The following is a 62,348-nucleotide window of genomic DNA, read 5'->3' as shown; positions in this document are numbered from 1 at the left end:
TATGTACTGGGAACAGCTTTGGGATATCATAATATACAATACTTCTGGCCAAAACAGTTGTTTCTTACCATAGGAGGCCTGTAAAAGACTTTAAGTAGACTTCATTGTGGGGCACCCCCAAAAAAATCCTGTTACATCAGGCTCCAGTAGTGCCTCATGCTACTCCAACATCTTTTACTGACAACAGCTGCCTCCATCAGAAAGAAAAGCATAAGCGAAGGTAACATTTTAAAGATGGAAAAAATGACATATGGTCTGGAAAGTAACTTGCACGGTTCAGGCAACCATGCAAAGAAATTAAAGACCTCCTCCCAAGACACTCCAAAAAATAAGCCCCCTTAGAAGGCCACTCTGCCCAGGGACAGAAATAGAACCAATTCTTCACCTGGTCTCGCAGCCATTAGAGCAACAGTGGTCTAACCAGCTGTGAAAGCCACTTTGCAGACCAAGATCATTCCCTGCATCACACAGATGTGCCCTCTCCTCTTCTCCAGCAGGAACAGCTGAAGCAAGGGAACGACAACTCTGCTCCTGTGGCCACTTACAGCTGTGTTACCCCAAGCCTGGCACACCACCACACCGCACCAGACCTTCACCTCCACAGCTGCAGGGTCTCCATGAGTAACTGAGGATGCGGACAGCGAGACGCAAGGGCACTGTGGCTGCTACACTCCCAGCCTGATCCCACAGCCACCCCAGGCGGTGGGATGTGCACAGACACCAGGGGCCAACAAAGCCAAAAAATTAAAGCCTGCCTGGGAAGTGGGTGAAGTTTAAAGCCATTAGGCTGTATCTTAAAAACACGCTAATGAAACCTCACATCACTTCTTTCCTAGCTTTTTTTTTTTTTTTTTCCACAGTTGGTAAAGGTGTGCACTAGATCCCCACAAAATAAAACAGATATAGACTGGGCCCATTTTCCCAATTTCCCACAACCCTCTTCACAGTGCAGACACAGGCTGGGTGGCACTGTGCCATGCAGGTGGGGGTCTCAGAGGCTCACCTCACAGAGAGTCACACGGTGACTGGCACCTTTTCTGCACCTGGACCAGCCATTTACATGTATTTGTCTAGTCCTCCCTATTCTCATAGCATGTTCCTCCTTATGTTGACACAGGGTATTTTACTGGAATAGAATAGTCTGGTGAAGCAAGCCATGCACCCAGCTCTAAAAAAGAAGAGATTCAGTCAATCTACCTACGAATGCCTGGATAAAAAGCAAGCAACAGTTCCAAGACGAGACACCAAGTCACTCAGTGCTGCCAGCTGACTCTTAGAAATACATATTGTGCAGATAAGCACCCTCAGGCAGAGAACATCTGTTCTACCTATGCCTTGTAATGCACAGTCACAACAAAGACACCATGCAGTGTTATCCCTTAGTACATGGGAAGTCACTTCATGCAGCAGTTCACAGATCAAACAACTTCAAGATTCCAGCCTTGAGGACTTGGGGAAGTGGCATTCTTCAACATCCACTGAGAGAACTGTTGCAATGGTAACTGACAGTATCAAAAATATAACATCAAGCCTCTTGCTCCCCCAAATCAACCTAATGTGAAATATGAAAAATGCTGCTTTTAAAGTATGACCATATGCAGCTTTAGCTGAAGTGATTTACAGCTTCACTGGTAACAATACGAAAGGAAGAAAACCCAAGTCTGATAAAAGAAAGAATATACCACTGAGGATTACCTATATGTTCTGATATTTGTCAAACATCAATAATCTGAGTGATACTATTAAAATATTAGCTATCACAGCAAAAAAGGGTTATCACCAGGCTGATGAGCAACATCACAACTACTGTAAGAAAGATTCCAGACTTAAGATGTGGGATTTTGAATACCCACTTCATACCTTTTATTGAAATTGCTGAATACTTTATATTACACTATTTTGATTCAAAATGGAGTTTTTATAAAAAGAAACCATTGTTGAAACTGAGTAAGCCAGCCAAAAGGAACAATGAAAAGTTTCAAAAAATTCTGCCCAATGCATGTACTTGTACAATGCTTTGAAACCCTGTCATTGCCCATAACTTAATTTAGGAAACACCTGGAGAAAAGCGAGGCTGCTAGAGGAAATTTGCCTTGCATTCATTGCCAGCAACATTTCAAATCAATTACCATGGCCAGGACCATAGCATAAGAGCTATAACTTAGGCTATCAAAAACCATTGGCCCAATTTTTTTTTTAATTAGTACAAGAGAGGCATTGTGCCAACTAGGGCTCCTCTAGTTTCTGGGCTTTTCTTGGTGATTACAAACTGGGCAGTCAGATTGTATTATAGGAATTCTGCCTCTACATCCTTGGAAACTCTGGTTGTCAATGCAGCTGGCCTAGTCCAGCCATAATCTAGGGGAAAAAAAAAAAATCTTTGGGTGCTTGTCAGCTGCTTAGGCAAATACTGATGAAGTCAGTCATATGACTAGTACCAAAAAATGTCATGCAAAGAACAGCAATCATTTCAGGCTAAAGCTATACAGAGTTGTACCTTTCAGTCAATACCTTTGAACCAATGATCTGTTTAAATTAGAAAGGATATTCAAATTTACAGGATAAATTAGACCAGTTCCAAAATTTACATCAAATCATCCCAACACACAAAAATTATATTTTTCCTTGTCTTACGATGGGTGAACCCATGGAATAATACCCTGCCGGCAGGAAGAACATGTTGCTATTAAGCAAACCTGAGTAGTGAGGATCAATAAATACAAGGAGTTAAAATGCTAGTAGTCAGATAACTTGAGTCTCTGGAGCCAGGGGGTTCATTAAATCTTAATCCTTTCCTTTCAAAGTTCTCTCTTTTTTAAGCAAGCACTTAACACCTATGCTGAGGCTTAAAAGAAAAAGTGTCCTGGCTAGAGAGAGTCAACCTAACTCAGCCAACTGGATCTTAGAAATCCAGTCATTACTGAACAGATCATTGTAAACAACCAACAAATCTCTCTCTTCTTCCCTTTTCAATGGTTTCTTGTTAAAGGCAAAATTCAGAAAAATCTTTCAGGCTGAAGTCCTCATATTTGGTTGGAAATGTTGTCCTGTTATTTATATTCTCTCTATATATACTTGATTAGGCACAAGAGGGGTTATTAAATATTCAACAAGTCCTCATCACTATCATCATGAAACGATACTGTATTTGTAGAGTTCTGTGCCTGCTGCTGGCCTGGCTTGGCTTTTGCTTTCCTTTCCTTTCCCCCATTCAGCAAATAAGCTTTATCATCACTCCCAAGATTGGGTGGCTTCTTTTGTGGGTGCTTGCTCTTGTTGAGTCCTCTTCCTGTCTGAATCTTTACATCTGGAATGGTTAACACTTCATCCTCACTGTCCAGGTCATCCACATGGAGAGAGGTAAAGGCTTCAGATGTAACAGACTTGGTAGTAATGTGACCATTCTCCTGCACTCCTTTTGCTGTTCTTTGATTTGGTGCTGTGACTTCCTCCATAAGCCACTCTGTTTCATTCTCATTAGCTTCTTCTTCACTGCTTATCTGCAAAAAAAAAAACACAACACACCACAAGAAAAGAAATGCAAGACGAAACTTTGTATGCCACTCTAGGCTCTGCCACATGCCAATCTCCACAACTGTCAGACCTCACACCACACATGGCCTTGGGATTAACTTAGTCATAAGGCTATTATACTGCAATAGCATGCTGCTTTATCGCTTTTTCACTTTATCTTCCTGCAGATTTGTGTTATTTGGCTATTTACGGACTGCTCTTCATTCATCCACTCTAACCCCCTTACCCATTTCACAATATGAATGTAGATATCTCAGCTATGCGGCTTTCCTGGAGCCACACAGTATGGTTTGCATGCACTGAAACCACCAGGAATTAATGGGGTTTATTTACTAATAAAAGCTTCATATTAGGAAAACTTGACAGGAAACAAAACCTTCAATTTTGCCACTGTATTATTACCTTTGTGTATTTGTAGGAAACCCCAGATGTTCTTCTGCAGCAGTTCGTTATCTTGTTTATTACAATTTCCCTAAAGAAGAGGAAGAATACTGCATTAGGGAGACCATATTCCCCTGTTAGCCCTCACTTTTCTTCACTGGATTTTTACATAAAGTACTTCACCAAGCAAGCTGCAATCTATCACATTGTGACACTTGATCCTGAACCACTGTAATTAACAAAATTCAGTCCATGACAATGCACATCTTCCCCCTCACCACAGCTTCAAGGTGACTGTTCTGAAACACCTCTGGCCTTTATGTCTAAGGCAAAACCAAAAAAAAACCCAAAAACTTGTCTGGAAAGCAGAGAATCAGCAGGACTTGCACTTTGTTCCTTGCTGCTGTTTTATGGTTCCAGCTTGACATCATAAAAAGAAACAGATATCAAACACTAACAATATTGTCACATTGTTTTATCCTCCTTACTTAGCAGTTGTCCACAATAGAGACAGCCCAATTCAATTGTGTACTCCAGCTCCTTTTACATGGACCTTCAGGCAGCAATGGGGAATTTGAAAAAACACAGTGGTTTGACAGTTGATGCTGCCAACTGAAAAACAGAACTTAAATCTCTGAAGTTCACTACTTCCCTTTCACTGAAGGAAGTCCTACGAAATAAACTTCTAAAGCCTATGAATCATTTCTTACCTCCTCTCTTTTTTGTAGAACAGCAAGATTATTAGGCATGCAGTGAGAACCACCAGGAGGACGCTCAGCACAGCACCAACAGCCTGACTTCTCCTTGAAAGGCCTTTATGTACTTGGGCCTCCTGATCAGTCTGGCGCTCATTGCTTCCTGGATCACTGGTTGATCTAATAACGTAAATTGGGAATAAAAGGATGAGTAAGATCTATTGACCACTTTCATCAAACTGGATTAGAAACAGCAGATTCAAAGAAAATAAATGCACCACACCATTCTATCAGTCCTACCTAACAGCTATAAAGAACTGAATTCAGGGCATTTCGTTTTAAGAAAAAAAAAATCACTGAAAAAAAGAAAAATGTATGTACTGTGCCTACATCCTGGTATGCTTTCCAACAGAACATAAAACTGATTATGGTCAAGATTGAAGTGCATGATTAGGCACCCTAGAGCCTACACAGCAGCAGCTGTCCACACAGAGGTGCTATTTTAGAAACAAACTTGCACCTGAGCAAGCTGCAAGAGTTACAGCAAGTATTTACCTTCCAGTTGACTATGGCACTACATAGACCTCAATAGTTAAATGTCTGTTTAAACCAGAATAAACAGTTTCCCTGTGTCTTGAGGCTAGCAGCCAGAAAGTGAACAGTCCTAGAAGGAGCCACTCCATTCTTCACAGTGAGGCTGCCTACATGTCAGGAATGCCGGTAAGCACCTAGATACAGTCACTGTGCTTTTAACACTGTCACCTCATTACTCCTTTTTGGATCTGTACACAAGATGATCATAATTATTTGCAGAAATACCTCATTATTCCTCTAAGATCTGTAATGATTTTCACTCCAGCCTAAAGAAGTAGGTAGACAAAGGCCAGTCTTTGTCATGACTTTAAAGTCTTCCAGAAAGTAAGGCAAAGAGGGAAAAAGCCTTACCCAAATACTGGTTACTTCTCTTCATAGCATGAAACAGCATGTTCTGCTAGCTACAGTATGTTTTACTTAGAACAACAATATTAAATTCTACCCTGCCTCTCCATTTCCCATGCAAACAAGCAGCTTTATGTCCAGATCAACTTGGCAAGCTTTTATTTAGCTGTCAGGTGTCAAAAATTACATACATGAACACCAATTCCACCCACTCATGAGTCTACTGCTTTTTTAGCTGTTCATTTTTTCACAATCACTGTGATAAACAAATACAAAAAAGCCTTTAGCTGAAAAGTGCTGACAGGAGCTTCTTTCAGAAAATGGTTAACTACTCACATTAATGGACACACAGCAGCTGTGTACCAGGTAAATAAGTACTGGCAATCTGCTGTCTCATGAAGGAACTCGGGGATGCCTTCCTTTACTTGTGGACTGCAGTGGAAGAAAATGGTTGAAGACACAAACTTTGATTTATCTTTACCGCATCTGGAGTCTGATGAAAATATGACATCCAAGTCATCATCTACAAAGAGAAGAAAACCTTGTAGTTTGACTACTTCCTTGAGAACATTATTAACACTACACTCTGGAAAGTTATGCATTTGTTCTGCAGTAACAGCTTACACTCTGCAGTATCTGCAGGTGAGCTTATACTTTCACATAGCTGATCCCATCAGTTGCTACGGAACAGTGGGCTACTTCACAAGAAGCAGCAGCCAGGTAAGGGAGATCACTGCTTATGCAGCACAAGCACAGAGGAAATCAGGGGACCAAGCCTTCTATTACATATCACATTGTTTCTACCAAAGTCTTTAAACAAGTGTCAAGCCCAAAGCCCATTAAGGCCACATTTGCAACTGAGCTTACACAATAAGAAAAAAAAAAACAGCCTAAATTCTGCTAGACAGACTCTGCATACCTTTACAAAAATGGATTAGTACAGAGGTTGTGAAACAAGAACCATTTTCTGATGAAGCAATTCACACAGAGTATCAAGCAATGCTGGTTAGTAAGGCAAATACTTACCCTCAACATAATATCTAGCGTTTGTGGCAGAACCAATTCTCCGAAAGCGACGTTCATTAGTTTTAACCTGGCAGATGTTTGCTCCAGAGCATTCTGGGAAACTTGAGTTTCTGATACCAGAAAGTTGAATGTCATATACATATTTATCGCCATTTGTCCGTATGTCACCAGAAGCCGTATACAACCTGTGGAAACAGAGGGCCGGGCTATCCTTAAGTCTGAACTCTCAGATTTAGATTATTTCCAAGACATAAGACTGGCACCAGTGGCAGCTGCTACCACTATGGGATTCCAGAGCAAGTTGGAGTGACTGATCCAGCAACCAGAAAACATGCAGGACTGGGGCTTCCTCCCTAAACATAGCAAATGAGGATTATATTTAGCATAAATCTAATCTAAGAAAGCACAAAAGTAAACTTTTCTGGTTTTAATGCCCTCAATGGGTATGTGAACATGTAAATACCTCCAAAGGATTAAGATAAACTGGAGACAAAAGCATGATTCAGCAGCTCATACACAAGCTAGCCTACTGATCTTAAGAACCATATTGTGTGCTCTGTAGCTATGATATTAATAAATCGCATATCTTAGCTGTCCTCTCTAGAAGGGTAAGTAGTTCTACCATAAGTGTTACCTAAACACTATTTACAATTAGAATGGTCTGAGATTCTCAGCTATTTGTTCTTGCCGTCTGCTCAAAGGCTGACCTTGCTCAAATATGGTTTATGTCCTGCAAGCAGAAAGTTTATTCTTCTCATAGCACTGGAATAGGCAGATTTCCTACCATAACACTAGCATTGGCATTAAATATAGTAGTTTATAAGAGATTCTGGACCTGGTTACACACACTGTGTAGTCCAGTGTAACTGCTGGTCTTTCCCTCCCTCTCTTGAATTCAATCACACTTGACCATTCCTCCAAGAGCTGTCCTTCCTCACTTCTAAGGCTTCTGAAGCGTGGGTTCCTACTTCCATATGGATCTTCTGAGCAGAAAGGTGCTATTTAAAAAACCAAGGAGTAGTCTGGGTGAAAAACATCAAATTCTTGGGCACTGATGTCTACACCCTATGGAAGACAGCAATACCTCACAATAAAGAGATCTAACAGGAAGGTGAGTATGTGCAGTCTTTAGAATAGTCTTGAGTACACACAGGCTCAAAGCTATAAGCCCAGCTGTGAGCTACACTATTAAACAGTCCTTTAATTCGGTCATCAGCACACAGTGAATTCAGTGCTATTTCCACTTGACAACTAAGAATACTCACACCAAGCTCTCTCTTCTTGCAGTACAGTTCTACAGGACTAAGGTGTTGTGGTTTTCTTGTTTCAGGTTTTTGAGGGTTGTTTGTTTTGGTTTGGTTTGGTTTTTGGTTTGGTTTTTTTTTTTTTTTTTACTTACTTGTAATAAACATCCCCTAAAGAGAAGTTTTTGCCAGTTGCAGGATTAATAACTGTTCCATTCACCACCTCTACCTCCTGCTGCTTCACAGCACAAGCTGCACGTGTGTCCCAAGTGATGTAGTAAGCACAGTTTTCTTCATCAATCCTACCAAATAAAAGACACGTCATGATTCCAGGAAACAGTAACAAGTGCTTAGTATCTTGAGAAAGGGAAGACACACAGCTGCTAACCCATGCATGGGAATGTCCTGCCTAAGCATTGTGCCAAGAAGCAGCTAAAATAGTGAACTAGCACTCAAAAAACCCCACTTGAATAGTTGCACTGCACTTCTCTGCAGTTCCAAGATCTAAAAAGACCTGGCTGCACTTGAACTTCCTCCTTCAAAAGTTCCAGAAATCACACAGTGTATCAGAGGGTTTTATCAAAGTGTTTTAGCTAACAAATATGTCAGGCTTCTCTTGGTAGCTTTAATGTGCTGCACATTATTTAGGACAAGGAGTATAAGCTAGTCAGATTTTGCTGCCTATTTCTTTCACTCATACAAAGCATATTGCTGAGTTTCCCAATTCTACAAACAATATACAGTTAAGCAAAGCGCAACTAAGCAAAAAGCCGTCAAGCTTGCTTAGTATTTGTGATCATGCACATGTACCTCACTTTGGACAGTTTCTAGTTAAATAATCTGTATGAGGCAACAAGAAACCACGTTTTATTAGCTCAATCATATATACACAGTAAGTGTTCTCTACTAAACAGATTTTGAACAAAGTTAAGGGTGGTTGTACTACAACTGACATTGAAAACAAGAGCGTCCCAGCACTGTCTAATTCCGAAGTAAAACACTTAAGTTTTTGCCTGGAAATTTTAAAACAAATGCAGAATGCAAACATTTGTGGAAGTGAACAGGTGCAGAAACTCCAGAAGATCCACATCTTACAAGTACAGACCCAGGATTGTTTTAGGGACTATCCAACAGAACAGACAGTCACTGTCCCAAGACAGAGTTTACTAGAGAGGGACAAAGGAATAAATCATGAAGAAAAGTGGTATGTTAATTTGTTACTCACCTCTGCAGCATGGGCATGCCAACTGTTTTTGCACACTTCAGTTCTATAATTGTTGTTACTTTCTTGTTTTTCCTACATTCCTGCCCACTGGAATAACTAATATACACTGTATCACCTAGAAGAAAAAAAAATGGTGACACTCAAGGTTTTTGTAAACGGCTGTCAGAAATTCCCTTTGCTCATTTCTCCAGGCTTCATTACTTCAGATTAGCTTCTGGGATTTTTTTTTTCCCCTCTCAGCACAGACCATATATCAATTACAGCACTTCAGTAATTAGAGGCCTTCACACTTATGATCATTTAAAACACACTCCTCAAACACCTCTATTTACATCATACTGTGTGTTCAGGTCACCAGTATGGCCATAACAAATGTCTACATTTAATACATCATTTTTTAAACGTAAGAGTAAATGAAGATATCCATTTACAAATGAACTCGGGCAATAAACACATGCAATACATCCCATTGTTTTTGCAGCTGGATTGAAAATTTCCCTCAGCAGCAATTTTAAAAATATTCCTGAAACTGAAAGCTTGAGTAAGGTTGAGATTTTTTTTAATACTTTTTTTTAAAGAGTGAAGCCAATTAGTCATCTTTCACATCCTCCCTTAATGGAAAAAATAGTGGATATAGAACAAGTCTTTCAATACAGGATGAACAAAAATAATTCTTCCTCCTACAATTATAGAATCACAAAGTGGTTGAGGTTGGAAAGGACTGCTGGACACCATCTGGTCCAAAGCCCTTGCTCAAGAAAGGCCACCTTGAGCTGGGTGCCCAGGCCCATGTCTAGACAGCTTTTGAGGATCTCCAAGGTCAGAGACTCTACAACTTCTTCGGGCAGCCTGTGCCAGTACAGAGCCACCCTCACTGTAAAAAAGAGTTTCTTGATGGACAACTCGCTTTTTACAGTTTTAGTGACAAGATTGTTTATTTGCTTCAGTGTTTTCTCATGGCTTAAACACCACTTTTGAGTAGTAGCGTTTACTGCTTTCGTTTTTAAATAGAAGATTAATTGGTAAAGATATTTCAAAATAAAGGCTTCACCGTAATTTAAGAAACACTATAGCCATCTCTAGCTCTCTACAGGAACAAAAGTAATGCTACCTGTCACATTCAGCTTCTGTGTATGAACAAGTCCAAGAACTTGAACATCTCCGTTGTTGCTCTTCCTGCAAATACTGGCTCTTTCAGGGCAGCCTGTGGGTCCCTCATGTACCCTCTGACAGAGATTCACATAGTACCTAAAGAGAACAAGGTAGACAAAAGTTCTTTAACATTAATTTAGGTTAAACTGAAAAAGTGAGATATAAGCTTCAGAATCGTCATGGAAAGCTAGCTAGGTTGAAATAAACTAAACGCTTTAATTAGCTAACAGAATAAGGCACATACCAAGCTTTAGCAGACTAGTTCTAACTATCAAGTAAATGACTCTGTGCAAAACAAAATTGATCATATACCAGATCAGTTCACTAGTTAATTTTGATCTAGGTCAAAACTAAAAATTTGAACTGAGTCAAGAAACACCCAAAAGTTTTTTCAGCTATAAAGGTTAAAGTACTATCCCAAATTCAGCATCTCTTTAGAGCTATACCAGTTAAGTTCTATTAAAACAGAGGAGCTAGTATTGAGGCAGTGAATGAAACAGTTCTGTTACCCTACTGTTTATCATAAGTTTATAATTAGTTGCTCTCATCCTTGCCAGTTCATTTCTATTTGCTAACTGGAAGAAGAAGGTTGGAGAGGTTGATGACTTCCTGCCATTCATATTTTCCTTTAAGTTGATGCTTAGAGGAATGGAGGGAAAAAAAGACCTACTTAAAACTTTAGTCAAAAAGTTACACACTTGAGTCAAAAGACAGAAACTAAGTCATTAAGATATTTGTTCAACGTGACTAAGAATCTAAAAAATTGCATTTAAACTACAAATTATTATACTTTGTTAAGTTAGCAGTTTAAGAAAAAAAGCCTTTAAAAGGCTTTTAGTTTAGACTTACTTATCCTTTAAAAAGGGTTACCAATAGACAGAAGATGGTAACTATTCATCCTCCTTAGATAAGATGGTTCCTTTATGTTTTTTTGCCTATATGCAGTGTTAAGCATCAACAGTTTTAAGACACTGCCAGCAATTTAACCAGGCTCTGAACAGGGACAAAACAGAAGTACTATATCACATTACAACTTCAACTGCATTGATTAGCAAGCTGCTCCCTGAGAGTTGCTCATTACTCACGAGTTCCCATTGTGGAAGAAGATCCACGACCCCGTCAGGGAAGAGAGCATTCTCAAGTCATAAGTTCTGTGTTTTTGGACAAACTTGCAATCCATCTTCTTGGGAGGACAAACAGCCTGAGTCTTCCATTCAAATGTCACAGCACAGCCAAGTGTCTCACTCAGAAGGTAAGGTCTCCCAACACCAGCATTTTCATCGCACGTGAAGATAATGGTAGATTCCCTCCTTGCAGTTGCTGTAAGGGGGAAGGTTGGAATTAAAAAAAAAAAGAAATATACTTCATGAGAGGATTTCAGGCAGGTATGGATTTCAGTGTAGTAATTCTGTGGTATCAGCAAAAGTTTTGATCAGGTATTGTTTCAGAAAGCAAAGAGGCACAAATGCTTTACCTAGCATTTTTATTCCCTGGGTTACCTGTCATGCTTTTTGGAAAGTAGTGTTCCTTCCAAAACAAATGATCTCCACCAAAGCAGAGTGACCACTCATAACCCAAACACTCATGATCTAAAGACATGAGCTTTTTATTTCAAAAGTATTTTGGCTCATTCACTCAAGTAAGGTCAGATTTGTCCCATAGAGTCCTTGTCTTGCGCACTCCTACCCCTTTACTTCCACTGTATTGCACCAGAGGTCTTGTGCCCAGTCTGATAATGGCCAACTCCCTGCATTGGCTCAGACACTGCTCACAGAGTATAGGAAGTTCTTACCGTTACTACAAAATCCCCACTTTCCATCTCCCTGGTAGTTTTCAGTTGTAGCACACCACAGCCTGTTCTTTTCTTCTGTAATACATTCCTCATAGCTCTTCCCTTTGTACGTGAAGGGGAACACACAAAGCTCTCCTTTTTCAGTCACTGGGAAGGAAAGGTATATCCTCTTAACATGCAGTAGAATAGCAGGTATATCCATACGCAGGACTGTATTCAAAGCCTACACTTTAATACTAAAGAAGAGTCATAAGCAGAGGCAGACAACAGAAATACTGAAATATTGAGTCTAAACCCAATTACAAAACTAGAATGTAGTGTACAATCAGCTATGATCATCCCTACAGAAAAACTGCACTCTTTTCTAGAAGATACATGTTGATGTTGCACATTAATATGGTGCATGTGATTTAATGAAACCACATTTCTATTAATGTATTCAAAAGCCATGTTGCTTCCATGATACCACAACAAAACCTTGTATTTTAAAAGTTAGAAAAAAGCTGACAAGTTTTTGCATAAAGAATGGGTCTGCTTCAATCTCACCTGGAGGGCACCGATCACCTCCTGTATACTGCAAGATGACAGTTTCATCCTGGTGGCTATAGTCCATTTTCATTTCCTTTATGTTTCCAAAAGATGATGCACCACTTTCGGATGTCAGACATACTGCTCCATCTTTGCATTTTCCCTGGGGCAAGTCTGCTGCTTTACTGCACACGCCGACATGGTAACTGTTGGCTCCAGAAAATACCTGTGCGGACATAGAGAAGGATCACAAACAAGGTTGCCTCAAAGCCTACAGTCAATACTTACAAAGAACGACTGAGTGCCTTATAAAGCAAGTCTCATGCAGTACTTGCATAATGAAGAAAATACGATAATTTTGCAAATCTGGCCTTCCTTAATATGGCAAAACTGCACACAGAGTCCACCCGCAGGACCAAGGATATAGTCTGTTCACTAGGCCTGTTTTCATGTTCAGGATTCTGTCACAGGTGAAGACTTCTTCCTTTCCCCATCAGTATATCCATTAATTTCCCTCAAACATTAAAAACCTGATGTTATTCCCTCTAATATTCCCTTTGTCAGAGGCCAAACATCAACACTGACCACAGCTGCAGCACATGCTTCAGTTTCCACTCACACCCCAGGATGCTCAAAAGAAACCCCTGCTTCAGTTTTTAAATGTTCACTGTGTTAGGCAATTTAAATAAATTAATTAATAAAAATTAAAAAACCAAAACACAAACCACAACACACACACACAAAACAAACAAACAAAAACAAAAAACACACACACCACCAGAAGGCATTACCTCAAATGATCTTCCAGAAAGGCTGGTCAGGTTAAAAGTATAGTGTAGCTGTTCATCAGTCACAGAGCAGCCTGAAGTTTTCACTCTATCAGGACATACAACCGGAGTTTCCCACTCAAACACAAAACTGCAGTCAAGTTTCTGTATCATCTTTGGCTTGCCCTGTTACCAAAGAACACAGTAAGATGTATTAGGTTCAGTTGTTGGAAAGTTTGTTCTTCTTTCTGTATTTTCACCACCCCAACCCCCCCCACCACCTCCAACAGACAACCTCAGTTATTACTGAGGCCAGACTGACTGTAGGACAAACAGCACACCTTCATACTATAAGTAGTATCAAAAAAACAAAAGTGAAGGACATTCTACCCATCTCCAGAGAACAACCAAAGCAGTAATTGAAGTATGCAAGCTCTCTCATTAATTAGGGTCAAGATTTTGATGTTCGGCTTAATTGCAAGCAGGAAAAAAAGCGTGAGGGAACTGTGTTTCTCCATGGCAGACAACATTAAGAAAGTTCACAGAGCTAAGGTTTCGAAACAATGCTGTGTCTTTTGTTAAAATATTAAATAAAAATTTAAGTATGGCCTGTGTAATATTCAGAGCTGCCTAGGGTTTCAGCTCACACCCCATGTTGATGGAAAATGGTTTCACTGAGTATCTGCAACAACCTCTACTCGCAGTTGCCTTCAAAGGTCCCAATGTAATTTTACAACTGGATAAATGTAGGAGTAGTTATGTGAGGCTGATATGGCCCCCGGTGAAAATGAGTTTGATACCCCTGCTCTAGTTTGTCAAACATCATACCCAAGTGTTTCTCTACAGCTTGTTAAAGCATCCAAAAAACTCAAGTGTTAGATTCTCACCACCATGCAATCTCCATTTAGTGTTCAGGTGTCACCACAGAATAAACACATAAGTACCTAAATGCAAATTTTTAAAGCTGTGTAAGATTATGGAAAGAGTTACAACACAGCGGAAACATTTCACAGTAATGGGTTTACAGTTATACTGGTTCTTGTGCCAGTTTGTGGTACAAGTACAAGCTTTTGGACCTAGACAAGGTGCAATACAGCATTAAGTTTAACGCCAGCAATAAGTTATCGCTACACTACTTCAGTGGAATTTGATCCTTGAAACCATAAGAAGCTGCTACTCTCAAGCCTAAAGTTCATGCACTCTATGAAATTTTGACCAGTTAAGAATACAAATACTAAGTATTTAAGTAGTTTAGAATACAAATATTATGTATATTCCTTGTTGAAACATGTCCATCCTTACACGCTATAAACAATTCCTTGATTTAGTTTTAGAAAAGCTAACACTGGTTACTACCCACTTCCCATTGCACTCCAATATCAACACAAGTTTAATAGATGTCTTACCAGACTAGTTCCTTGGCTGCAGTGAAATATAATAAGAGAAGTATAGTTCAATTTGTTGTTTATCTGACAAGGAGTACTGCTGTTGTAAGTGATGTAAACTTCATTTACTGCCTCATTTAACTTGGGAGGTTCAGTAACACGACCAATATCCTACACAAGCAAAGACATGTATTAAGATACATATGGGACATACCTAGAGTTCAGATCAGCCCAGAGATTCAGATCAATTCAAATTAATGTGTTTGTTTTACACAGAAGCACAAGGATTGCACTTTTGAAAACTGCATTCTATACTCGAAGAACAGTTATTTTTCAGTCCTAACGAAACACAAATTGGGCAGCTCAAACAAAAAGCCAGGGAGGTTCTGATTCTTACAGGTAGATTCTTCTCTAAGTCATTGTGCCAAAGCAGGAGAATGAAGAACTGCTCACTACAGGAGAAGATCAGGTTTGAGACCATTTAAAGAACCTGAGGTGCACGAGCTCATGGGACCTGATGAGATGCACCTGCAGGTCCTGAGGGAACTGGCAGATGAAGTTGCTAAGCCACTATCCATCACATTTGAGAAGTTGTGGCATTCCAGTGAATTTCCCACTGACTGGAAAAATGGAAACATAACCCCCCATTTTTAAAAAGAAAAAAAGGAAGACCTGGAGAACTACAGAGTAGTCAGCTTCGCATCTGTGCCCACAAGATCATGGAGCAGATCCTCCTGGAAGCTGTGTTAAGTCACATGGAAAATAAGGAGGCAATTGGTGACAGCCAACATGGGTTCACTAAGAGCAAATTCTACCTGAAAAAATTTGTTGATCTTCTATAACACAGCTACAGTACGGGTGGATAAGGGAAGAGCAACTGACATCATCTACCTGGATTTGTGCGAAGCATTTGATATAGTCCCACACAACATCCTTATCTCTGAACTGGAGAGACACGGACTTGACGGATGGGCCACTTGGTGAATAAGGAATTGGCTGAATGGTTGCACTCAGAGTTGTGGTCAACAGTTCAATGTCCAAGTGGAGACCAGTGACAAATGGCACTCCTCTGGGTTGGTACTGGGACTGGCACTGTTTTATATCTTTGATGGAGACATGAACAGCGGGATTGAGTGCAGCCTCAGCAAGTTTGCTAACACCACCAAGCTGAGTGATGCGGTCATATATTGTTATATAAAGTTATATTGCAACAGGCTATCATGGGATCAAGCACACCATTTCTGTGCCACAGAATGGCAAATTAAGAGGCATTCTGCTTCCCAGGCTCCATAACTGGCACACAGCACCACACAAAAAAATTCTGTGGTAATTTTTCATATTTGTCATGGTATGGAATCTTCTGACACCCAAAAAATTCACTGGGATTCAGGATAGGAAAATACTTCTTCACAGGAAAAAGCAATGAAAGGGAACTTTGCAGGATAAATTTTATGTTCCATTTGTTTAACCCATTGTCAAGCCTCTGGTTCAAATCAGGTCTCTAGGCAGGGATACCGTTTTAAACTAGCAGAGAAATGAACATTTCAGTGATTCCAGGCACAGTACTTACTATTGGCGACTCATTAACAGGAACCATGCAAACAGCTGCTCCAGGTGGGCAATTGACACCTTTGATAGGATTGAGAGGCTCACAAATGTTGATGTAGAAGTCTGGAGAAACATCTGTGATATCTTCATCCACGAATGCCTCATAATACCCAGTGCGATGGATCAGAGGAGACAGGTCAATGAGGGAACTGCCATTCATTACTGAGCACTTCACCTACAAGAAAGTACTTTTTACTGCTCTTATTCTTTTATTACTTGCTCTAATTTATTGACAATCATCCTGTACATCATAGGGCCAAAAGTGGGGCTGCATTTAAAAGCGTGAAATTTAAGTAAAGCAAAATTTGTTACAATTTTCTGTTTGTCTATAGACACTAATCACCTACAAGCTGCATATGAAAAACCTCAATCATTTAAATGCTCTTATGGAATTGAGTCCATATCAGAAGAATACCAAAGCATAAAGCTCTGGTATGCAGACTCCAGTACACATAGTCACTGTCTTCATAAGATCAGTAGATCCTACAGTTTCTTCCTCTCCACATCTCCCCCACATCATTGGACTCCCTCTAGTAAACAAGCCTGGTTATAACAATGTAAAGTTATTGTATTGCAAATCGATGGCTTGAGCACTGCATTTCTTCAGAACCTATTTCACATGTTCTTAAAGGGCATAAGCTTATGGACAACCTACCTGGAATTTGGAAAGTCTTTTTTTTTTTAGATATTAGACAAGGCGCAACTAACAAATTACCATTTAATTTCAGGACAAATAATTACCAATGCTACCTACCTGTCACACTGAACTAGTTAGGCCAATTGTGGATACACTGCGTAAAGCTATCAAAAATGGACAAATGATGACTGAATAGAGTTAATAGGCTGTAAAACACAGTGGTTTTAGGCATTTTTGATTTGTATTGCAGCATGGTACACACTACTGAAGAGGAAACCAGAGCAACGTACAGCAGAACTCATACAAAAAGAAGGAGAGGACACATGACAGCTCCTGTCAGGGAAAACTGGGAAGTGTTTTTCCTAAATAGAAGCGAGAGCTACGGTAGTATTGAGACTGCAATGAGGAAGAAAAACAATTTGTCGCAGAGAATAATGGTCACACTAGAAGTAATCAAGGCAGCAAAGAGAACGATTAGGCAGATTCACAAAAGGTAACGTTCAGGTGTTAAGAAGAGATCTGAACTGACGCTATAGCTCATTTAGCCTTCCATTACTATTGCTGGCTTTTACTCTGTGGACCCACTGCTGGTAACAATTTAACTAGTTAAAATTAACTAAAGACAGACTAGCTCAAAGTATTGTCTGGAACACCAGTTCATTTAGAGTTAACCAAATTAAGTGATTACTGCATGTGTTGTACAGCAGAGGCAGATCCTAAATTCATGCTATCAAGGTTCATCAGTTTTTGCACTGAGCAAGCTGATGTATAACTTGCCTGGCTGCTACTCACTTGCTTATCAGCAAAGACTGTCCTCATGCACAGAGATGCTATACATGCCCAACTCAACCTAACCTCTGCTGGCCTGTTGCATTGGAGGATCTTAACTATCAATTCCCAAGAAGATGCCCTACAGCTTTCATTTGAGCTGTACACAAAAGCAGCTAAATAGGTTCACAGAGAGGTTCTTCTGAAGTGTTACAGGTTTTAACTTGGCTCACCATGCGGACCAGAAGTTTGTCAAGTTTCTTCATCCCTGCTGTGTCAGTAAAAAAGATCTGTATGTACTCGAGTTCTGTACTTTCCCTCAAAGAATTTAAAACATACGCTGCTATTACACCTAACTCCCCCAGAAATTTAGTCCCATAGGTGTTTTCCACAGAATTAATTCTTACCTCTTCCTCACAAGCCAAGGAAGTATGCCAAGAGAAGTAACTAGTGCACGTCTGCTCATCGAAAGACAGAAAAACAGGCCAGCTGTCATCTCCAACATCGGACTTGCATACAAAGCTAAAATGGCTTTTGTGCTTCAGTTCAGCGTCTGCAGGGCAAGGATCTCCATCTTCATAGACAAGCTTTAACACTTGATCTTCATAAGTTAAAGTTTTACTCAGTTTTCCAGCATTAATTGGTTTTGGGCCACCCATGATGCAGACAGCTGAAGCAAAAAAAATTAACAAAATAGATCAAGTCTGATGTAACTTGCCTCCAAAATTGCACCTTACAACGTAAACAGCAGAAACCTTAATATTTTAGTCTCACTTCAATTTTTCTACTTCTTACTTTTCACAATAGTCAATAGATACACTAGAAGCACTCCTCTCCCATGCTTGTGTTCAGAGGAATACCCACCCATTTAGACCTAAAAAGACTGTCCTGGAAGTGAGCCTATTTAAGATTAGGAATGGAGTTTTATAGGAATACATCACTTCATTTCCTAAAACAGTTTTAGAATATTTTCCTAGCCAATTCAGTCACACAGCTGTTCTCTTCACTGTTTCTACACTTGCAGTAAAACCTGCCCCTTGCATTTTATTGTAAACTTGAGCATAACTATTTCCTTTGGGTTCTTTATAGTCAGTCGTTACAGTACCAGAAGGGATGAGCTACTTACCAGCTCCATTAGCACATGAACTTTTAGCTTCAGCGCAAACGTTCAACTCAATTTTTCTGTTGTGTGAACCACTGATGGTATAACCAGACTCTCGCTTTAGTGATGTCAAATCAAAGAGGTGGCCTGTAGGCAGATGAAGGAATAATTTTTATATATATTTATTTTTTTTTAATTGAAAAGCAAGGCATTTTTTCCTATGAAAAGCTTTGGTAACTTAATTTAGTAGGAAGGTCAATCAGTTTCTACTTGAGTGCTAGCTTAGAAAGGCAAACAGTTACTATTTCATATTAATAATCAGAGGTAAAACTAGTTTCAGAACTATAGACTATGTTCCAAGGGAACATTTCTATCCACCAATAAGCTTATTGGCCACTATCCAGAGGATGCATCACACTGCCCTGTTCTAACGAAGTCCCTCAAGAACACAAACACAGTGACACTTCCAGCAGCCTCTTCCACATACAAAATCCTGAGGCCTCCTCCCTACCTGTTGCAGGATTGGTTACCCGGCAGTCATTTTGCACATTGCTTTTAAGAGGACACGCAGCTGCGGTGAACCATAAGAACGTATAGTCACAATCCTCAATGGCCGTTATAAGTTCCGGCTTCGATTCCTAAACATGAAACAGTGGTGAGAGTGACACCTCTACTGAGTGATACTGTAAGATTGCATGCCACAGGATTATCCCTGAGCCTCTGGCTGAGCTCAATGTGAATGCCAGTCCTAGGACCTAACAGCCCATCATGGTTCAGTGAATTAACCCAGAGTATTTAACTGTGGTTATTTCAAATATACAAGACAGTACAAAAATCACTATTAGGAACAACAAAACTGATGAGAAGAGAGCTAAAGGCAGTCTAGCTGGGCAACAGAAAATCCAACATGTGAGGGTAAGACATCTCAAAGAGAAGAGTACTTAATGGTAAGGCACACAGATGTGCAGGAGTTAAGAACTACACAGCCAGTAGCATTATTTACTACTTGAACACAAATGTGTTACAGGTTGGCAAGTGTTTCAAGACAGAGAGAGACAATTTGAAGCTATTACTGATGATAAAAATCTGTGCTAGCAAATCATACAAAACGATCTCTCAAACTGCTCTGCATCTAATGCTTACAAGACTGGCTCCCATCCAACTACAGACAATTAGGGAATGGATGAGAACTGTGTACCATTCTCCATACACATACAGTGATATGAATAACTCACAAAAATATTAAACTCCACCAGGAGAAGCCCACTTACAATCTTGCTTTCATCACACTTGAGGCGCAATATTGTTGTTTTCTTGCGAATTTTATCTGGACACTGCTCCCCATTAATATATTTCAGAGTAGAAATGCCGTTTTCCCACCGGGGACCATCAGCCACTTCCCCAAGACTTGTACACTTTGCACCCTCCATGAGGGAGGCAGCAGCATCAGCAGGACAGGAACCTATACAGATGAACAAAACCTGCATTATAACTCCCACTGTTATTAGGGCTTACTTGTCTGGAATAAAACTCCACTCCTCTGTTTTCAGGTATGTCACGGCTGATCTATCTCCAATCCACTGTCCAAACCATACTCACTGGGGGGGTGTTTTTTTCCCCAAAAGTAGTAACAGCTACTACTGGGGAAGGAGACTACTACAGAATGAAAGGTTGGAGTCTGTTCCCTGGTCTTCCACTGCGAAAAATGTGGAGTCAGTCAGAAGATGCCATAGAGAAAATTCTGAAGTTAACATCTTGCACCAAAACAGTATTTTAATCTTTAAGAGCTATAGTGGACTTTGGATATGGACGGAAGACCTAGAGTGCTGAAATTATCAAAAGAAGATAAGAGCTGGTAGTTAATCTCATCTGCCCAGCAGATGGAAATCAGGCCCACAATCTACTTTTCCTTCTGGTGCTGAAATTACACCACGGTCTCCAAATACCTTATTTTGTGATTTTTTCACTCTGAACAGCAGCCAGCAGTACTGTCCTACCACTTGTCTCCCCAAGCTACAGGAAGAATATATATTTTTTTGCTCTTACGTGCAGCACCATATGGTACTAAGGGTTTGCAGACATTAATATAGTATTTCTGTGTAGAAGCAGTTAGAGTAATTGCCTCCCAATTCTCTCTATGTCGTGTCAGAGATGAAAAGTCATAGAAGTTTCCTTCATCATCCCTGTGAGAAAGAAAAATGATTCAAATGAAGAGGCATTAAAAAATATATATCAAGAAATTCTAAGTTACAATTCTTAAGTTACCGCAATAACTTTTAAGCAGAGTATCATAATGGAAAAGAAATCTGCACCAGACTCATCACTCTGTACAAACCTCAAATTCAGTACAGAGAGATACCATTGCACCAGCAACCCCCCCAGTAACTCTCCACATGCACACAGCCCTCAGCCAAGACAAGAGTAATTCTGACTTTTCACTGAAGCCTGCAGGCTTTCAGTGCATGGCAAGCACAAATGCATGGTTAAAGCAGATTGTTTTACCTTAGGGTAGAAAACTATCATGCCAGATGTTAAAACTCTGGGACAATTATTAGCCACATTTGATTCCACTTAGCAAATCTTAATGAGCTAGTATTTGGTTGTGACAGAAAGCGATTACTTTTTTCCTGGAGCTTTGTTTGGAAGTTCCAAATAGACAGCAGTTGTATTCTTGTTTAAACTAGCTATAGTTAAATAGTAACTAGACACTTGTAACAACCTAAACATACTCAAGATTTCAGCCACCAATAACTGCATACCAAACGGTCCACTTTGATACTAGGCTTATTCCCCAGAAGAAGCTCAAATAAAGTATTTTTCTTCCATGAAATTAGTTTTAGGAAGCACAAATTGCAAAAGTTACTTAAAATACATTGCACTGGCATTGAATGCCACATTAGCTGGCTACTGACTCAGTCAAAACCCAATAGCTGAAGTGGCAGTATTCCACTAAGTTGCAATAAGGCTGTATTTGTTTCTGTCATCATACAGCTCCATTTCAAGTTTGTGGAAAGAACTCACTTGTAGGAGCACTCAGTAGATTTAACAGGTGGGCAAGCGTACTGCGTATGCCACTCAAACATGTAGGTGCAATCTGGAGTTTCCTTCAAAAATACAGGCTGAAAGAACAAAATACAAAAGGAATTTACTTTCTCATTTAGGTACACCAAAGCTACCAAACTGTCTCATTCTTGCTTCAACAAGATCCAGGAACTTGTATTTACATATTATCTTAGGAGCCACACTGTGCCTCTGCCCTGCCAAAAGCAGGGCTTCTCCCAAACCGAGTTTATCCACATGCACATTTCTGGTCAAAGGGCAGCCATCAGGAGCTTCTGCCTCCTCCATGAAGAAGGGCAAGACCAAAAGTAACTCTAGGCACCATTGTTTTAAAAACAGGAAGGGAAGCACAAGTATGGAGAGAGACATAATACCAAAAACAAGTAATCAGCTTATTTTGGTCCAGCCATGTAATACCTGCTTTCCTGCAGATTCACCCTCCTAGCTTTTATTTCTCAGAAAGAAATGGCTGTTATTTCTGAGAGAACATCTCTTCCCAACATCAGCAAGAGCTTTGCTAATAGTAGGCATCCCTTAGGGGAACAACATGCCCTGACTTTCCTAGGGCATGACAAAGGTACCTTCCATAAATCGGAAATATTCCTCATCTTTTATTACCTCACAGTACGTTTCAGTCTCCTGTCTAACCTGTAAATGATTAGGCAGTCCTTGAAGGAAGCTAGATCATGTTCTTTGCCTTACCCTCCCACACGCTAAGAAGAGGGTAACCCTGGAAGACAGTACATACAGGAAGTATATGTTTTGAAACTAACCTCAGATGTAGTCTTGTCACAATAGAACAATATGGCAGTTGATCGTTCATATATTTTATGACATTTTTCTCCACTGGTGTAATTAATCATTATTAAACCATTTTTGAAAGTCAGTTTTTCTGTAACCAAGCCTAGAAGCAAAGAGTTGAGAAAAGTAAACAGCTAATCCACTAAATACACATGACTGCAGTAACACTTCTGGCAACAGGGATACATAAGACAGCAATAACACGCACAATAAAATATTGATAGAAAGATCTCCACCTTCCTCTAAAACTTGTGACCTAGTTACTGAATGTGTACTACTCCACTAGAGCAGGCTCAAGCCCATTCCTAATTGTGTGTCAAGGTAACTATATACATGACATTTTATCTGCACACAAAGCAAAAGTGGTACATCTTATGAGATAAAGCACCCTACAAGATCAGCCAGAACCCCTCGTGTCACACAGTAGCTTCAATCCCATGCTGGTTAATATTCCCATTCTGTAAATTCCTTCCAGTCAAGTGCTATACCTGCTACTTTTCTGAAAGTATTGTCCATCTTCTTAACTTGACACGATGACACACTGTGAGCCTCTGCTTTGCAAGGTTCTTCTATTTCTCCACAAACTCTGAAGTAGTAGTCATACTCATCTGTACTCACTTTTATGTCTTTATTGGAAAGTGGCTTCAGGTTATAAACATGACCATACCTTGGATCCTTCACCTTGCAATCCTCTCCTTTAAAGAAAAGTTAAGAATTTAAAATACAATTTAATATCTATGAGCCATGCCAAATACACTTAAGACAATTAAGGCTTACTGGAACAAATGAAGCCACAAAAATGGGTAGCTGGCACTTCAGAGCACTAACACCGAACCACCATTTTAGTCCAGCTAAGCAGCTTGTTTTGGGAAGTCACCAATATCTAGAACTATGCAACTAAGCTACAAATGGAACATTTATTTTATAACTGTCATTAAAGCAAGATGCAAAGTCACACTGTAGTTTAAAAGATACCTCAAAGTGGCCTCACAGGTTCTTCCCTCAGCCATGCTGAAGGTTAAGTACAGAACAAGACACTAAGTCCAGCACATGCTTAATTATCTGGAAAGAACAGTGAGGTCACAAGGCTGAAGCAAAAGTTGTCCTAGATGTCAATCTTGCATCTTCTTTTAACAGCTATGAAGTTTGCCGAGTTAGGAAATAACTGATCATAGAAAGCATTAGCTACAGCTCACGGGTCTACCAAGATGCATACAGAAAAGGTTTGGGAAAAGTCTAGTTTCAGGAGTCTAATCAGCTGATATACATCAGTAACTTTGCTGCTGATTGAGTCCTCAGTTTTAAAGTGACCCTTTGCTCAATATTCTGAAGTTTTTAAAAAACCATCAGATTGTATCCCATGATTATTATGCTCCCCTCAATCACCCAACAAGTTGGTACCAAGTTAAAGACATCATTTTCTCTCTCTTCAAAAGCACAACTCTTGTCACCAGTGACCTGCACAGTAACTGTGTGCTACAGAGCAGCAGCTTGTAAACATTCCTCTTACGCCACACGAGATGACTGGTGGTTTCAATAACATCTAGGACCGTTGCAACAGATCCTTTACAGGAAGTCTGGATGTTTTACAAGGCATTATCTACAAGTTGCAAAAGAAAGCCTGCAAGGGCAGAGAAGACACCTGCACATTCAACTTCCCATCTAAGAGCCAACTGAGTACTCGAATTAGAACCTGTGATTCCTTCCTACATGCCCTGAAGTGAACTGTAAATCCTGATACTCTCCCTGCTGGTCCCTCCACCATTGTCTAACAAGGGTCAAGCTTACAGTGTAGCTTCCAGACATCAGTGAGAGAACAAGGAATGACTTGCCAGGCATAGAATCAACTGTGCTCTCATGAAACCCAATTTTTTTTTTTTTTTTTTTTTTAAGATTTACGTGACACTAGGAAGTCTACCTGTGATTTAACAAGGTAGTACTATAATTCAGAGACAGAACTATTACTTTATCTTCTTTCCCTAGACAGGGAAGTACATTTGCCTGTCATCTTAAGTTGTACTTTTAATGTTAGATATGACTCTTAGTTGGCTTAAAGATCAGAAGAGACATCCCTCCACAAGCCAACACCTTTTACAGAAAGATTCACAGGGCAAGAAACAAACATAGCTTCACTTCTTGCATAGATTTGTTTGATACTTTAAAGCTCAAATAACTACATTTACCTTCTGCTTTGTGAACAGGACAAGCTGCCAAGGTTCTCCAAACAAATACGAACTCACAGTCATCTTCTTGCTCAAACACCGGTGATCCCTACAGAAAAGAGCCAAGTGAAGGAGGCTTACTAACAATTACACTGCAAGTCTCAGAACGTATAAGCAGAATGCTCTTTTTTTTTTTCAGTTGCACAGTTTAAGACTTCTATAATCAAATTTCAGTACTCATTTTCAGCATAGAGCTTCTTTTGGTGGCTCACAGGATTCCACAATAGAGTTCACTGTTATATTCTATAGGCTCAGGAAAGCAGTTGTAAGGAGAGACAAAGGAAAAGCCTGTACACAAGATATTACTTTTTAGAACCAGCTTCTCCATTCCAAGAGGAATAAATGCTGTCTGTTTTGTTACAGTAAGTTCAAGCTCTAAAATCCTCATTAATAGCAATTGGCACAGAAAATTACCATTGTTTGATCACACTGGAAGATTATACGTGTAGAATAACGCTGTTTGTCTTTGCATGTGTCACCATTCAAGTAAATAATGCTTAATGACCCATCAGTAGCAGCCTGTGGGTTTATCTGAATGACTCCAAGGTTCTTGCTTTCATCAGTGTATTTCACACAAGATCCTATGGCACCACCTACAGGAAAAAGAAAAAGCTTGTATTTTAGTGCAAGGCTTTGACGACCAGAGTTAACTTGTAAAATAACATACCAGAGTAACTTTAAGAGAGCTTTGAGCATTAAAGCAGACTGTCTCAGACTCCTGAAGCAGAACAAAAGTGTCTTCATAAATAAAGTTAGAGACATGGTGTGCCTAAAGTCTTTGAGGAACAGAACAAGTTACTCTCCTGCATTCACTGAAATCTTTAAAACTGCATTAGGTTATCTGCTCCCACAGACTGATAGAAGACTACAGCAAAAGTTTAAATAAATCAAACTGGCTAGAAGCACAGTGAGACATGGCATAAGCTTCTCATTCTGGCTTCAGTTAGGAGGCTTCAACGTTTAACTTTCCTTCCTTAAAAAAAAAAAGAAAGAAAAAAAAGGATACTAGCAAATACTGCCCTCAATGCATTTTTCTGAAATGCATTTTTCCAAAATGCATTCCCACACATCAACACAAGAGTCCTGATGAGCATTAAGTCTGCTCTCCATTTGAGAAACTCTCTCTATTATACCCTTGACATACCTCACTCACGTCTATGCAAGTTCAGTGATTGAACAGGCATGTAAGGTCTTGCATCAGAAGGCACAAGTTAAGAAATGCTTGCCACTTGGCTTACCAGGGCATCCAGGCACGTAGGGCAAAGGCTTGCAGACATTCAAGAAAAATGTTCGCTTCTTTGCTTCCTTTGAAGTGTCTATAGCAACCCATGGTTCCCCTTCTTTGCTCAAGTCACTTAGGTCATACTCATTGCCAGCAGCATCTGAAAGAGATGTGGTACATGCAGTAAGCTGAAAGATGACCTATTAGATACTTGCAGCAGTAGTGGGTTTGAAATGATACAAGTTTCACTGATGAATACGCATAATTCAAAGTAATTTTCAGAATCACATTAGATATGCATGGAGAGAAGGTGCTGTTGCCATAAAGCGTAACTGCACCAAATGTAGAACAGAGTTCCATGGGCAGTTACTTCCCACAAGTAACTACTCCACAATTCACAGGCGTGTTTTTCCAGAGGCCAATACTAAATTGACCCATTTTCTTCAGAGTTGGGCTGAAGAAGCACCCAGTCATGGTAAGGATTAAAGGTTTTCAAAGCCGTTATCAGCTCTCTTATGTTTACCACTGTGATCCACATTAGCTTCTTGCCCATCTTCGTAAGGTAGGTCTGCTTCAAACAACTTACATCTTCTCTCTCTCCAACATTTGTTGGACTGAACCCACCCAAATTCCAGGTACTTACCTGTAACCTGGCAGTCTACAGGAGCAGGAGCACAGGCCAGAGCTGTGTGAAACTCAAAGAAAGTATCATGGATGTTCAGTGCACTGTTTATCTCTTCACGCACAAACTTAAGCTCTCCAGGATATGAATCATTACATATGAAAGTCACCGTGAACGTGTCTGATGTTCCTGTAAAACAAACACTTTTCTGCTGCTGGTTCACTCAGAAATATTACAAGTTTAAGCTAACACTTGACTTCAAAATTTTCTAACAGTTTCTTATTACTAACTGCCTCAAGAAAAACACTACCTTATTTTTTGTTTCATTGATTGGTTTTGTTTAGGGTTGGTTGTTGTTGTTCTTGTTGAGGTTTTGTGGGTTTTGGTGGGTATCTTCTGGGCTTATTTGTTTGGTTTTGGTTGGTTGGTTTGTTTGTTTTATTTTAGCTGCAAATACACAAGCCTTCTTTAGACACCCGCACTGAATTGCCTAGCAGCCACAACTGCCTCTCCAAATGGGAGACCCAAATGCTTTGACATATTTCAAGAGCACGATTACCTTCTCTGAACTGTGCTTCCTAGGTCTTTGACATGATATATTTGAAAAAACTGAAAACCTATAAAACGCCAAATCAGCTGTACCAGCAACCTGTAAATTACACCACACATAGCAAAGTTTTGGGTTCAGGGGTTTTGTTTGCTTGTAAGAAGTTCAGTGTAATGACTGTACTGACGCTATTTAAGCAGCACATGTTAAGTCCTCTTCAGTTCTCCTTTCCACAGCCCACATGAAATGGTAGAATTATGGAGAGGAGTAGTATTTGTCATTGTATCTACTGTTATCAAAATGGTAGAAGCTCTCAAAGCAAAAATACAGGAGAGTTCAATCACTTGTTTCCCATCGTATATTAGGTACAAAAATGTTACAACTGGGAAAATAAGATATATCACCATAGCAATTTGTACAGGGGATGAGCACCTGAGGCTCCTGCAGTAAAAATCCCATTTTCCTAAAAACTTGTTGTTAAGATGTCACACGCCTTTGTATGAAAGCTCAGCTTCATTACAGCTGGAGATCAGGTAAAAATCCAAAAGCGAGATACACATCTTTCATTATCCTTATCTGCGAAACAGACTTAAATTCATGAAGTAGGTGTACATGAAGTACTAGAGCACTTATTCAAGAAATTCTATATAAGAGAGCCATGACCTTTCAGATATAAACAACTTTACAGCATTATTCATGAAACTAAAAGTAATGACTGGACATAGAGAGCCAGAGTTCATTTTGCTTGTTTTCCCAATTCGACTATCCATTCCTCCATGCAAGGAAAAATATTTTTCATCTACTCAGTAAGGAAAACAAAATCCTGTACTGTATTTGGTCTTTTTCCAGAAGGTTTCAAATGCATTTGTATTACTGAAAACTGAGCCATTAGCATTCTGCATGATCTGATTTCTCCCTAAAATTTTCATATGAACTAGCTTATTTAAGTGACTAACACCAAGACCAGCAGGTTTTAGTACATGAACAAAGGGAGGAATTAAGACTATTCACAGAAAGTTTGTACAATATCAGAATCCATTGCCACTGCATATTTCCTGAACTCACCTGATTGCACATGAAGAGGACCTCTGTAGGTAAGAGTCAGAAACCCTTCACCAGAAAGATACAAGGTTTTGTCCAATTCCACCATCCTCACTGACGTCAGATTTTCTGCTTCACATCCAGCAGCTATTTTGCCATTGACATTACCACACATCGGCATGGGTCCACAAATGTTTAGCTAGAAGTTTTGAAAACATGTGGGTGTACACTATATTAACTGTATCAGAAAAATGAGGTCCACAGAACCATTTCTACATCAGTAGAACTCAATTGTCATGAACTATTTCGAACATACGTCTGTCATTTCTAGATTGCAAGACAACCAACTATAACAGAGGAATCACATCCTCAGTCTTCAGTTTACAGGGTCCACAATTCTCCCCACTAGAAGTACAGGATGTGGTTTAGCAAGTTTATTCTTAAACTAAAAAACGCTGCAGTAGTATCTGTGGACAGCCTAGGACAACTGATACATGCAGATCGCATTAAGGCTTCCACTGTCCATTTCTTCAGTACCAGCAAATAAACCGGTATTATGCAGAGTCCATAACTGGAAAAACATGCATAGCCTCAAAAGTGCAGCTACCTTACGTTTGCTAAGAACCAGAAATTTGATGCTTTTAAGATCATCTGAGATGAATCAAGTTATCTTCCATTCTTCCCCTCGAGCACAGTACTTCCCTGTCACCTCAAATTTCATGAAAGGACTGAGTCAAAGCTCCACTTGCTCACTAAGCAAGACTGGAAAAATGCAACAACAGCATCTATAAGCAGTAAACTGTATAGTCAGAATCCTTACCAAGAATTTCTTCCCAATGCCAGAAGCCATATAGCCCTTTTCAGAAGCTAATGGCTGCAGATTGAACAGAAAGCCGGTGTTTGGATCTCGCACAGAGCAGGACTGGGGGAAAAAAAAAATATATATATATTACGACAGCATTATTTTCTCCTTCTGCATTTCTTCTGCTTAAGTTTTACCTCTAACTTGTTTAAAGAGCCAAAGTAGTGAATTACACACATTCCTAGCCTGCATACCAATCAGCAACTTAATTTGGGCAATCCAAATACAGCTCTCGGGGTAGCAACACTTCATTCACTTTTGTACAGTTGTCCATTGACACCAGCTACATATCAACATATCAAAGTGCAATTTAACAGATGGCATCCATCAGGTTAGCTAAGAGCAAGGAAATTTTCATTGAGGGTTGTTTTTACACTGATGTGCTTGAGACCTATAAAGTGTAATAGAAGCAACTGAGTAGCTCAGGGTAAAAAAAAAAAATAAAAAGCGCCTCATTTGATGATCTATACACAAAAATAATATATATCCTCACATATGAACTCAGTTTTACTAGCAACCTTGTAAGTGAATGAAACATTCAGTGCCACAGCTAGTAAGTTGTTCTCTCAAGAGAGCACCTGAATACTTTGGTCAGAAGCTACACATCTCAGGAACACTTCAAGAAGAAAGAAATAAGATATCACAAAACTCCATCATGATCAACTTCAGACTTCACTGTAATTAGTTTTCTCATTTAAATGCAGCAACCAGAAGAGAGAGGAAAAAAACCCAGTATGCTGAGATTATGAATACAATTATCTCTCACTTTCTCACCTGAGAATCATCTTTTGTTTCCTTGATTGGACACGCAGCCTCAGTTTCCCATAAGAACGTGGCCACACATTCCTGAATAGCTATAAACCGCGGGCTGCTACTCTGGAAACAGATTGCAGAGAGAAGACCAGAATAAATGTAACAGCCAACACCTTCTCATGTTTGAGATTCCACTTCATCAGAAACTGTCAGTTTTTCTAAGAGATTTAACTACAAATGCACACAATTCCCATCCCGCTTCCCTCTCCCCTTTGAAGGTCACTGCTGAGAACCTTGCCTAGCTAAACACTTAGCATGTCATGAAGCTTTAGCAAAGAACCGAATTGGACATCCAACTATTCCGATCAAATTCAATACTGAATCCAGACTTGCATAACCAGACCTTGCTTCAGTCTTAGCTTTGAAAAGTCTTCCACTATAATAAAAGGTAATAGAAGTATTAATTATATACACTTCATTACAGTGTTTTCAGGCAAAAGCAAACAATTCATAACTGCTCCAGGTCACAGATTTTCACCATACCTCTTGGACTGAAGGTGCCATTTATGAAGGGAATATGACCTGCAGATTCACAAACCAGCAAGAATGAATCTAGCCAAGCTTCAGTCTAGTGATCCCCTCGGCCTAAACTTCAGTATGTGGAATTGTATCAGCAAAAGCTTTATAGATTGAAGAATGTATTTAGAATCAATAAGCTACAGAGGATGCAGAATCTAAGCCTGCAAGATGCACTTTACAATATTCTCCCTCTTAAGAGGGTCTGCAATGTTTGCATGTATAATTCCTCAGTCTTAAGTCCTCATGTACTTTTCATGCTAATTAGACTAGTCTGAAATACCACTGTCCACTAAGGCAGTTTATTTTTAACTAGTTCTTGCTTATGATAAAATACTCAGTCTGAGGCACACGCTTCTCTAACATCTAAATCAGCTTTGGTTTTATATTTTTATTTTAAGTCCTCAAGAAGTCTCCCTTGTCATGAATTTGCTATACACTATACATCTTCATGTAGCTTCACATTATATGATGGAAAACCTATGATGATGAAGCAACACCTAAAACATCATTTGTCCTTACAAGAGTGCCCCTGGAACAGATGAAGTGGATGGTGGTGGTGTAAGTAGTTTTCTTTCCATCAGCATCAATGCACACAGAGCCATTTGCATAGGTTAGAAAAATGTGTCCAGGTCTTTCAACTACAAGTTCTTTGCTGGCAACACCAAGATTACTAATAGAGGTGACTTCAGAGTAAGAAACCTAGAAACAAAGAAAAGCATGTCAGCAATTCTAAAGTCAAGTGAGGACTTACAGTCAAAAAGAAAATACCTACCACAATAATCTTGTCTACAGAAGGTTATCCTGAGAGCCTTGAAGATAACAAAGGTGTAGAGATCCCCCTGTGTTTCTCCCCACTCTGTACTTAGGTTTCATATATTTAACAGACAAGCTTCACAAGCCCACATGGTTTGCTTTTTATTTTTAGTACAATAAGGTGCCCATAGTGCCTCACAACAGCCTTCCTCATCTCACCAGCTACAGAGCTTTGGAATTTAGGGAGGTCTGTGCCTCATGCACAGTAAGTAGGATTTAATTTGTACAGCCCTTTAAAATACAGCATGTGGAAGCCTCCAGGCATTCTTAGAGTTGACCTTAACAAAGCCTAAAAAGCACTAGCAGAAGCTTTGCATCAGAACAATAGTAGTTGCTAGTACCAAGGTCCAAACTAATCTTCACTTCTACAAGATAACTGGTGTTTCCTATTTTTAAGAAACTACAGGGTGATTCAGAAAGATGGACCCAATTTCAAAGCAATAGTGATTTCAGACTGGGTCCACCTTTTGAAACACCTTATATTTTAAATTAGCAACAGCGACAAACAGAATACACCTCCAAAGCAGCTCTGTCCACAAAGACTTCGACTTTTTTTTAACAACTCTGCAACTAGGTTGACGCAAAGTGCTCACTTTTTACTCCAGTGTCTTCAGCAATGAAGTAAGCAAGCCCTAATGTGTCTTCACATGTAAAGTAACCAGCCTTACACAACAAGGACTAATGCGAGCATGGGGAACTTGTATTATTTTAGCTCAAGCGCCACGATAGTGCTGTTCACTCACACATGCTCTTCAACAGTGTGGAGGCAAGGTGTTCTCTCTGTTTTACATAAGGAATTAGGACAGGTTGGTGAGCCTCTAGTTCAGCTTTCCCTATAGCTTTGAGCAGCACTGAAGCCAGGCCTCGGGCAAAGTGTCTATCCAGTCTATCAGCACAGTCTTATGACAAATTGTTACACTTCAAGGAAACTTAGAAGTAGAAGCCCATAACCACCAACACTCCCTTTTTTTTTTTCCTTGGCAATTTCTGCCTGATTGTTCCTCAAAGCCAAAGAGAGCTCAGAGGCACGGGTGATGAAGAATCTTTAAACACATTTCTTCTACGGATCAATCTAAAACAAGCTGGAAGCAAGACATAATATCCATGAGAGCGGCCTGTTCCAAAAGCAATGGTGGCAGTCTCCGAGACCACAACAGTTCACACAGAAGAGATGCACTTTGTCTACCTCTGCAACACAGGACAAAGAATCATGCACATCAAACTCATTGGAACACCTGTAAAAATTCAAGCTTTGGTCTTTGAAGACGTGGACAGGAGGTCTACCACTCCGCCAATAATTATGCCAAGATTACAGATCCACACATACCACTGTATTTTGCACAAAGAAGCCAGAATTCATGTGCCTGTCTTGCATACCGCTTGGCAAACCAGCTCCGAGCTGGTATGGAAAGGCTACTCACATGATCATGCCGATATTCCATCTGACAGACAGAGGCTCGCCGGTCACATCCTGGGACAGCGAGCAGTGGTCGACAGACGTTTATGTAATACTTCTTGCGCTCACTTGCTCTTGAATTATCCATGGCATACCAGTTTTCACCTCTCTTCTCAGATTTTGCTAAGCTGAGCAGGAAGAGAAAGTTCTGCAATAAGACGACATTCTTCATAGATTCTGTCTAGCTTTCTCTGTCAGTCTCAAGAAACAGAGCAACCAACCCCTTCCCCTTATATTTAAATGTTACAATTAGAAAGAATACTTCTTGGAAGTAGAGTATGCTTGACAAAGTAATATGGTTTTATTAAGCAAAACTACCCCACAAAGTCAACTTACATCATAGGAGGCAAGTCAGCATACTAGAGGAAAATACTGTCTTTTATTTCAAGATACTTGCAGTTACGATCATTACAACAGATGAAGTTTCTAGTGCTGTCTACACAGAAAACCAACTTCATTCAGTGCTAAGCCATCAGCCAGAACACTAAACCAGAATAGCCAAGTTACGTTGTATATGTTACCTTCCTACCTTGACAAGTCATATTGATCCATGGTGTTGGGATCAGTCACAACACATTCCAGTGGCATTTCAGGACAAGCATGTTCAGTGTACCACCTGAAGTTGTAGGTATAGTTATCTTCTATCTAAAAAAAGCAGAATAGATCAGTGAGGCTTTCCACACAGAACAGTCTGTGAATCACAGCTACTCCTTTATATGTTAAGCTTGTTATTTCCCTTTGGTTTTGGGATATACCTTCTCAGATTGATATCTCTAGGTGTGTTTTGTTGTAGATCCTCTCATTTCCTGTGTCAAAAGCACTCTTTCCAAAAATCACAGAACCGAGCAACTAGAACAATGTAACTGCTGTCTGCTGCGTTACACAATGCATAGTCCTACTACTTATTATTTCTCAGTGAGGTTTTGTTTGTTTCTTTCTTTTTTCCAGCTAGAAATACAAGACGATCAAAAGCACCAGTAATTACGCGGCCCAGAGACTAGAGAAGAGTGAAGAATCTGGATCCAGGTGAAGAGCTCACTGTTCAGTGGTCAAGACAAGTATGGTTGCAACAAGAGGTAGTTATTTCTCTTGGTATATCTATTTATTAGTCTGCTTTATAGATACTGGGTATTTCTGTCCTTGAACCTGTGCTTGCACTGGCCTAGCAACAATTATTGTCAGGATCTGGGGATGGAGATCCTTCCCTTCTTCATATAGAACTTCTTACCTGGTATTCAGGCTGACCTATTCCAGCCTGACGGTCACACAGGAAAGTTATAAGGGTAGATCGTTGCGTTTTCTTCTCATTATTGTATGCTGTACCATTTTTGTAGGTCAACTGAATCAGACCATCGTAATATGAAAGTTTGGAACTGGGCAATCCAAGACTCCAAACCTGATCCTTACTAGAAAAGAGAAAGTGGGCTTTGAGATTGAACAGAATGCAAAATTAATTCTCTCAAGATAAGTCATCTGTAGTAAGCACACAGGTGAGTTTGTAAAAGACACCATAAGACAAAAACATTAAATAAGGTTGATTAGACATAAACAAGCTAGGATGAATAGAATGCTGCCAAAAAGAAACTTAAAACATGAACAGCTGTCTTTCTTTGAAAAAGAAAGGGAATTGTACCTTGCTTAGATATCTAGAAAGCTTTAACACTCTCTTCTCTAGAAGAGTGACAGAAATAAAGTTCCTGTTCTCCAGAGTAGAATTCAAACTGCAGACACCATAATGCTGTGCTCATACTGGTTCCACGCAAATACATGGAAGACCTAACATGCTCAACAGCAAGTCTTCTCACTCAGGGAAGAAAACTGCCTGCACCAGCTCTTAGCTCAGGACCAGCTTTAGTTCAGAAGCGTTTCTTTACTCTGACTTAACACCGGCTCTAACAGACCGAGTTTGACCATCCTGCTCTGCAGGTTTTCAGTGTCTGCAGTGAACTCTCCTTGGCTAGAAGTTAACTGAGATAGAGCCAACTACAGCTGTATGTGTTTGCACTGTACCATGTCTCTGGCAACAGGCTGACACAGAACCTGAACTGTACAGACACTCAGACATGGTTTGTAGAAGGTAAGAGCAATGACGCTGTCAGAGTAGCAGTACACACAGGGACTGGGCCTGTCCAGCACTTTTAGCAAAGGAAATACAGAACACCCCCCAAGCTCTGGGCTCCACCTCTGCACAAGGCAGCCACTGCTCATCCCCAGTGCAGCAGTGCTTCTTTAGGCTAGCTCTCGGAAGCCAGATGACCCTGAATACAGATTGTGGTTTGGCTTAATAGAGCTGCACCAGTTAAGCCACAGCTTACAGTCCCTACAGGAAACACAAGGAGGAGCAATGGACACACTCATTCAACCTCAAAAGCTAGCTGTAAGAAAGATTACAGGGCGTGCACTTCACTTGAAACATTTGGCAGCATAATTACTGCACTACCAAATAATATTTTACATGCAAATTACCTGAATCTGTTGCAGGCAGCACAGTAATTATTTTACATGCAAATTGTTCACTGTTACACACAGACAACACAACATGCAACAAGAAATCTTCTATTACAGACAAGAGAAGTAGAGTTACCTCTGTGTTACTTGGCATGCTGCTGATTTTGTGTGACACAACTCATCCGGCACACTGCCACAGACATTTATGTAAAACAAATATTCAGCAGTATTAACTATATAGTGCCCATTTTTCTTGGCCAGAGGTGATAAATCAAAAGAGAACCCTAATCAAGAAGGAATAAACTTTATCAGTTTAATTTTTTCCTGCCATCTCTCACAGATGTTGATTCTATCAGTCACACAGCTAGTTCACCTCCCCCCGTATAAGTCGTCTTCCACACAATTATTGTTCCAGAAACAATCTGGACATACAAAAAGCACGTTTTCTTATACAGAGATTTACTACATTAAAATATACATTACACCTATTTTCCTCTACACACACTAGGAGAATATTAAGTTCATGCTGCTCTGACCTTCCACACACGTTCTGAAAACTGCTGTGCTCTAATAGGTGCTTACACTTAGGCTGAACTCACTTTATTCTTGCACATCAAAAGGACTCAGTGTTGTGACACAAGTTCTACCCCTCATGACCCTCCGATTTGCTGAACATAAATACATACCTGCCTGAGGATCAGAGACTTGACAGTTATCCCCTTCAGTTTTAGCCAGGACACAGGCAGCAGCAGTGTACCAATCAAACGCATATGAACATTCACCCTCAGACATGAGGATCGGAGCACTTTCTAGGTCACCTGATATCACAAAAGCAAAGTGTTACATGTACAGTCAGGCTGCCAAAAGGAAATTGGAATTTGAGCCTAGGACCACTAACTGCTCCCCAACAGCAGACCAAGATTAACTATTATAGTACCTCTCCTCTGCAAATGAGGAGTAAACAGAACCACAGGTTCTTTGCATCCTCTTCTCCACAATAGAAGTTTAGCCCAGAAGTAAAGATGTACTGCTCAGTCTGCTCCTGAGTACTACCACACTCTTCAAAAATTGTTTGCTTTGGTACACGAACGAAGCAACTGCTTTATTAGGAAGTAGTGCATAACCTGATCCTAACAGCCAGCACACTTGGAGGATTCAGCTTCTTCAGACTGAGGTAGAGGAATACAGGTTTCCCATTTCCCCAGTAGTTGGTTAAACTAGCAGGCTATTACCAACAACATTAACAACTTCTGCAAACGCTTCTGCTTTTTGTAAACTGCAAGCAGTGTAGACACAAAACGTATTTACTGGAAGAGAAGGTTCAAGTACCTAATCTCAGTTCAGAACCTGTCCTTCCCATCAAGACAATCTAGGGATAGAAAGTGCTTTGTATAGCTTCCAGGTATTTGTGGAGCTTTAAACGCTTAAACATACTTTCATCATATTTGGGAGCATCTTAGTTCAAGAGACTTAAGAGTCTTTAAAAGAGTACTTGTATAAACGGCGAACAGAGCTAAATACTTGCAATTACACTCTGATCATACTAGTAAAACAACCACAATGCTTCAGCTTTTGCACAGAAGGAAATAAAAGACAAAGGCACACGCTAATATTTAGCAGTCATGTCTGGACATATTAAACTCCAGTTTTTAACTGGATCAGAGAACAAGGTATGGATATTCTCACCTGGTCTGCACATTAGAGTGATGACAGTTTTGATTTTTTTGTTAACGCCACAGCTGTCTCCATTTGAATAAGTAAGTTGAATATTTTCTCCAACCTTCTTAGGAGAAGATACAAATGTTCCAAGATTCTTAGTCCTGTTTTGTTTATCTGTAAAGACAGTAAAATCACTTTTGTTTCCCTGGAAAGAAGTGAAGTTCACACTATTAAGGTAATATTAACTAGCTAAATGGAAAGTCTTAAGAAAGCATACCATTTGGAGCTTGTTTTTACCTCAACAAAACCATGCTACAAAGCCTGGAGTTCTTTAGTTAAAAAAGGCAACTTGCATCATTCTTCTAATGCCTTTGAGAATACTGGATAAACATGCTCCTAATTTCTGTTTCCTCAAATAACTGAGGGCACCCAAGGCAGCCGACCCCATTTGCAGAGGAAGTGCCAAGCCTTAAAAAAAACCCTAAAAAACAACACATAGAAAGAACCACTCACACAACACCAAAATAACTCACCTACAGAACAAATAGCAGCATCATCCGGGCAGCTGGAAGCTCCTCCTCTCTTCAACACTTTATGGCAGACATTGATGTAATAATGCTTCCTCCCTGCCTCTGAAAAGCTACTGTCCACAGCTTCCCAGTTTTGGGCCGACTCTGAAATACAGGGGGTCATTAGGAAAAAGTCATCCAGTTTAATTGTTCTATCCTCTCCATGTCAAAACGCCTTTTTTATCACAAAAAACAACCCATGTTTAAAACAAGATGACAGCAAGCAAGGCAGTCATGGATACAGCTACTTTCATATGGCACTCACTCCTTTTGGAATGAGGGAAGTGAACACCAGTACCCCAGAAATTCACAGAAAAGCAAAAGCTGATTAATCACGGAATCATTTTGGTTGGAAAAAAAGACCTTTAAGATGTTCAGCTAAAGAACTGCATTAGAGATGACATGTAAACTCAGGACAAAAGTAACTGAAAGTTAGTTGTCATTGCCATACCTGAACTGCGGGTCAGAGGTGACAAGTCATAGTGTTTTCTCTTATCAGCAGCTCTGCAGAGGAGATCTTCTTTCTCTTTAACGCATGCATATTTTGTATCCCAAGTGAAAAAATAGGTGCAGTCCACTTCACCCGTAAACACTGGAGTTCCTCTGCCATCATTGCCTTAACATTGAAGATGGATAAACAGATGTTAGGTTGCCAGTGGAGCAGGGCAGAAAAGCAAGGAGACTTGAGGACTAGTAATAAGCAAGGAAGATAAAAATCCTTTTACTGCATAGGACCTGCGTTTGTGGTTTGTTTGTTTGTGGGTTTTGTTTGTCTGGGGTTTTTTTGGTTGGTTGGGGTTTTTGTGTGGTTTTCGGGTTTGGCTTTGTTTGGTTTGGTTTTTGTTGGGTCTTGTTTGGTTGGGTTTTTTGGTTTTGTTTTTTCCTGTTGGCTAAGAAGTGAGGCTCTTTTATACCTCAATATTCTTGATCAGTGTAAATTTAGAATCTCAGTGCTACCACACAGCACAAAACAATCCTGGCAGTCATAGAAATTAGTGCTTACTCTAACTATATTAATTCCTTGTGTTAGCTGTGGCTCAAAACATGCATTCCTTTGAAGATAAGGTCTACTAGCAAGCACAGAAATCAAACCCTGAGCAGAGTCATCACAGCTTGTTAAACTCACCTGCTGTTTCGTTACACTCAAAGTTTATGACGGTCATCCTCTGAAAGCCAGAACTACATGCATCCCCATTCGGATAAATTAAAGTGAGATCCCCATCAGAGTATCTGAGTAAAAAGTCAATTTTAGATAGAAACATGGGATCAGACACAATCGCACAGTGTTCTTCATGTAACAGAAGCCACACTCTTGTTTATTTATTGTCTCAAAGGGAAAACAAATGCTTGTTCAACATTAATACTGATGTCTCTACTTTTCATGAGTTTGTATAAAGAACACTCTAAAGCTATTCCAGCTGTGGTGGAATATCTGTTCCCATTAGTTTATTGCATGGTGGAAGTAGTCATGCTTCCTGGAAGATCACTCTGACAAGCCTGTCACATGCTTACAAACAGAATGGAAGATCAGATCTAGGCGAACAATCTCAGCTTTGCAATCTCATGCAAATTATTGTCTCCATATGCCATTTGGGAATCCTGAACTTCAAAAAAAAAAGACCACAAAACACTAAATCCCAGACCTCAGCAGTCTTGGATATGATTAATGCATGCTTTTGCAAAGAAAGTAGAGATGCCCTCTTCTTGAGGACAGCTTCTAAAACATCTGATCCTGCTGCCACTTTACACGCAAAACTCGAGGGCAAGAGGCAGCAGAGCACAATCTGCAATTCTGACAATAATGTCAGTGAAAGTTTTTTCCCTGTCTAGGCAATGGCCTCTACCAATCTCATCTGCTCCTTTGTTCGCTAATGCTATCCTGGTATCCTGTTAAAGATTTTCCACAAAGAACTGAGCAAAAATACTTGCATTTTGTATCAAATACTGCATAAATGACAAAAAAGGGCAACAAAGCAAGAAACAAAGATCAATCAATCTGACACATCAGCAGGGCTAAAGAGCCTTTACACACCTTAGGGTTTGGTTCTGAAATCTTCCTGCCACTTTTTGCTGGTTATTTGAAGATTTTACTTGGCAAGATGAAGTGTATTCCGTGTCATCCTTGCAGTTACCTGCAGTGGTTTTCCCACATATATTCAAGTAATAGTAATACTCCTCTTTGTCATCTTTGGCTAAGTATGGTGTGACATAATCTGGATGCATAACAAAAGGAAAAGTGTTCTAACACACAGCAGAACAGATGTAAAAATCCAGATAAATTCAGAGAACATTTTTCCTGTCTCCAAACACGGAACTGGAAAACTGGCCAGTAACACTACAAACAAAAGAAAAATAGTGAGCTTACCTGGAAATTGAGTAAGTGGTCTTAAATCAATGGAGATATCATGTTGCTCACTAGTCAGAAGACAGCTCTTACTCTCCAGGTAATCCCTGTGACAGGCATACTCAGTAACCCACTCAATTTCATATCGGCAATTTGTTTTTGCTGTGAGTTTGGGACCTGCACTCTGATACAGAAGTGAACAGAATTTAAATTACAAGTAGACACTTATTTGAAATATGATACTTAAAGCAACAATATCACATTCCTTGAGAGTCAGTAATGACTAACTTCACCTGTAAAGTACTTAAGAGGTGCAAACATTGTCTCTGGACTCTCAGAAAAAGGTGTTGAGAAGAAATAAAACAGCTTTTATTAGCCATGTGGCAAACTATTAAGTCTAAATAGATGTAAAGTATCAGGCGTTAGCAGGAGGACAGCTGAAATAACAGTACTTTAAAAAGCACTTTTCCTTAATGTTGATGGCAAACAGAGATATGTGAGCCCAAACTGCTAAGCAGTGCTTGAATTCTGTTTGCCTCAGAGGAGTACTCAAAGAGGGGAGCAGAGATCAAGTGTCTTCTGAAGGCAAAGCAGCCTCTTTAGACATTGGTGTTTTAGCAGCCTTGAGTCCCTCAGATTAAATCAAGACAAAGACATTTGAGAATTCTTTAGCCAACACTTCTGTCAGATGTGTTTTCTGTAGTGAAACATTTTCATACCTCTGGAAGAAGAGGTAGTTGTGGTTTTGCACACTTCAAGGTAAAACATTTAGAAATTCACTTTGTTTCATAAATCTGTATTTTTGCCACCCACTACAACAACAGGCAGATACACAGGTAAGTATCAGATAAATGATAGGCACAAGTAACATTAGCAATACTACTCATACTACAAGTGTGCATCACTGCAGTGAGGTACTAAAAAGCAACAGCAGAGAAAGGCCTATTGTTTGTTTCTGCAGCAATGAGAGTGAAGTAAGGTACCCATCTAGGTCAGATGAGGGACACAACATTAAACCAAAGATTAGCCAGATAAGAGTTCCTCCTTTCACTAACCTGCAACCAAAAGCATCATAATATGAAATGGCAGAGCATGAGCAGTAGCCTCCCTGGCCCAATTCAAGGAATGTGGGTTGCTGAGATTACCCAGCATCACAAAGTGGTCATCATACTGCACTGAAGCAAGGCTAGAACTGTGTCCTGCAAAAACTGAGTTGCTGCTTAACAATAAAAAGTTTAAAGTTAAAAGGAGTTCTGGAGCCTGCTTAGTAAGTGACAGACTTCTGCCATGCAAGGACACTTGCTAGCTATGTTTTTCCTGAGGAAGGCTAGATTATTAAAGAAACAAGTTACAGACAACAGCTATAAGCATGCTCAGCCTGACTGATCACGGAAAAGTGCTCATTAGCAAGCAATGCTGTACACCAAGGATTAACACTATACTAACTCCATCCTATTCTCAGATAAAAGCTTTGAACCCAGAAAAGGGCAACCAAATTCACGAAGACAAGAAAGAATACGCCTCCCGGGAAATTTTATTCAAGTTCTTTTTTATTTCTTAAGTTCTAGAAGGACTTTTTGAGGAGTATATTTAGGACCTCACACTCTTCACAAGCTGCGAACGACTAGCATTTCTGGTCTCTTCAGCCCTGAATAAAAATAAAAGACAATACACACAAAAGTTAAAGATCAACCATTTAACACAAACTAAAACAGGAAAGTTACCTCTTCTCCCCTCTTTGATGGGCAAACAAAAGTGATCGTCACTGCTGGGTTATGGCCTAGGCAGAAATCTGGCTTTTCTTCATCACTATATATTTTCTCATAACTCAATACCAGCCTAGAAACAGAAAATGGCAAACCAAAAATACAATTAAGACACTGTGCACTGTACAGAAAAGGTATGTTCTTGAAAGAACATCCACTGCTTGGTAGATACCCAGGCAGAATATACCTAAGTAGCCCTGCTCCCAAAAGCAACTTTTATGGAAGTCTTTTTTTCCTTATTCTTATATAGTTAACCAAAGAAAAAAACAGCCCCAGAAAAATTACTTAAAACGGCAACCTTTTGCATCCCAGTTCAGACTATGCTCGATACCCTGTAACCCGTATTTGTAGAAAGAATTTGGCTGATAGTCACAAGAACACTCTCAGCTTTGCTCTCAAACTGCTGGAGAGCAGATGTGACACACACTTGTAATGTTGGAAAGTAGTAACTCCTCATGTTTCACGATACTTCTAGACTCTACAACCTCTGTATGTATAATCTCTTTCCACTCTGACCCCAGAATTAAGAGCAAGATGAACTCATTAGCAAATTGACAGGAGCAAGGCAACTGGGACAGATCAGACAAGGCAGGAGCAGGAGAACGAAACAAGGCAACTATCTGACAGGAAGAGAGAAACAGCAAGATGACTTGGACGAAAGAACAAGGAGATCAACACAACTTCCCAACTAAGCATTACTGTTCTTTGCAGTCTAACAGGCAGAAGACAACAGCTCACAGAAAGGTGATGGTCTGGCTTCAGGTCAGCCACACCTCGGACTGGCCTCTCAACACCATAGGACACAGATATACAATTACCTCACTCGCTTCTCAGGCCACCCTGGTCTGACTGAGCGCATAAAATGAATTTTTTTCAAGCAATGAAAAGCTTTTCAGTCCTAGCAGGGATAAGATAAACTTTCCTGCCAAGCACTTCTATAGAGTACCAGTTGCACTTTAATATAAGAACAAGCTTGTGCTTCCTCAGATGTAAGTTTCTGCCTTGGTACAGGAGACCACAGCCACTTGTTTCATGCTGGGTGAAAAGGCCTGCAAAGAAAGACTAACAACTGCCCTTGTAAACTAAAACAAAACCTGGTTTATTTTGTTTGTTTTCTTCAGCTTGCAGGAGATACGAGTACTGCAGAAGTCAACAGGGTACAATCGCAGGCTCAGATGACCTGAAGCTCAGAAAGATCAGCACATTAAGTCCCCTGAGCCACATTGGGCTGTTTGGATGAGGCTTTGGTGGGTTTTGTTTTAGTCTTTTGTTTGCTTGTTTTCTTTCAAGCTATGCTTTCAGCACAAAAGGCAGCAGCAAACAGAACAGAGGTAGCATCATGGAAACAGTCTCCCCTAGTCCTAGCACTGTCATCACCAGAAACAATAAGCCTTGCACTGCTTATCTATTTCTTCTATTAAGAACTTATTAATGCAAAAATACAGAAGGGCAATATCTGGCTCTATTCTCTACTTTTGAAGTACTCCTGGGCAGTAGAGTGAGCCAAATACAGAGTGTAAACCCACAGAGAGCCAAGTGTGGGTCCTTAGACAGTAGGCAGACATGGTCAAACCTCACTTTTCTGCTTGTGGGCAGAGAGCAGCAATAATCCCTTGCTTCTGAGAGTTTTGCAATTCTGTACAAAGGAATCTCTCTCAATGAAGAAGAAAATTTGATCTGTTATGGCACTATGACAGGATGCCTGAAAAAGACTCTGCCTTGCTAGTATTTGAAGAATTTTTTTCTGCCAATGCTTCAGAATTGAAGTGGTATTGATGTTAAGTTTTAGAAGACTCATCTGTTACCAAGATTGCTTTTACCAGCCCAGATGACTGGGAAGCATTCACAGAAGTATCACCACAAAAATTACGTACCTGTCTTTGTCATGAAGTTTCAGCTGTTCCTGTGGATGGCCAACATCATACACATGACCTTCATGTAACAAGCAAGCAGCGCTGCCAGCTGGGCAGTTTATGGTCTCTCTACTTGAACGTCCTGTTATAGAATGTAGAAAATAGAAGATAGGACTTGGTTTCTAATCCCCTGAAGCATTTTGTCATTTTATCTGTGGGCTCATTGCTTTACCCTTTCCTAAAAATACCTTTAAAACGGGTTACATGAAAATGTGGAACTGACAAGACAAAACCTGAAGTGCTTGTGATAGTTCATGATGCCTCAGTTTTGGACAGCAAATTCATCCTTCCTGCCAAAGTAGCTGCGGCTAGTTACCCGTTGCTAATGCAGCTGCTGGGTGTGTAGAGGTTTGAGAACTTCTAGAAGTGCGGCAAGTATTTTTTTTCCCACAACACCAAAATGACACGAAGTAATGGGTAACCCCTCCTCACAGGGAAGGTTTTTTCCCCCTTGTTTCTTATAAACCATCTTATTCAAAGCTGTCAGCAAAAAGTTTCAGACTAGTGGGATTTTTAAAAGAATAGACCTGCCACTAAAACTAGAAGTATTAAACCCTTAGTAGGGGCACAAAATACATACTGAACGGCAGAGTAAAAAACACAGTGGGAGTATAGAGCTAAACTAGCCATTTCAGCAAGTTTCAAGTGAGTGATTTTGCTGGTTTAATTCCTTACATATATAGCTCCCAACTGACATGAAAGTGCTAGCTATGCACCACTACTTACCCAAGTACCTAAACTCTATTTTAGATGCATCTCAGGACACTCACTTGGAATCAAGTAACAGCCTGAACTGGAGCCCAAAGTAATCAATTTAGAGCACATGAAGTGTTATGAACCATCTTGGTCCTGTCTGGCAGCAAACAGAAGCAGCTACAAGACAAGCTGAGCTCTTCCACTCAGTCCAGTTTAAGTTGACTTTTCTAACAGCACCCGTCTGTCCAGAAGGGGTGTATCTCTGAACACCTCAATAGTTGGAGAGTAAGACTTTGATTCACAGAAACCAGTCCTGAAATCATCAAAAGTAGCTTGAAACAACAGTGCAAGTCCTAAAATACCCATCTTTGGTAATAGGACAACCTCAACTGAGGCACTGGAAAAGAATCAAGCACAAGAAACTAGAAGTTTATACACCGACACGACACAAGCAAGTGTTCACACCTAAGTCCCTGCAGATGTTTATGAACAAGGAATCATCATCAGAATCATCCACCAAGTAGTGTCCTGAAACTTGAATGAGAGGATTCAAGTCATGTTTCTTCAAATCTTCAAACACATAGCAAGGGACCTAGAACAATAACAAAAAGTTACATGCAATCCATGCTACACAATTAGGGAGAAGTTATCAACAGGCACATATAAAGCCCAGTTAATAAGTGGAAAAGGTTCTTCCTTCTGGAAGCTCAAATACTTAAAGCTAGACATGTTACTAAAATGAGGCATCCAGAGTTAGTCTGTTCTGCTCTAGCTTTTAAGGCAAGTTTTACTATAAGCAATCATCCAGATCACAAAAAATGTTGGTCAGTTATTTAAAATTCTCAGCTCCAACAACTTCCAACAGATGCTTTATATGCCTATAAAAAAAGTTAGGTTTATAGAGGTTGTTGGAATTCATTTGGGGTGGGGGCAAGCAGTTTGAGCAGAACCACCAGATGTGTGTAGAGTAACTTCTACATGGATAGTACATAGATTACCTCTTTCACAGGTTTAAACAAGTCTTTCTTGCAGGCCACAAAAGTCCTCCATTCAAAATAGTGCACACACTCTGTTGCTGTTACAAATTCAGGGGTACCCTATTTAAAGGAAAAAAAACAGTTTGAAGAACAGACTTCAGTTTTATTTTACATCTGTAGACAGCAAGAAGTTTCTTCTGTGATTCAAGAGATTAAGAAAAAAGAATACAGTATGTCACAGAACAAGGGCATGCAGTTTCTTAAGAGCCCTTGTTAATAGCAAGTTCGTTATTCAACAGCTTAGTTGTTAAACTTGGGAAGATGCAGGGCACCAAATCTTTCTCAGTCTGCATATGCACCAATTCTCAAATTAACATGTGTCAGCCCTAATATGCAGTAATTGTACTACATCTTTTAGAAGTGCTCACTATGCCAATTGATATTGGCAGAAGCACCAGTCACATCTAGTTACTAGAATGGAAAACACCAATACAAATGCATATAAATAGGTGAACAGCGAGGCAATGAATGGTTTACCAGTTCCCTCACTTTTATTCTACAAAGACGACTGATGAGCAATCTCTTCTGCTACACAGAAAGAATACCTCTGATCTCAGCTACTTATTTTGTAGGCTCATGTTATACACATTTGTATCTATTTCAAGATACCACGATTCAGGGCTGGAAGCTCAACTGAATGTCTCTACTTAGAGAAAGGCAACAATCAGATTTTTCCATTCTCCCTCCATCATGTCGGCTAGAAGCACTTCAGCCTACTTAAACTGATTCCTGCCGTGTTTAACTCTGCCATGTGTTAGAAACAAGTTGTTCCAGACGCTATTACAAAATCCTAGGTCACATGAAGAACAGGTGTCAGAAGTATGCTAAGTAGAAGTTTGAAGATCATTATGATCTGGTGTTACAAACAGAGTTGAGCAATAATTTTTAATTTAGAGTCACCTGCTGAAACAGAACAGGAAGCATTTAACTCTCTGCTGCACTGGCATTCTGTTTGAATTGGCCAGATTTCCAAGACTGGGTGTGCAATAGCATCACCAGTGCCAACAGTGGCACTAGTAAGTGTTTATGTCTGATACACAAATACATAAACTGATCACAGTCTGTACAAAATACCAAGTTGTGGCATCAGTTAAGTGTGTGGAAAGTGTGACTCAAAGCACAGAGGTTAACTGCATACACACACACCCCCCCCTAGGAACTTTTCGGGGATCTCCATTTACACTTCATGCAGATTCTCAAGAACAACTACTCTCCCAGAAGCCCAGCTGTAAGCACTGTTAGTTCAACTATGTGCAGACAAAGCCTAACACTTACTGTTGTCACGTACGCTGACCCATAACAGAAGTCAGGCATTTTCTTCACTGCTGTTCTATTAAACAGCCGTACTGTGTTCACAGCTTGGGCGCAGCCAACATTTAAACAATAGCTCTCATTGTTACAGCACCCCGTACACTGTTGACTCATTCCTCCATATTACACTACTAAAATACTACAGTGCAATCCCTGTAAAAACATTAAAGACCCAGAAGAGCCCATGATCAGAGCTAAGCTGCAGATCTGCAATTATTTTCTACCAGAACTGAATTTTGAAAGCCACAGCAGATCATGACCTTAACTTGGTACTAAAACATAACTGGCTCTTTCTTAAGCTATGAAGCTCAGTAATTAGTACATCGACGAGTACAGCAAGTCTCCTTAAAAAGGAAGTTGGAGGTACATGCCATTTCCACTGAAGATAAGAACACAAGATTTAGACTTACCAGTGTTTTCCCACACAGGAAGTTAATGTTGCTTTGAATTTGGTGCTGACTGCCTTGCTGCAAGCACTTACGTGTAGTGTTGAGCTCCAGAATAGTCTTAGAAATTTTTTGCAAGCCTACGTCACCTAGGATTAAAAACAACAAAAACACACAAGAGGGGTTGTCATAATACAGCACCTTCACAGAAGCTCAGACAGGCTCCGCCAGTCTTCAAGCAGAGTACAGCTGTGCAGTTCTTGCAATTTGGAAGACTGAACCCAAGTTAAGATAGTGTTTGACATGTCTAATCACTCTTCTACTTTCTCAAGGGTTTTTAGCAAACACTTTGAATCTTAAGAAGCCCAACAGCAGGTGTCACTACAAACTAGTGACTGCCTTAGGAACAAGGGCTAAAGGATTCTATCAGAAAACTGTTACCAACTAGTTTCAAGTACCACAGTTCACTCCTTCCTCCCACCAGCTTCTATTTATCAGCTACTCAGCCTTTATGCCATTTATACAAATAGCATCAGCACTATAAGAGAGTCTTTCATAGAATCATAGAATGGTTTGGCCCAGAAGGGACCTGTAAAGGTCATCTAGTACAACTGCTGTGCAATGAGTGGTTCATCTTCAACTAGATCAGGTTGCTCAGAGCCCTGTCCAGTCTGGCCTTGAATATCTCCAGGGATGGAGCATCTACCACCTCTCTGGGCAACGTGGGCCAGTGTTTCACCACCCTCATTGTAAAAAATTTCTTCCTTACATCTAGTCCAAATCTACCCTTCTTTAGTTAAAACCATTACCCCTTGTCCTATGGCTACAGGCCCCACTAAGCCCCCTTTAAGTATTGAAAGGCTGCAATAAGGTCTCCCCAGAGCCTTCTCTTCTCCAAGCTAAACAGTCCCAACTCTCTCAACCTGTCTTCACAGGAGAGGTGCTCTATGCCTTTGATCATCTTGGTGGCCTCCTCTGGACTTGCTCCAACAGGACCATGTTCTTCCTATGTTGGGAGTCCCAGAGCTGGACACAGTACTCCAGGTAGAGTGTCACGACAGCAGGGTAGAGAACAAGAATAACCTCCTTCAACCTGCTGGTCACCCTTCTTTTGTTGCAGTCCAGGACACGGTTGGCTTTCTGGGTTGCGTGTACACATTGCAGCTCTAGTCCACTTAACGAAGCAGCCACCAGTGCCTGGGCACAGCTACTGTACTGGTGCTGCCTGCAGACAAACCCAACACAGACCCACTGCATCTCCCATCCCCTTGAGCACAGCTCATGTGCTGCACAAAGGCTGGGGTCAGCGCTGCATCCCTGTGCATCCTTCCCCTCCCCAGCACTCGACACAGACGGGAAAGGTCGAACACATCTCAAGTCGTGATGAACACCAGCTCAGGCCACTGAAATGTTCCTGTTCAAACCTATTTTGGTTAGCATTCAACACCAAGCCCTTTTAGATCTAGCATGCTAACTCCAGCATTTTTGATAGATAGATTTTAATTCTGCAAAGAGTTTTGGTTGAACTACAGAGAACGCTACAAAATGCGAGTATTGATCAGCTTCCCCCTTTCCGTTTTTGTTGATGTCTACACTAGGGAGAAAGCAAGTCAAATCTGTTATCGCAGCAGATAGGAGCTTTACACCTAGGCCAAATGTTGTTTCATCTTAAAAACACACTTGCTGGAACTTTGCCCAGCCTGTTATCTCCTCACTCAAGGCAAGCAAAACTACGCTACACCCAAGTAACATAGTCTTGGGAGCAAAAGCAGCAGAAACAAACCGGGCACGAAGAGAGTACAAGAATCTCACAAATATTCTGTTGAACTGCAGCAGAGAGAAAGTGACTACAGCCACCAAACTTGCAGGCGAGGCTGAAACAGCAGCAATCAGCATGGAAACTTGATGCCAACCGATACAGCATCCCCTCAGTAGCTCAGGGCTCTCCTATTCATGCTGCATATGCTCATACTCACTCACAGGAACGCACATTAAGATGCTCATACCTAATCACAGCATCCTCCATATAACCAGGGCAACGAGTATTACACATCGCTCTATAACCCTCTGCCTTCTCAAGGGAAGGTAAGAGTGGGGACATGCCAGCACAGAATAATTGGCAGCGCAGACAGAACCTGCACTTGCTCACGTGTGTGCAGGATTTGTGCCAGATTAAGAACCTGCAACGGTGAAGCGTGGCACCACCACTGCAATTCAGAGCCACCTTACAGGCACCCGGAGACCAACAGTAGTTTATATTTCTTGACACACTTCTTATCAAAAGGCTATCTTCAGGTTTTAAGACTTCCAGCACTGATGCTGGTAAAGGTGCCATGCAGCTCTCTTAACCTTAAGAGTTTCATACTACTTTGAAAGCAAGAGTGCTACCTATCACACCATGGCTTAGAAGATGCTGGCAAAGTGTGCTCTTTTCTGCCCTAGATTAGCAGAATGAAGGAAACCAACACAACTTTCTAGGCAAAAGTTGTGTATAGCAACAATATGCACACATGATTAAAAACTCTCCAGTTATAAATGTAAACAGCTATAAGCCCCAACTTAGCAGAGAACTTATGGCACCACCACCTGAGGACTTACCTCAATGCTCTGTAATCGTTAGTCTTCTCTCAGTTCTAAGAACGCACCACATTGTGCTAAAGGCACTTTGTGGGCTGACTCTAATTTCCTCAGTTAAAGTGATATTCAAGAAAAATCAAGTTAAGCCAGCACATCCTGTTTACTATGGGCCAATTTGCATGCTCTCTTTCTCCTTGCATGCTTAGAACTAGTTTGGGAACTTGCTGGAAGTTTTAGCAAGAATCTCTTCAGTAGTATATGACTCATCCCTGCTCACAGAACAAGCAGTCTCATGAACCATCAGCTTCCCATGGGCTTCCTTCCAAAGCACCAGCAATGCAACCACCTACCTTTACCGTAACATCAGGCTCTCTCTTGAATGATCACTCACGTTTCTTCCTGACTTTAGAGATGTGTCCCTCCCACAAAGAAACACACTACAAATCAGCTAGTATAGCTCAGTTGTGCTAAATCAGTATCAAAGGCACTGTCCACAACATCTTTTGCTCATTCACTCCTTTATCTGTTCAGCTGTTTGGCAGGAGAAAGGCAATCATGGAAGACATCCAGTCAGTTGTCCAGAAGAAGGCGGCATTCAGGTGGCAGCTATCATTTCATGTCCAGTCCTTCTACCGCTGCTGGACAAAGCGCATGTTTCATCACTCAGGTTAACACAGTTACAATAATATTTTCGCTCTTCATTTTAGTAGTAGTCCAGCTAAATGGCACCCAAGTCACTAGGTGTCACACTAAGTTAAGTAAGTACCACACCATTTCCATCCTTGCTGATGTTCAATAACTAAGCATTTGCCTACACCTTGATAATTTTTAAGGTCAATCAATTGAGCTGAAGAGCTTTTTCTAGGAGAGGCCTTTGCGGTCTCAGCACCAGCCCTGGTACATCTCACTGACACACAGTTCCTGTTAGTCACAAGCCTGCCCTCAGACACAGACTGGTTACTGTCACAGAGCACATGGCCTTACCACCCATCAAAGCTGGGAGCAACAAACAGAACCAACTCCACAGCTGTCACTCCTTGCATAGCTGATATTTAAAAACAAAGATTGTTTGCAGTGATTTTTTTTTTCTGAAAGAATGAAGAAGAGATCTGATTAAGCCCATATTTGAAGAAAGCTTACAACTTAGCAAAGTTTATCAGCCAACAAATTGCCCTTCTTCCCACAAATCAAAGCCCTTCAGCTGCACTCAGCTTTGGCATACAAGTAATCTAATATCAGCTGGATAGCTTGAAGGCAAGCATGCAGCTTAGCTGTTTTAAGTAACTGGAATCTACACTGGGAGTCTACACCTGCCTAGACTTGGATCAAAGAGATTCTTCTTTTCTCATTAAGATTTTTTTCTTTTTTTAACATAAAGAAGCTTGATAACCCATTAGCACAACCTCAACTCAGTGTGATGGTGCTGAAGCTCCAACGCAACTTGATGCAGTATGACAAAGCATAGCAGGCATCACTAATAAGTCTCAGACTACCCATGAAAAAGAATAAGAGACAACTTGACCAATAAACCATTGACATTGAATTTTGTTAACTGCACTGCCTTGATTGCTCGATTTATTGCAAAATGGTTAAAAAGGTGTCTTAATTGTACAGGATTTGTGGCTTAACCCTCAAGAGTCTGTTCAAACAGCATCTACCAAGACCAAGTTATGATTGTTGCCTAACCCTCTTCTATCTAGTAGTAGTCAGGCAGTAAGACACTCAAGGTTTGCATATAGCGGAATATTTGATACTGCTCATGGTCATCACCCAGCTCTGTTCTCCCTTCCTCTTTTGACAGGTGGAACAAAACCTACAGAAGCCTCTAGGTCTCACACTTCCCTGGAGAAAACAGGCTTACTTAGGTTCATTCAACCTGCCCCATTCCAGTCTCACTCAAAAAGCATGTTAGAACAGGAACCCAGATGCTGCTTCCTTTGGTAATCCACAGGCAACTGATGCTTGAGCCGCATAAGCTGAGACACATCAGCAGGAAGTAAAATTCTTCCTGTACCATTTTAGGAATGAAACACATCAAGTGGTCTGAGATGTCACGCTCCTCAAAGTAGAAGATGCTACTACATGCAACTGCAGCCTGAACTCAAGTACAACCTAACCAGTCATGCCAGAAAATTCCACAGCTTGCATATACCACGCTACATAAAAACAAAAACCACATGCAGCCATGAACTGAGATATACCCTCTATTCATGCGCCCAGTGATTTTACAAGCCTGGGTCACAACACTGGTCATTTGTTTGAAAAGCACTGACTGACCACAGCCTGAAACCAAAGTATCTCTACACTTCATGGAGAGGAGTGGGGAGAATGGAGGCTAACTAGATGCTGTGCATCTGCACACAGGCAAGAATCACCTTTCTCCCCACCATCTTCCAGCATTTCAAGCTCAAACACTTTTACTGAAGACTCACAGCTTCTCATATCTGCTGTCTGTCAACGGAAAGCAAGACTGGCAAGCATGTTAGATTCAGACTTCAGATCTGCAGGACTAAGAGGCAGTCTGAAGAGACATTACTCTTCAGAAAGCTACTGCTTTATTCTATTAGAAGTAACAGTCAACTATCAGAAAACCTCTTCATCCGTATTCATATATTACTGTTTCATTAGCTGAAGCACAGAAGTAACCTTGAAAACAACAAGTATCCATGAAAATAAGCACAGAAATACTGTTCAGAGCACAAGCTGCTTCTGACTGATGAAAAGGTGCAAGCACGCATATAGGAAATAGGCCAGATTCGTATTTAGATCAGCATGCAGAAATTCATCACTCCTCAGAATACCAAGGACATCTGTGAACTACTGAAGCAGCCACCAGATTTGACAAGTGTAACTGACAACAGAGGACCGCATGTAATTGACTTCCTTTCTGTGTGTAACAACTTAAAGACAGCAATACTCCAAGATTGCATTACAGAGAGTAACCTGACTCTGAAACAAGAGCTGATGTTACATCACGCTAGGCTGTGGTATAGTTTAGAGCTATAACTCAAGTTTTATCCTGTGCTCGGTATTGAGCTCCAAACAATGTGCACAGAGCATACCCTACCACGGGTAGATGCACTTGAGATAGTCTTGCATGGTTCCACACTAAACTACACTTAGACCTTAAGATAAGTTTCACTGTCCTGTGAAGTGATTATCTGCAATCAGATCAGGTTTACCCAAATCTCCCCAGTAAATCTAGGACAGAATAAAGTTTTACATTATTCTGAGACAAAAAAAGTCTTTGCTAACATGTCAAAGTCTGCAATAGTTATAAGACCATGTATCCATTAACACAACTACTCTGAACTACTTACAAGGAAGGACTCTTGTTTACTTACCTACGGACATATAGGTCTTCTGATTGACGTCATATGCACAGACTGCACTTGATCGTCCACACTCTTCAACACCAAAACAGAAGTTTATTTTATAAAGCACTTGTTTGTCTGCATCAATTGCTTCCCATGTGTAACTGAAAAGGAAAAAAACACATCATTTGGTATTCATATTGTCTGCACTGCCATCATCTAGATGTCAATCCCTGAAATAGCCAAGTTATAAAGCGAACAGCACCACTAACTCAAGTTTCTTATTTGTGTTCTATATCTGTAAACACCAGAAATAATTGTTATTGTGTCGGGGCCAAGAACAAAACAGGTTTAACCACTTAAGGAGCATATATAGGGTCCATTTTCCCCTTTCTTGAACACCCAACTGCCCATTCTTGCCCATCAAATCTCTGTGACGGCCACTCTGACTAGGTATACGACAGGCAGTGAACCTTTTCCCTTGAGAGCCTGATAAATCTCTCAAACCTCTTCGGCAGGCTGCACACTACTGCACTTTAGCAATACCCAGTAACTGTGGCGGAAGTGCTAAGTCTAAGAGGAACAGAGCAGCCAGTCTCACCCTGTCTGCCAGCAGCTGAGCCACCTAGCTTCAGGGTCAAAATTGGGGTTGAGATTCTCACAGCATTCAGACTACAAGATGCTAATAATGGTTATGAGGGCCTAGCTACACATTTATACATTTCAGATACATATATATCTCAATATTGAAAGGATAGTTTCTGAAGGGTGGTGTCAGAAGCTGGAAGACTGGGGTAATGGTTTTAAACTAGAAGAGGGGAGATTCAGAGAGGTGGCAGATCCCCCAACCCTGGAAACATTCAAGTCTAGGCTGGATGAGGCTCTGAGCAACCTGATCTAGTTGAAAATGTCCCTGGTCATTGCAAGGGAGGGTAGACTAGATGACCTCTGAAGGTCCTTTCCAACCCAAACCACTCTATGAAAACAAGCAGAGTAATCCACAAGAGACTCAGTGAAAGATCACACCAGCTAGCTACAGCCATATCAGAAATTCAGCTCTCCAAAAACTGGTAAAGGAACATGAAGCTCTGGTTAAATATAATGGGGAATGAGAGCAACAGAAGAAAGCAACTAAGCGCAGTGTAGTTTGGGGTAGAGCGCGGACTCGTTTCCCTCAGCACAGGTGCAGGGCTGCAGCGAGATGTGACACCGCAGCACCAGCCTCCAGGCAGGCCCAGGTCAGCTTGTCTGGAGTCAGGAGCTCTTGGGACAGCCTGGCTCGCTGGCACGGTGCTCTGCCCAAGCTCTGTTAAAAAGGCACAGCTCAGTAAACATTTGCTGTCAGCTTAGCTCAGCTACAGCTCTTCTGGTGCTGGCAGCAGCCTGCATCCTCTGGACCTGGTTGATTTTTGCAACATAAGAGATTGCTCAGCTTCCACTCTGTCACAAGTGGCAACTTCAGTAGGATTTAATACAGAGTTATCACATCAGAAAACTGAGGACAGCACCGTGACTTAGTAGGTATTCCCATTATCTACAACTCATACAGGGTTTACCGTGTCTATCTGACTCATAGAAGCATTTTTCTTCATCTACAGGTTAGTACCAAATCCAGCGATGGAGCTCAACTCCCTCCTCTCAGCTATCAAGAAATTAGAAGCTGATCAAAAGCTTCAGCCACAAGGTTTGTTTGCCTTAATCTCTAGCTCATAGGTGTTTCACCACTTGACATTACCATACTCCAGATCCCCCAGGAGGAAAACTCATTTTTGTTCCACTCGGAAGCCCAGTCCTTAGGTGAGGGAGGGGAAACAACAGTTCAGCTACTTTACATTTTGAATCCTACCAGAACTCCTCTCAGACCCAATGCATCCCATCACTAATCAAAGATTCAGCAGTAAGATATCACATACTTTTCCATTTAATTACTGACTACAAGGTTTTTGGCTTCCCTGTACTACAGTAACCGTATTAATTTCAGTCTGCTAATCGCTGGAACAAGTCAGGGACAACTACAAGAGAATTCTCTCTGTGAACAGAAAAAAATAAAATCTTTACATCTTAATTATACCCTTTATATCCCAAAAAGGTTCAAATATAACAACATACGGCTCAAAAAATAACTTACCAGGTACTGAGTCATACCCAAAACAACCAATAAAATTACTTTTTAATCAGATTTAAGGACTATGTCTCAATCCTAGACAAGTACTTGTCATTATTCTTTCCTCATAAGCAGGCAGAGCTGACATTTTACAACCATACTGATTAGTTCTCTGAGCTACTTTCTTGCATTTCTGAAGTGGATAAAGACAATTCTGATGCAGGATGACGATAAGAATTAAGCTACAGTACAGAATAACCAAACTTGAGCAACACAAGAAAGCCTGACAAGTCACACACAAAAGTTAGAAGAGAACCTGACTGCACCTTCAAGGGCTCTGAAAACAGCAAGTGATTAAGACTAAAGTTGGTTTTACCTCCAGAAGAAAATGCACTTCAATTGAAGTTCAATTTCTTCGCAATGAAGACCCAGAAAGTTACCACTACACTGAAAAATTCCCAAGGGCTCCAGTACTCCTTTTTGACTGGTTTTGGAAGACAACATAGCGGTAACACATAATACTAAGGCATAAAGTTTTTGATCAAGCTAAAGTATTCTTCAGTGTGGGATTTTTTTTTAAAGAATGTGCAAGTTAAAATCTGTTTGTGAAGTGAACAAGAATCTAAGCTGTTCACACAACAGAATTATCACTCTGAGAGATTAAGGGTTTTGCTTTCCCAGTTCCATGTTATGAAACAGAGAAAATCAACATCTTCAAGTCAGTTCACCCACATGCCAGAAGCAAGAGAGAAACAAGATGAGCAGCTGACAGAACAGAAGCAAAGCTGCCACTGAAGCCAGCCCTTCCCTCCACCCTTCTACAGGCCCCTGATCACGCTCCAAACCACACCTTCTGTGGCACCAAAAAAAAAGTAATGCAGTTTCAGAGTATAATTACTTTCAAGGAAGTTCAAGGGACAGTTTTTATTTAATGGGTGGGAGGAACAGGGCAGGATTTATTCATTGGGAGTAATAGCAGGCTGGATGCAGCCTAAGCAGCTGTTCTCATCAGAGGTATGCAAAACACACTTTCACAGTAAAAGCCAGAATTATTTCTCTGACAAGACTCCTGGCACTAAATCTGTGCCTGGGAATAGTTTCAAGTTGCATGTGCTCTACTTTCCAATAAGATACAAGCTGACCTCTCCGCTGCATCCCATAATGGAAACAATTTGTTGGCAATCCTATCGCCCATCCTGACCACAGCTGAGCTAGGCAGACAGGCTTCCTCCAGCCTGGCACTCACCTCCACCAGCCACAATGCCTCATGTAATTACTGCCGCACCAGGGCCTGCCCAAGTTATCTCGTTTGAAGGGCTTAAGCTATCTTGGACTCAATGCAGTTGATCTGGTTTAGGGAGCTGTTACACCAACAGCTTTAAAAAGCAACAGCTTTGCTGATGAGGTGGGGTGGATGCACCCTCTGTCCCGGGGGCTCAGTACAGCTGCTGCCTCGCAGATGCCACCATTCCGGCAGCCATTTCTGGTGCAGTTCAAGACCTGGGCTCAAACCTGGCGTCTGCCTTGATTAAAACTGTGGACTATTTTTGCTGAAATCACATGATGCCTGTTTCCAGATAAACCCAGTTAGAGCCCTGAAGCATATACCCACACCAACCCCCCAGGGCAGGGTCTCCTCCTCTCCCTCCCCTCCAAGTTGCTGGCCCCAGCACCCGACACAATCTGGACCCAGGGACCACTTTATCTCAAAATTAACTCTGCAAAAACAACAGGTGTGTGTGCATGTGTGCGGAGAGAGCACTGAGCTCAGCCAGTTCCCGCTCTGGCTGGCACTGGTGTCTGGCTGTGCCCCAGTAGCAGCAACAGGCAGGATCCTTTTCTGAAGGCAGTGCCAACCGCAGCCACTGCCGAAAGCAGTCGTGCAAGCAAGGTCCAAGCAAGTTACATTGAATAACCTTCCCTGCAGGTCATCCTTTCCAGCTACCTAGCTTTGTTTTTAAGACACTCAAGTGAAGGCATGAAAAAGAAAATTAAACTACTTTTCAGCAAGGTGTAAGATCAAAAGAGAGTTCTGCATTTTCTTGATGAAGCAAAGCAGCAGCTCATCAAAAAGAAGAGAAAGGAAAAAACAAGTCTAGTTTACCTTGCGAATCAGTAGCCCAGGCACTGAAGTCAGACAAGGTGCAGATGGTGAACAGCTGTCACAGCACATGCGTCCCCACATCAGAGCCACTTTTGAGGTCTGAGCACTAGTCAAGCACTTCAAACCCAACAGAGCACCAGCGAGACCATTGGTACCGTTCTCCTAACCACACTGAAGTTTTTGGTTCCCAACTCTGACCTAGGGGATGACCACTAGAAAGAGGAGCACATCCTGCTCCTAACAGCTATAAAACAGTTAACAAGGAAACCCACGCTTGCTCTCTGGTGAATACACCCAAGTGGCTCATTTTGCTGAAGGGGTGTTACATGAACAACCCAGCACAGAGAGCCAAGGTAACCTACAACCATAGAGCCGGAGAGCTGATCAATACGTGATTATGTATCCACACAATTTCATGCTCAGCAGCTCCTCACCTATGAAAACATCACAGAGATGCAACCAATATCTGAACCTCTTTATAAGGAGGTTCAACCACCATGATCGCAGACGCACAAGCTCAGGAATGATTTCCAGGGTGATCATTTCAAATCTGAAGCTAGCACCTCAGATGCACTACTTGCCACAGAAATCACCATTACACATGGTAAACATTTTAGCACAAGTATCTATGGTAAAGAAACTTGTTTCTACATCGAAGAAAGTTCTCCTCACTGAAAATGAAAGACTGAATGGCACATAGTACAAAGCTATCACTGCCACAAGAGCTTTTCAATGCATCCCTACTCACGCTTAGCTCTGCTCTAGCTTACCTGTCGCTTCTTTCCAACCATCATGCACAGCGCATGTCTTCAGGCAAGTTTTCTTGCATATGCATCATGCGTAATAGCCTCACAGTTACACCACAAACTGTTCAGCTTTCTCCATCTGAAAGACGTTTGGTCTTTCACGCTATACTCTAAACCCCATCTACTACATCATGTTACAGAATGCGTAAGAAAAGGTATGGCAATTTGAAGTTCAAGTATGCAAGAGCTACAGGAAGCTTATGTGCTGAGAAATCACATTTAAGCCATTATAATGGTAGCTTCCCAGACACGTGAAGCAACCATGCTCATATGCAAATAAGTCCAGTAATTACTTATTTATGACATCTCCCACTTAAATATGTCAAAGTACTTAATAGAGCTGAGCAAGTTCACCTAAAGGTCACATCTCTGTACTCAGCACATGCTGCTTCACCAAGGCTAAGCTGAACACCAAACCCAGAGTTTCCAGTGGCACACAAGAGCAGAGTTGTGGTTTCATGACAAAAGCTGAAAAGACAGTGTTTGAATGAACAGTACTGTAAAGTGTAGGAGTTGTGTTATTAAGAACTACAACATTAAATGTAAAGTAGACTTGAGTTACAACCCCAAAATTGGAAATTCTGCATAATAGCACTCCTGTGAGGTACAGCAGTTTAAGGAGTTTTCCTTCCACTCCCAAGTCTAAAAGTTATAGAATTTATGCACTAACTCCTATCCTTGCACAGGAGATGAAAACATTACCCGTCACTAAATCATCTCTCATCCAGGGTAGATCATCAGGCAAAACAACATGTAGAGGAGGCAGTTTGTATTTGCTGCCCTTCATTAACACTATAAACATTTCCTGCTTTTTTTTTTTCCCAGAAGATAAGGAAAGTTTTACAGCAACTTCTCCAATGTTACATAGAAGGTGAAGCCAAACTGTCAAGTTCTTTTGTCTTTAAAGTAGATGGATTTAAAGAACAGTTCACAGAATTAACTCCAGAATTTGTTTCTGCTGTGTTGTCACATGAAAGATAAGGGGAAGAGGAAAAAACAGCAAAATAGACCGAACTGACGAGTAACTTCCTATATCCAACCAGCTCCCCTTCCCAGGTGCGCATACTGCAGCAATCCTGGTGACATCTCTACACAGAGGATAAAAAGGGAACTCCAAATGCAAGTCACACGACAGCACAGTCAGCTATCAGAGCACACAAGAACAAAGGCGAAAGCATGACGAACCCAGTCACTACAAGCCATGACATTTGACAAAGTTTCAGAGAATGAAAGCTTTTCTTTCCCCACATGGTCCAGGCTTACCAGCACTAAAGCTACTTGAAACAGACAAAAACCACGAGCTCAAGTTTAAGTAGCCCCATGCCGCAGTTCTTGCGCAAAACAGTTTTGACACCCTTCCTCCTCCTTGGAAGATCGCCTTCCTAACCTGAGTATCACTCCATTTACTCTTATTTAAAGGAGAGTCAGCGCCTCTTCTAATCCTCAACATTTTCTTTCCTTGCCCGTCTTCTGTCATTCACACACCAGACACACATCCTACTGCAGCTTCATCAGCCCTACTGTGCCATACAAAAGTCAGGACAGTTTTCTTAACCGTTGAAAAAGAAATCAAAACCTCATCTTAAGGTAGTGCAAGAATAGGTTGGTCAGGGACTAGTCCTGCACACCCATGTTGTATCTTTTAGTTGAAACATCAGCCAGTACTGTGTTTGCATTACCTAAATGCATCATCCCTCACTTGGTAGCTTTTCTGCAACTGTGCCTGAGATGACACTTCACCACCAACCTCCATGGGGTCTTCCAACCTGCCAGACTGCAAGTTCTTGTTTCATCCTTTACCCATTCTAAATTACTAGGCATGAGTCCTTCAAAGCAGTTTTTCCCACCATGGCACAACAGTGAGCACATTTCTGAAGCAGTCCATCTTAAAAGGAAAAGTGCCAATTATGCTATCTATTCACAATTTCTTTTGCACTTGCCAGTAATAAAAGGAAACTAGCTCAAATAATTTGCATCCAAAAAGAGACTGCAAGTCTCTCAATGGCACTCCCAAATATGCCTCTAGCCATAGACATGCAACAAAACCAAGACAGACATTGATAGGACTTAACACTATTCTCAGAATAGGAACCACTTGAGAGTCAGGTCATTTAGGGTAGGGTTTTTTTCAAAAATCGTTAGAGTCAGAGGAGTTAAATTCCCTCCAGCAACCAAAAAACAGTTTCTCATTTCTGTTTCAACTCTACAGTTAGGGTAGTCACCTGACAAAACCAATTTTTGCCCCCCCATGGGTTAATCATGCAAACAAACCTACTTTTTCCTCTGTTTCATCATTTACCAGTACCATAGCCCAGATTCTCTCCAGAGAGCCCAATCTCTCCAGTGACTCAGCCTCCGCTCTCAGTGCTACATTTATTGTGTACATCAGTGCTTGCCCAGTGCCGCCGATTGAGATAATGTATTCCTGTAAGTGCCACTGCATATTCTGGGTAATAAACAAAGAAATGAAGACTAGCAAGATACTGTTCCCAGGATAAATTAATGGCTGAATTCAGAGTAGAAACATGCCAAAACATGACGAATAGTGCCATTTCCACATAGTAGGTCTCATTTCTCAAAGCTTTCTTAACTCCCCGGCAAGTAACTTAATGGAATCTGATGATATCCTTAGTCAAAAGACGACTATCAAGAGACGCCCCCTCCAAACCACTTTTAAGTTTGGTTTTCTTTCACGCTAGAACGGATGCAGCGACATAAACCAGCAGCCCCGACCGCACGCGACTTGAACAGAGCGAGCCTCCGCACCTTCCCACCTGAGAACTTCCTGCAAGCACGGAGCCACGGGCCGAGGTCCCACCGGGGGCTGCTCCCCGCCGCCAGCTGACACCCGCGGCCCCCGCTCTGCAGCGGCTCCCGCAGCCTCACTGACACCCCAGCACCGCGGTGCCTTCGGCACGGACCGAGTTTGATCTTGTGCCCGAAACACCTGCACGCCCAGCGGAAGCCGCCGCTTCCCCCAGCGCTCCCCGGCGCGACCCCAGCCGGAAGGGGAGACCAAAAGCCCCTCTCGGGTGGCCCCGGGGACCGGGCCCCCCCACCGAGCCCTCCCGCTGAGTCCCGCGTCTCCCGCTCGCTCACACGCGGCCCCGCGCAGTGCAGGAGCGAGCACGGGCACCGGGAGACCCGCCTCGCCCCGCACCCCGCCGGCTACAGCCGCTCCCGGCGGGAAGACCCTCCCCAGCCGCCGCCCGTCCCGTCCCACCGGCCGCCCTCCGTTTGCCCACCTGCACAGGTCCCGGTAGCTGTCGCTCAGGGCCGCGGCGACCCCGCCGCCTCCCTCCGGCCGCAGGGGCAGCGACAGGAGGACGAGGAGGAGCGGGGCGAGCGCGGCGTGGCGGAGCCGCGGCGGCGCCGTGCGGGGGGCGGCGGGTGCCATGGGCCGGGCCGGGCGGACGCGGCTGCCCCGGAACGTCAGGCGGCGCCGGCGACCAGCGGCACGTCATGTGACTCCCGTCCGCCCACTTCCCCGGTCATGTGACCGCCGTCATGTGCGGGCGCGCCGCTCACATGATGCGCCCCTTCACCTGCCGCGGAGTGGGTGGAGCCTCCGGCGGCCCTGCCCCGCCCCCTTCCCCACCCCGTCCCTTCCCCCCCCCCACCTCCCGGACCTGCACGTGCTGGGCGCGCCCCCTGAGCGCGTGGCACCGGCCCGCAACGGTGCGCGGGGGGCGGCGGTTACGCGGGCTTGGCGCTGCGGGGCGGCCCGGGCGGTCAGTCAGTCAGTCGCAGAATCACAGAATGTTAGGGGTTGGAAGGGACCTCCAAAGATCATCCAGTCCAATCCCCCTGCCAGAGCAGGAACACCCAGATGAGGTTACACAGGAAGGCGTCCAGGCGGGTTTTGAATGTCTCCAGAGAAGGAGGCTCCACAACCTCCCTGGGCAGCCTGTTCCAGTGTCTGTCACCCTCACTGAGTTTATTTTCCTATTTAAGTGGAATCTCCTGTGTGCCAGTTTATACCTGTTGCCCCTTGTCCGATCGTTGGTTGTCACCGAGAAGAGCCTGGCTCCATCCTCGTGACACCCACCCTTTACATATTTATAAACATTAACGAGGTCACCCCTCAGTCTCCTCCAAGCTAAAGAGACCCAGCTCCCTCAGCCTTTCCTCATAAGGGAGATGCTCCACTCCCTTAATCATCTTTGTGGCCCTGCGCTGGACTCTCTCCAGCAGTTCCCTGTCCTTGAACTGAGGGGCCCAGAACTGGACACAATATTCCAGATTCCAGTCAGTCTGTCAGGCAGTCAGTCAGTCTGTCTGTCAGGCCGGGCCAGGGCGGGTGCGTAACGGCCAACGGTGGCCACTGTGGATGTCGCCACCACCGCCAGGCCGAGCGGCGTTCCCGCTACCCGCTCACGGGAAACAGGCGGCCCAGAGCGCCCGCCCTCCCTGTCCCCTGGGGTGGGTGCGTGGGGCAGCCCCACTGCCCGCCTCAGCTGCCACCCCGGCAGCTCCGGGGACAAGTCATCCCTCTTGTGGGTGGCCCGCCCCGCTGTGTGCTGTCGGGAGGGAGACTTGAGGCCTTGCGCTGT

The 62,348-nt window shown here is 41.6% G+C and overlaps 1 protein-coding gene across 1 annotated transcript; it reads right to left on the bottom strand.

Annotated features, from left to right (window-relative positions):
• Positions 1–1,853: 1,853 nt before the first annotated feature.
• IGF2R (insulin like growth factor 2 receptor) lies at positions 1,854–61,192 on the bottom strand. Its single transcript, XM_065631146.1, has 48 exons — positions 61,041–61,192; positions 52,812–52,945; positions 46,915–47,039; positions 45,155–45,253; positions 44,622–44,748; positions 43,422–43,542; positions 41,506–41,620; positions 39,803–39,965; positions 39,470–39,650; positions 38,564–38,667; positions 37,889–38,053; positions 37,402–37,542; positions 36,896–37,042; positions 35,896–36,027; positions 35,346–35,493; positions 33,990–34,167; positions 33,291–33,406; positions 32,727–32,889; positions 31,012–31,191; positions 29,935–30,036; positions 29,119–29,220; positions 28,323–28,497; positions 26,732–26,899; positions 26,105–26,248; positions 25,281–25,459; positions 24,828–24,915; positions 23,133–23,339; positions 22,617–22,747; positions 21,805–21,902; positions 20,830–20,966; positions 20,055–20,245; positions 19,295–19,421; positions 18,808–18,930; positions 18,089–18,351; positions 16,239–16,451; positions 14,690–14,839; positions 13,308–13,469; positions 12,535–12,742; positions 11,989–12,135; positions 11,282–11,516; positions 10,156–10,292; positions 9,045–9,159; positions 7,975–8,121; positions 6,576–6,760; positions 5,886–6,072; positions 4,626–4,790; positions 3,937–4,006; positions 1,854–3,500 (listed from the first exon to the last, which is right to left on the bottom strand). The coding sequence occupies exons 1-48, from the start codon at positions 61,190–61,192 to the stop codon at positions 3,099–3,101; spliced, it is 7,449 nt and encodes a 2,482-aa protein (XP_065487218.1). The 3' UTR covers positions 1,854–3,098.
• Positions 61,193–62,348: the final 1,156 nt, after the last annotated feature.

The sequence above is a fragment of the Caloenas nicobarica genome, chromosome 3, assembly GCF_036013445.1.
Source record: "Caloenas nicobarica isolate bCalNic1 chromosome 3, bCalNic1.hap1, whole genome shotgun sequence".
NCBI lineage: Eukaryota > Metazoa > Chordata > Aves > Columbiformes > Columbidae > Caloenas > Caloenas nicobarica.
This window is presented reverse-complemented; position numbering and strand designations above follow the sequence as displayed.

What these genes read in the sequence shown, in the direction of transcription:
- IGF2R (XM_065631146.1), bottom strand. Translation starts at nt 61,192, where the DNA reads ATGGCACCCGCCGCCCCCCGCACGGCGCCGCCGCGGCTCCGCCACGCC. An exon ending in TCCAGTGTGATCAAACAATG is followed by an intron (nt 24,916 to 25,280) that starts GTAATTTTCTGT and finishes TCTTTTCTGTAG; the next exon opens with GGATCACCGGTGTTTGAGCA. An exon ending in AGGTGATCGGTGCCCTCCAG is followed by an intron (nt 12,136 to 12,534) that starts GTGAGATTGAAG and finishes TTTCCTTCCCAG; the next exon opens with TGACTGAAAAAGGAGAGCTT.